At 34.6% G+C, this 72089-nt stretch overlaps 8 protein-coding genes across 8 annotated transcripts; 6 read left to right on the top strand and 2 right to left on the bottom strand.

Moving 5' to 3' along the window:
- The first annotated feature begins 18119 nt into the window (after window positions 1-18119).
- LOC116015838 (protein BASIC PENTACYSTEINE6-like) lies at window positions 18120-19022 on the top strand. Its single transcript, XM_031256005.1, has 3 exons — window positions 18120-18197; window positions 18460-18774; window positions 18882-19022. The coding sequence occupies exons 1-3, from the start codon at window positions 18120-18122 to the stop codon at window positions 19020-19022; spliced, it is 534 nt and encodes a 177-aa protein (XP_031111865.1).
- Window positions 19023-24208: 5186 nt separating this feature from the next.
- LOC116015837 (F-box/kelch-repeat protein At3g23880-like) lies at window positions 24209-25423 on the bottom strand. The gene has a single exon (XM_031256004.1). The coding sequence runs from the start codon at window positions 25421-25423 to the stop codon at window positions 24209-24211; it is 1215 nt and encodes a 404-aa protein (XP_031111864.1).
- A 10262-nt stretch (window positions 25424-35685) lies between these two features.
- On the bottom strand, window positions 35686-39901 carry LOC116014969 (cell division cycle 20.1, cofactor of APC complex-like). Its single transcript, XM_031254943.1, has 6 exons — window positions 39422-39901; window positions 38089-38352; window positions 37700-37969; window positions 37028-37609; window positions 36687-36911; window positions 35686-36260 (listed from the first exon to the last, which is right to left on the bottom strand). Exons 1-5 carry the CDS (start codon window positions 39518-39520, stop codon window positions 36771-36773), a joined length of 1356 nt encoding a protein of 451 aa, XP_031110803.1. The 5' UTR covers window positions 39521-39901; the 3' UTR covers window positions 35686-36260; window positions 36687-36770.
- A 3991-nt stretch (window positions 39902-43892) lies between these two features.
- LOC116015836 (LEAF RUST 10 DISEASE-RESISTANCE LOCUS RECEPTOR-LIKE PROTEIN KINASE-like 1.1) lies at window positions 43893-46288 on the top strand. Its single transcript, XM_031256003.1, has 4 exons — window positions 43893-44582; window positions 44685-44717; window positions 44798-45022; window positions 45284-46288. The coding sequence occupies exons 1-4, from the start codon at window positions 43919-43921 to the stop codon at window positions 46210-46212; spliced, it is 1851 nt and encodes a 616-aa protein (XP_031111863.1). The 5' UTR covers window positions 43893-43918; the 3' UTR covers window positions 46213-46288.
- A 4536-nt stretch (window positions 46289-50824) lies between these two features.
- Window positions 50825-53740, top strand: LOC116017786 (PR5-like receptor kinase). Its single transcript, XM_031258421.1, has 2 exons — window positions 50825-50850; window positions 52624-53740. The coding sequence occupies exons 1-2, from the start codon at window positions 50835-50837 to the stop codon at window positions 53718-53720; spliced, it is 1113 nt and encodes a 370-aa protein (XP_031114281.1). The 5' UTR covers window positions 50825-50834; the 3' UTR covers window positions 53721-53740.
- Window positions 53741-56668: 2928 nt separating this feature from the next.
- On the top strand, window positions 56669-60712 carry LOC116015835 (LEAF RUST 10 DISEASE-RESISTANCE LOCUS RECEPTOR-LIKE PROTEIN KINASE-like 1.1). The gene is made up of 4 exons (XM_031256001.1): window positions 56669-56711; window positions 58441-58494; window positions 59323-59559; window positions 59778-60712. The coding sequence occupies exons 3-4, from the start codon at window positions 59340-59342 to the stop codon at window positions 60710-60712; spliced, it is 1155 nt and encodes a 384-aa protein (XP_031111861.1). The 5' UTR covers window positions 56669-56711; window positions 58441-58494; window positions 59323-59339.
- A 3632-nt stretch (window positions 60713-64344) lies between these two features.
- LOC116015834 lies at window positions 64345-66008 on the top strand. Its single transcript, XM_031256000.1, has 3 exons — window positions 64345-65077; window positions 65733-65908; window positions 65952-66008. The coding sequence occupies exons 1-3, from the start codon at window positions 64345-64347 to the stop codon at window positions 66006-66008; spliced, it is 966 nt and encodes a 321-aa protein (XP_031111860.1).
- A 1279-nt stretch (window positions 66009-67287) lies between these two features.
- Window positions 67288-68355, top strand: LOC116015833 (PR5-like receptor kinase). Its single transcript, XM_031255999.1, has one exon. The coding sequence runs from the start codon at window positions 67288-67290 to the stop codon at window positions 68353-68355; it is 1068 nt and encodes a 355-aa protein (XP_031111859.1).
- The last annotated feature ends 3734 nt before the right edge of the window (window positions 68356-72089 follow it).

Raw genomic sequence — 72089 nt, 5'->3', positions numbered from 1 at the left:
AGATGACATTGAAATCCCCACCAAGGAGGAAAGGTCTAGTGTCGTCAATAATCGCATGAAGCTGCCTCCAAAGATGAGCTCTTTCCATTCTAGAGTGTTTTGCGTAAATTGCAATAAATCCAAAGTTGAATTGCCAAGGAACAAAGCGAACATTACAGAAGACAAATTGTTCACTATCAATCACTATATCAACCTCAAAAGAATCCGACCAAAAAAGCCAAATTTTAGTTTCAAGGGAAGCGAAACCACCAGCAAACTTGAATTCTCGGACAAAGCTGTCCAAGCGATCCGAAGCAATAAAAGGTTCAATAACAGAAAGAAAATTGACATGCTCACGGTGAAGGATACGAGAGAGTCTGCGCCGTGAGGAAAGCAGACCCCTGACATTCCAGCTTAGCAAATTCATTTCAAACGATGGGAGAAAGACACTCTAGCGATCTTTCCCACTGAGAGGCGGGTGGTGACAGAGGGTGTGTTGGCAGAGTAGTTCTTCCTAGGCCGATTCTTTTTCTTAGGACTCCCTTTTTTTTCTTCCTCAAATCCACAGAATTATATCCCAAGGGGGATGAGATTCTAATTTCTTGAAAATGAGGAATTTAGTTGCCTTTGGAATTAGGTGGGGATTAAGTGCGAATGGAATTCAAATTCCCTCTAACCAAAAGTCCTGTAAATATATTAGAGTAATAGCAAAAACTTGTGTAAGACCGTCTCACCGTGAGACGGGTCATGTCGGGTCAGGTCAAGGTGAAAATGTGATACTTATACGCACAAATGTTATACTTATATATGCTCAAATGTAATACTAATCAAGAATAAAATTTTTGTTACTTATAATGGTAAATGTAATACTTTTAAGGAAAAATGTATAGTAATAATTTTGCATTTTGATGTAAAACTATTATACTTTATTGCTGATTAATATATGCTACAATTTGATCACATCATTTTTTTTTTGAGTACTATTGACTCTGTTACAATGTAGTACTCAACCGGATGTCACTAGACCACAAGGTCTTTGATCACGTCATTTAATATACAATAATTTTAATAAGGAAAACTAGTATTTTTTATTTTTAAAATAAACCAACATTTCAATTTCTTGATAAAGTACTAAATTGCTCCGATCCCTACCATATTAATGCATTCCTTCTTCTTTTTTTTTTTTTTAAATATTTTTGAGGGGATGAGTATTTTTATAAATTTTTACATTTTATGATGTACAAATATAATACGGAGTAGTATTTTTTAAAAATTTATGTTTTAAAAATTGCTTCTAATTTTAAGTATCTTTTGTTTTACAAGAAATAATATGTAATGAAAGTACACTTTTTATAAAACTTGCTTCGTGACGCTAGCTAATTACTCGATCAATCAATGTAATAATGTGAAATTTAGGCCTGTTTGGTAAATTATGGTTACTAGCTGATAGCTGATTGGATTAGAGAAATAAAGGTCATAACTAGTTGATAACATTTTCAAAAAAAAAAAAAAAACTATTTGATAACATTAGCTGATTAGAAAAATGTTTGGTAAATTAACTGTTAGCTTATAGTTGTTTGGTATAATTTCTTTTCTCAAAAAGCTAAATGAAAAAGTTGGTTTGAGCAATTTTTTAAATTTTAGCATTTTGGAGTTACAAAAAGTTGATTAACCAAACACTTATATTGATTTTTTAGCCAAGTCAAATAGCTAATAGTGGTCAAATAAGATAAAATTGGCTGATAAACTAACTATTTTACCAAACAGGCCTTAGAATTTTCTCATCTTATGCTATATGTTCATCAACAGTGACCTCATTCTCAATGAAAGTGGTCACTAACCGCACTAGGAACATTTTAAACAATTACCTTGAACAGTATAACATTCACATTATAAGTATTTTTTCTTATAATATTGGCTAGAAAAAAAAACAAATAAATAGTAGTCTAGTTAATGTAATTATTGGCTTAGCAACCTTAATGTTTAAATTTACCTTAATGTTTAAATTTATCTCTTCTGAAAGTGACTTATTAGCCTTATTAGTGATGTGAAGGTGCAGGCAAGACGATTACAGTATTATTGAATCTAGCATGTATTCACAATCCAACGAAGCACAAAACCAATCCGCACAAAAGCTGCAACCAACTCGCACGCAATGAAGAAAAGATTAGTTTTCACCCAAGAAGTTCCACCGGCGGACCCGCGGTGTCTATCTTGCATGCATGATATGATCTTCATGTTGAAAACGTCTTCATGAAAAGAGAAGCAACGAAAGAAGAAAAGGAAATTAATGAAATTGAAGGTAGACACGCCAATTGTTCCCTCTATGATGCCCTAAACAATACTAAAATTTCAAAAAGACACAAAGTGCCTACTTAAAATAGATAAGTTCTCTATAAAGTTAATTAGAAATTAAGTTAAACATACAACTTGAAGGATTTCTTTCCCCGTAAAACTAGCCATCATAAATTCGGTTAAACTTTTCAAAATTGACAATTTCATACTAAATTTGAAACATTGATATAAATTTCAGCCGATCTCTGACTGACCGAGCAGGAGGTGTAGGACCCCGTCGTGATTGAGCTGGCTCCCTTGTCTGATTTCTACTAACAGCGTGGCCGTCTGAGTGATCAGAACCAATCCGCACAAATGCTGCAACCAACTCGCACGCAATGAAGAAAAGATTAGTTGTCGCCCCAGAAGTTCCACCGGCGGTCCAGCCTTTCCACAACTCTTATTGTCCGCTTCATGTCTCTTCAGCTCAAATTATCAGCAAATTAAAGCTAAACTGTAACTTCTCTAGTGGCCTTCGTTACTACGTTGTTGTCTCTCACTAATTACATGAATTGTACTGTCTAATAAAAGTAAAGAGACTTCGACTGAGATTATTAGCTACTTTGGTGAGATTATATTCATATATACCGTGTATAGGACAGGAGAAATACGAGCAATAATACACTAAACATGTGAACGGACGATTTTATCCATTCATTTGATCTCAACTTAACCAAAATTTGACGAAGGACCAACATGAGAAAGAATTTGAAAGTCAAGGGACTTAAATTGTCTAAATTAAAAGTCGGGGACTAATTTTGGAAAATCAACATAATCAAAGGACCGAATTAACTCTATTTTTATTTAACATAAATGGTGAGTTTCATATATTTGATAAGTTTGTCAACTGGATCCAAATTAAAAACATGTTGAAAGAATTGAAACCGAAATAGAAACCACCCAACATCATCAAAAACCTCAGCTCGCCCAAATAATTACATCTAAAATATAAACTTCACTTCTTCGATCCACAAGAAAAGAGAAGCATTGAAAGAAGAAAAGGAAATTAATAAGAAATTGAAGGGAGACATGCCAATTGCTCCCTCTATGATGCCTTAAACAATGCTGGAATTTCAAAAAGAGATAGAGTGCCTACTTAAAATTGTTATGCTCTCTATAAAGTTAATTAGAAATTTGGTTAAACGTACAAATTGAAGGATTTCATTCCCACCCCCCTAAAACTAACCATCATAAATTAGGTTAAGTATTTCAAAATTGACAATTTCATAATAAATTTGAAACATTGATTTAAATTTTATCCAAACTTTTAAATGTCATAATTTCATAATTTAAATTCTAGATGAAACACCAATATAAATTTGGTTAGAACATTTTAACGTAGTCTAATCCATTAGCTTAAAAAAATTGATCATCACATAGCTTCTTTAATGCCAAGCTCCCTAGCTACCAACCTTCAGCCTACATGAACTACATCTGATCTGTTTTGCAAGTGTTGCAGTCATATATTGTCTACTATTTTGGGTGATATAGACTGCAAAAAGCTTATGATGGAAGGTTTCACAATGAGTATATTTGAACATGATTGCTAATTTTTTTTAATAAAAGCATAATATTAAAGAGGAAGACAACAAATAATAGATCCTTTTATTAATCATATTTCAGTGCAATATATATACAAGATATACAAAATTCTAATATGACTATATAAGAATAATAAAGATGGGGTATTATCATAGTAAAATAACTCTATTAATATAATGTTCACATCTAATTATTTACAACACTCCCCCTTCGACATTACTATATCATACTCATGTCTCGTTAAAACCTCACAGAAAAAATCAAGTGGAAAAAAACCCAATGAGAAAAAGAATAAATGATATATGTATGTTCATGTGTTCCAATAGCTGCCTCATTAAAAAATCTTTAATTAAGAAAATAATATCAAAACTCAATCAATGGAAAAAGAGTACATGACAACCCCCCTAAAGATAACAATCTTAAAATACCACACATAAAAATATCTTTCTAAAAGTAAGTATAGAGAGGAATTTTGTGAACAAATCTTCTAGATTGTCACTAGAGTGAATATCTTGTATAAAAATATTGTGACTCTTCTAGATTACATGGGTTGAATTTTAAAGCCAGATATTCTTTGTCAAATATTCATAAAATACTCATTTATCATTTGTCCAACACAAGCTTTATTGTATTATCTTTAATTATATAGGGCAATACGTGAGAGTAAAACAAATCATAACTAGTTCGGGACTTGGTATCATGGGTTAGAAATACTACTTCCGTCCCATTTTGGTTGTCTGATTCGTTTAACGAGGCTGGACTGAAGTTATTTTTAATCTAATTTTTAATCTAATTTTTAATAATATTAAGTTTAGCATTAATATATAAAATTTATATATTCAGAAACTACATTAAAAGTACTATTAAACACAAAAAATAAATTTAAAAATAATAAAAAATTACTAAAGAAAATTAAGTAATAAAGAAAGAGTTGATTTGACCAATGAATAGTAAATATGACAGGTAAAATGGGACATATGGAGTAATTATTTCTTAACATTGATTTATATAATAAAGGTTGTAATTCCATAAGGAACTCATGTTGATGATTAGTGATGTATAAATGCGAAATTACTTGGTGAAATTCTCTCCCTCTCATTCTGTTAAAATTTACGTTTATAAGGGTTAAAAGGTGTATGTTGGAAAATGTTACGGGTTTCCTAAAAAGAGGTTTCACATTCCTAAAGGGATTTCTATTCCTAAAAGGACGTTTCTCATTCCTCTTGAAAGAATGTTCTCATCACATCAATAAATACCCACGAAAATTCTAGGGATCGTAAGGTTTTCTGGTCTCTAAGTTTTTCAGTCTCCATATCATCAAGAGGTGATTAAGGCATATAGATCATAGAGGTGAAACATTCTTGTTTCTGCCAATAAGAGAGGGGAGACCAAAGTAGTTTCCATTAAGGGAACCTTCAGCCATGCCCATGATAGAACAGAAGTCTTGTCTAGACTAAACAGTGGGGTTTTTGCTGAAAGTGAGAGTAGATTTGGTAAAGTTCACCGTTTGGCCTGAGGCAAGAACATGATTGGATTGTGTCTTTTAGGGTATTTGCTTCAGTGATGATGGCTTTGCAAAAGATGTAACAGTCATCGGCAAAGAACATGTTAGTGATTGTTGGAGCACCTCTGGCTATGGTTATGCTATGGAGAGAACCCTGTGTTTGGAGCTTCGAGAGCATAAGATGGAAGAAATCAAGGATTAGAATAAAGAGATAAGGGGACATGGGGTCGCCTTGTCTTAGACCTCTACCGGGTGTGACAATACCAACATTTTTTATTTCCAATTAGAAGAATGGTATAGTTGACAGTAGAAATCATTTCTTGGATGATATTGACAACATGAGAGGAGAAACCCAATTTGGTGACAACCGCTAGAAGGAAATCCCAGTTCACATGGTCAAAAGCGCCTTGGTCATATCTAACTTCACACCCACATAGCCCACTTTGCCTTCAAGTCGTGATTGATTTTATAAGCTAACATGATGTTATCTGAAATAAGCCTCCCGGGGACAAAGGCAAAGGCTGATTGTGACTCAGAGACAATGTGATTGAGCATAGGCTTAATACAATTTGAAAGGATCTTTGAGAGCAACTTATAAAGGGTATTGCAGAGAGCAATTGGTCTGAGATCCCCCATACACACAGGTTTGTTTTTTCTTTCGAATAAGCACAATGTGAGTAGAGTTAAGATTTGGGGGCAGTTTACCAGATATAAAAAAGTCTGACCAGAAAACCAACAAGTCATTGCCTAAGATGTCCCAAAACTGTTGATAGAAACCTGGGTTAAGAGGGGATTTATCTGGTTTCATATTAAATAGAGCATCCTTAACTTCTTGAAGGGAAACCCTTACTTATAGAGATATTATCAGCATCAGAAATAACGGGGACAGCACAATTAATAGCAAAATTCATATAGCTCCCAGAAGTGCTAAAGTGATCATTAAAATAGGACGTAATATAGGAATCCAGATGTTTACCTCGTTCAATACAAGAACCATTACTGTTTCTGAGTTTTGTAATGTGATTGGCTTGCTACCTCCTTCTAACTGTTTTGTGATAGAAATTGGAATTTGTTAAACATTCAATTCGTATATAGATTCTATTATATATTTACGAAATTGCAGATCTGTATTGTTGAATATTATTGAAATAAATAATAATGTATGTCTTAGTATTTTGGCATTATTTACTGTTGGCTGTTAGTGCTTAGTTATTTTGTTAGTACGTGCTTTGTTAGTGTGCAAATCATTAGTACGTGGTTTGTTTGTTTCTATTTCATTGCATTCTCTCTGTCTTTGTAATGCTTATATAAAAGGCTATATTAGTTGCATAATAATGATATGAGTTTTCCCTACTCTTGTAGCTCCTTATTTTATAACATTTGGTATCTGAGTCGGGTTAAGTATTCATACGAGCAGTAGCTCTAAGTGAGAGGAAGTGAGTATTAAGAGAGAGTCTTTTCTCATAGCAGATAGTAATGGCAATTGAAAACTTTGTTCAACCCGCAATTCCTCGTTTTGATGGTTACTACGACCATTGGAGCATGCTGATGGAGAATTTCCTGAGGTCTAAAGAACTTTGGCAGTTGCGGAGCCAACTGCAGGGATGCCAGAAGAGCAACGAACAAGATTGGAGGCGTTGAAACTGAAAGATCGCAAAGCAAAAAATTATCTTTTTCAGGCCATCGGACGTCCAATCTTGGAGACAATCCTTTGCAAAGATTCTTCCAAGAGTATATGGGACTCCATGCAGAAAAAATATGAAGGTTCTACGAAAACAAAGAGGCAGTAGCTTCAAGCACTTCGTACAGAGTTCGAAACACTCCGCATGAAGTCGGGAGAGTCAATTACAGAATATCCAATTGTCAACAAGATGCGAAATCATGGTGGCAAAATAGAAGATGCTGATGTTGTTGAAAAGGTTCTTCGATCCATGACATCGAAGTTCAATTTCGTTGTGTGCTCTATACAGGAAGCCAACGACGTTGAAAATCTTTCCTTGGATGAATTACAGAGTTCTTTAATGATTCATGAGCAGAAATTTATTCATCAAGAAAATGAAGAACAAGCACTGAAAATCTCAACAGAAAATCATCCATCATTAAGGGGAAATAGAGGACGAGGCAGAGGAAGAAGAGAAACGCGAGGTGGCCATAATAACACCTCGACAACCCAAAAACCGAGAGACTTGTCAAAGGTTAAGTGTTATCGTTGTCACAAATTTGGTCAATATCAATCAGATTGCCGCACCAATATGAATAAACCAAATGAAGAAAAAATCAACTTTGTAGAAAAAGAAGAAGAGGTATCTCTCTTAGTAGCGTGTCATGTTGATGAAGAAACTCAAAACATGTGGTATTTAGATCACTACAAAAAAAATGCGAAAATAGCGACGGATAATTTCCATCGCTAAATAGGAGAAATTCGTCGCTAAACTGTTTAGCGACGGAAATCGTACGTCGCTAGAATTTTAGCGACACAATTTATTTCCGTCTCTAAAACTTAGCGATGGATATTTCCGTCGCTATGTTAAAATAATCCGTTGCTATATTCACCCGGACAACGATTTCGACGCCGATTTTTGTGATGGATTTGCGATGGAAATTTCCGTCGCTACACCCACAACATTTCCGTCGCTAGACTACTACGACGATCTGATGATGAACTTTGCAAGGGAATAACTACTGATTTTTCCGTCGGTAGACATAGCGTTGGAATTTTTCGTCGCTATCTGTAGTGACGGAAAGTATCGTCGCTAATTCATTTTTGTTATTTGAAATTGATGTCATTTAGCTACGATTTAGTGATGGAATGATCTGTCGCTAAAGTTTACTACGAATTTTTCCGTCTCTATTTCGTTAGTATTCTTTTTTTTATTACATACTTAGCTACGGATTTACCACAATATTTGTCTGTCGCTATATTTTAAAATTTTTTAAAAACTATACCCGCTAATTAATATCACATACCTGCATTAAACCTATAATATAACAAATTTACCCGCTAATTAATATCGCATACATGCAATAAATCTATAATATAATACATCAATAATATAATTGTAAAATATATTATATTAAAACATTCATACTCATCCATCATACTTGTAATCTGAGCTTGTATTTGAGCCTGCATTTGATTTCTTTCAGCTTGTAGTTTAGCATCTATCTCAGCTCTTTTAGCTTGTAGTTTAGCATCCATCTAAGCTCTTTGAGCTTGTAGTTTAGCATCCATCTAAGCTCTTTGAGCTTGTAGTTTAGTCTCCATCTCAGCTCGCATGGTCTCTAACTGTTGGTTCACCATCTCTTTCATTGCATCTTGATGAACTTGTGAGGTAGCAGATGAACCACAACCATTCCCATTGATAAATGAGGATTCCTTAGCCCCTAAGTCATAAATACGTTGTTTTTCTACCCCGCCAACAACATCCACATACAACTATGACATGCTTATATTTAGTACGTGGTTTGTTTCTTTCTATTTCATTGCATTCTCTCTGCCTTTGTAATGTCTATATAAAAAGCTATATTAGTTGCATAATAATGTTATGAGTGTTCTCTACTTTTGTTTCTCCTTATTTTATAACATGTATTTTGGTTATCTATCAAATTAAACATGCTAATAATAAGTTTGCAATAGGATTAAACATGAAAGAGATGATCTTGAATACCCCCAAAGATTGGCTTTTAAAAAAAAAAAAAAAAAAAAAAAAATCTTCAAGCATCTCACGTGAATTTCAAGTAAAATTAAATAAGCAGAGGAAGGCCTACTATCATAACTCACAACTTGAAGATATCCTTGACAAATTCTAATTAATTAATCTCCAGACACAAGCTCAAGAATTGATGTGAACTATAACTCTAGTGAGAAAATTCAAATAAATTAAAGCTTAATTTATTTATTTTTCCACCCTCAATATCCCTGATTTGACGGTATAAAGATATAAACAACAATGATCAAGATCAAGCAGATCAACCAACATTACTAAAGTATTGAAAGAGATTTTAAGGTAAAGGGGTATTAAATCAACAGGAGTATTCAATCTCTGCAAGTACCATGAATAATACATTTACAGATATACTCCCAAGCTCCAACAACTGATCGTCAATGATACATATTTGATGCACACCTTTGAAAGAAACATATAGATTCAAAAAGTTACATATTCATAAGAACAAAATATGGTACTATTGGTTTAAAAATCAAAGACGATTTACATTGGATAATATAATAACACAGATTTCACATCATATCAATCCAAAACAAATGTAAACAAAACTCGCACGCAAAGAAAGAAAGGATTACAAATTTCTTAATTAAAAACAACAACAACATGTAATTCACATACAATATAATGTTTAAGTAGACGTGGCCACGGAAACGACCACTTGCCGATGGAAACTCCGGTGGCAGCCACAGGCAGCGCAGGTGAGAGCGGCGGGGGTGCCTTCTTCTCCGCTGGCCATGAACTCAAGGCAGCCGTCAAGAACATGGCCGCCGGTGGTGGCCGCGTAGTTTCTTTGACATTCACCATATCTAACGATGGTTGTCACCCTAGGAGTTCTACCCGCGGTGTGCCTCCTTGTGCTGTCCAGCCTATCCTCCACTCTTATTGACCTCTTCATGGCTCAAATTAAAGCTAAACTCTAACTTCTTTGGTGGCCTGGAAGATCAGATCAAGATTAGAAATATATAGCTTGTAAAGACATATTTATACCGGCGAGTTCCCGTGAAGCTTTCCGGAATAGCCGTACTTTTTACCGTATAATAATGGAGTGAAGAAACGAGGTAAGCAAGACACAATGTTATTCTTCCATGCATGATATGATCTTCATGTTGAAAACACCTTCATGAAAAGGGAAATGGTTTTGGTGATGATGTTTGTCTAATTGCATGCCTTCCTTACTACGTTGTTGTCTCTCACTAATTACATGAATATTTTCTAATAAAAGTAAATTGATTGCTTGGCTTTCATTCCTGCTGATTTCCGCCGCATAGAACTACTTTATTTGATGATCTGTTTTGGTAGTAGTGTTGCAGTTGTACACTGCAGAAAGCTTAGGAAGGAAGGTTTCAGAATGAGCTAGCTTAGCTACTATATTTGATCATCTGCTAATTTAATGATTTATTCATTTGCAAATCAAATACCACACTTGAATATGTGTGCTTCTAATGGAAACTTCATATTATACTAATTGATGAATTGAATACTTTCAAAATTTTTTTTTGATGAATTGAATTGACTTGAGTTTTAATGATAAGTGAAATCTGTTGAAAAATATGTTTTTGAATGGGCTGGCATCAAGTGATCTACTCATGGTTAACATTTGATTATATATACTTAATATAATGCACCTTATTACAAGGAAAATATAAGGATCACTTCTTTGATCCACAAGAAAAGAGAAGCAATGAAGAAGAAAAATGAAATTAATAGGAAATTGAAGGGAGACACGCCAATTGTTCCGTCTATGATACCGTAAACAATACTAGAATTTCTAAAAGAGATAAAGTGTGTACTTAAAATAGTTACGTTCTTTATATAGGATTTCCTTTCCCCCATAAAACTAGCCGTCATAAATTAGGTTAAGCTTTTCAAAATTGACAATTTTATACTAAATTTGATCAAAATTTTTAATGTCAAAATTTCGTACTAAATTTGAACTACTCTAGATTAAACATCGGTATAAATTTGGTTAGAACTTTTTAATATGGTCTTCCCTTAGCTTAAAAAAATTGATCATCACAATTGCTTCTTTAGTACCAAGCTCCCTACCAACCTTCATGACTTCCAGCCTCCATGAACTGCATCGATCTGATATGTTTTGCTATTTGCAGTCATATATTGTTTCCTATTTTGGGTAATATAGACTGTAAAAAGTTTATGATGGAAGGTTTCACAATGAGTATATTTGACCATGATTGCTAATTTTTATTTTTTTTTTGAATAAGAGCATGCATTATATTAAATCAACTCCGAAAACAGAACATTACAAATGATAACAGAGGATTATTGGAAAACCACATAGAACAAATTAAGCTTAGAAACGGACTGCTATCTTATGGGCCACCCGATTCAACTGGTTGTTTTGCAAAAGAAACAAACACATGAAGAAATTCACTCATTAATTGTTAATGTTCCAGAGAATCAAATGAAAGGATGAGTCTCCCCTAATTGGATTAAGAGATTGCACCATCTAGAGAGAGTCTATTTCAATGTGTATATTATCAAAAAATTTCTCCTTACGCCAATCATACAATCCGACCCTGTTCGAACCACGTATTCACCAATACCATCGTATGTGCTGCATCATTATATGTTCGTCAACAATGACTCATCCTCGTTGAAAGTTGTCACTAATCACACTAGTAAGATTTTGTGCAACCAGCTTGAACAATATAACATTCTCATTTTAAGTATTTCTTATTATAATATTGGCTAGAAATTTTTTTTTTTAAAAAGTAGATAAGTTGAAGTCGAGTTAGTCTTAGTAACCTTAATGTTTTAAATTCATCTTTTATGAAAATGACTTATTCGCCTCTTGGTGATGTGAAGTTGCAGGCAAGTAGATTACAATATTGTCAGAATCAAGGTAGCATGTATTCATAATCCAACCTATAGCACAAAACCAATCCGCACAAATGCTACAACCAACTCGTACGCAGTGAAGAAATGATTAAGGGTGTGTTTGGTTGCACATTGAAATCGGAATCAGAATGATAATCAAATACTTGGTAATGGTAATGGTTTTAGTTAAAGTATTTTTTAATATTATTGAGTTAATTTCATTTGTGGCCCTAAATTTATATGTGACAGTACAGTTTTAATTTTTTTTTTTTTATCATAACTAATATCCACATTTGATCCTAGTATTATTGTGACATGACCATTTTTGGTCCTCTATCAACAAAACAGTTGTAATGTCCTTAAATACAAAGGCCTCAATTAGTTATACCCTCTAACCTAATCAGCTAACAGTCATTTACCAAACAAGGCCACTGGCGAGTTTTCATGACACTTTCCGGATAACTCTCACTTTTTAACGTATGATAATGGAGTTAAACGAGGTAAGCACGACACTGAGCCTAGCATGAAAGCTTAACATGTGATGTGTAACGTATACTAACGCATCACACCAACCTCAATGTCTATATTGCATGATATGATCAGCATTTTGAATATGCCATGAACTGGCCGGCCAGGTTAACGGTTTTGCAGATGCTGTTTGTCTAAATGTCTCCTACCATCTTGTCTCTAGCTGCGAGCTGATGAATCACAATTTCTAATGAAACTAAATTGGTTTGATAAAGACAAATAATCTTTTCTCCAATCCACAAGAAAAGAGAAGCAACTAAAGAAGGAAAACATGGTTCTTGTTCCCTTTTTGATGTCGTAGAAGGCATTATAATACCAAAAATAGAGATCGAGAGAGTTTCTTTCTCTCAAAAGCCTGTAATTAAAAATTAGGTTAAACATTTTAAACTTAACAATCTCATACTAAATTTGAAACGTTACTATAAATTTGATCAAACTATTTTAATCTAATTATTTCATACTAAATTTTCTCCCGATTTACAAATTATTTCACATGACATGTCAATTATTGTATTTTCATTTTTCAGAGATTCGGATCATTTTAAAGCGTGAAACGCAGGGTAACATTCACAATCTAAGAACAAAGCAAAGAACCCAGGAAATGCACGGTAAGTTGGTAATTAGGCAGCTTATTGAACAACTTTTGATATGGAGAGTCGTAGTTTAGAATTGCGGTAGGCATGCTATTTGAAACGCATAAGGTAGTATGGGGTGGGGTTAGACAATGACCACTATTAGTTGTTTGACTTGGTTAAAAAATGAATATAAATATTTAATTAATCAACTTTTTGTAACTCTAAAATATTAAAATTCAAAAAGTTGCTCAAAGTAACTTTTTCAATTAGCTTTATGAGAAAAGAAATTATACTAAAAAACTATCAGCTAACATTTAATTTACTAAACGCTTTTTTACAAAAAGTTAATGTTATCAAGTAGTCATACTCTCTAACCCAATCAGTTAACAGCTATCAGTTAACAACCATTTACCAAACATGGCATTCTTTTTCATGCATCATAGTTATTTGCATCTTTGTTGTAATATTGTAATTACATTTTTAGTCAAGAAAGCATCCCTCATCTAAACTTATTAGGGGATTAAGTGTGACAATTTCAGTAAAGGTTGTCACTTGTCACAGCCTCTACTGCTTAGCCTACTTGGTAACTATAAGGTTACAAGTTTGATTTTCAATGGGAGTTAGTCAACTATTAGCAAATTGGGTTGGTTTTACCTCTAATTCTTGGGTAGTGGCTAGCAGGGATATGATAAAAAAGAAAATTTGTGAATTAATATAGACACATTGATCTCATGATTATTCAGCTAAGTTTTCAAGGTAGACTTCAATACATTTTTTTCAAAAGACATAATGTTGGAGCTCGAAATATTAATTATAAAAATAAACTTAAAAGAAAAATTATATTAGATATTAAACCTTTCCAAAATAAACCTCAACACAACAACATCATTCGTGATCACCATCATCTCTCCAAATAAATTCATGTGGCGAAACAATATACTCTGAACATAGGAACATATACCATGCATCCAGCAAGACGCCATGATGTAATTTTTCTTTCAAGAAATTGTTGTTGAGTGTATCATTCTTCAAATCATAATAAACTAATATTTTCCAGCCGGAACCAAAGAACGAGCTGCATTGATATGATCCCACATCGGCTCCACAAGAGATTGTGGAGTGGTACTTAAGTTGGGGCCAAACCTCCACTCATGAGCTAGCTTTTGTGGTGGAGTTAGGGTCTTGGCTTGAGGGCCGTATCATTGGTGCTCTCATTGAGAGGCCGGAGTGTGGTGGGAAAGGGCTACCTGGAAGAGGGCTACCCGATGCTTGATAAGGTTCAAAGAGAACCGGGAAGAGTCCAGAGTGAAGCCATCCACTCATCCGGTGCTGGCCTAGCGGAGGGGGCGACCTAGAAAAGGGCTACCTGGTGCCGAGAAGAGTCCGGAGTGTGAGTCGTCTAGAGTAAGCCGCCGCGGACGACGTCGGCTTCTCAAGGGGTGGGCAATGATATGATCCCACATCGGCTCCACAAGAGATTGTGGAGTGGTACTTAAGTTGGGGCCAAACCTCCACTCATGAGCTAGCTTTTGTGGTGGAGTTAGGGTCTTGGCTTGAGTGCCGTATCATTGGTGCTCTCATTGAGAGGCCGGAGTGTTGTGGAAGAGGGCTACCCGGTGCTTGATAAGGTTCAAAGAGAACCGGGAAGAGTCCAGAGTGAAGCCATCCACTCATCCGGTGCTGGCCTAGCGGAGGGGGCGACCTAGAAAAGGGCTACCTGGTGCCGAGAAGAGTCCGGAGTGTGAGTCGTCTAGAGTAAGCCGCCGCGGACGACGTCGGCTTCTCAAGGGGTGGGCAATGATATGATCCCACATCGGCTCCACAAGAGATTGTAGAGTGGTACTTAAGTTGGGGCCAAACCTCCATGAGCTAGCTTTTGTGGTGGAGTTAGGGTCTTGGCTTGAGTGCCGTATCATTGGTGCTTTCATTGAGAGGCCGGAGTGTGGTGGGAAAGGGCTACCTGGAAGAGGGCTACCCGATGCTTGATAAGGTTCAAAGGGGACCGGGCTACCCGATGCTTGATAAGGTTCAAAGGGGACCGGGCTACCCGATGCTTGATAAGGTTCAAAGGGGACCGGGAAGAGTCCGGAGTGAAAGCTATCCAGAGTGAAGTCATGAGTCCGGAGTGAAAGCTATCCAGAGTGAAGCCATCCACCCATCCGGTGCCGGCCAAGCGGAGGGGGCGACCTAGAAAACGGCTACCTGGTGCTTGATAAGGTCCGGAGTGAAGCCATCCAAAGGGGAAAAGGGCTACCTGGTGTCGGGAAGAGTCCAGAGTGTGAGCCATCTAGAGTAAGCCGGCTCGGACGTCGGCTTCTCGGCTCCACAAGAGCTTTTGTGGTGGAGTTAGGGTTTTGGCTTGAGTCCGACTTGAGTGCCGTATCATGCATATGAGCAACAATTTGGTATTGCATTTGGAAGAGCATAATGTTATGTACTGAAATTTAGTAAGCAACGGGAGAAACCTTTCGAGCAGGCTTCTAGCTCCTAATTGTATTCGAGTCACCGCAAACTCTAATTTCACATTTTGAGCGTGTTAGAGCTCCAAGAAATAACTAAGAAGAACATGAATAAAAACAATAATATATTTCTCTGAGTGGTTCCTAATCTTCATATACAATGGACCTATTTATACTAAACTACTAATACATATAATAATTAACCTATTAAAATTATACTAACTATACAAGGTAATGATATATATAACATCCTTATACTAATATTTACTCAACTATCCTCTAATTACATATGATTCATTCATTTTAGATTCTACACTAATTACACCACCAATTATTCTTTTCTTTTTATGCGTATCACTCTTTACCGCTTCAAAAAGCACCTTGTCCTCAAGGTGTAGAGAAGGGTAGAATAGACACATATTTTTTGAAGCACTCCATGCAGCTTTGGACAACATATAGTTGGCAAAAAAAATTATTGAAATGATTCTCAGGATTGATCGTAACCTATAAATGGTCCCCCTTTTGGCTTGCACCACCTATAAATATCTTTTGCTCCCCAATTTTTAGTTATAAGTATAAGGTAGTACTCACAAGCCTTGTCTCATGATAATCTTAGGGAGAATTTAAGTTGTTGACATCTTGAATGTTGATTTCATCGTGAGCACTCATGTGAAGAATTGTTGCTTTACTCATTAGGCAATAATGTAACAATATCAGCAAATTAAAGATTATCACTCACCACCACCCTTACTCATTAGGCAATAATGTAATATATTTATCACTTGGTAATTACATGTTACAAATTTAACTCTCGTTGGCTTTCTTTGACAGGCTATATATAATATATTTATCACTTTGTAATTACATGTTACAAGTTTAACTCTCATTGGCCTTTTTGGACAACTTAGATTGATTTTGCTCGACTCAAGACAGGTTTACCTACTCAGGAAAAATATGTCAATGGGTTTGATCATTGAAGTTGACACACATTGATCTCATGATTATTTGTACTAAATTTTCATGGCAGGCTTCAATAAAATAATTTTTTCAAAAGAGATAATAATGTTGAAGTTCAATGTATTATTAACAAAAATAAACTTAAAATAACAAAATAAAATTTTATCAGATATTAAATCTTTCCAAAATAAAATCAACACAATACCAATATATATTTGACCGTAATAATGTGTTACCGGATATACTTGATAAACGAGTATAATAGTTGAGTACCATTGTAAGTGAGTACATATATAGTGTTGTGTGTTAGAAATAGAGTGTCCCCTTTTCTCCTACAACATGGTTCTTTTTATAAAAGTGTTCTGAGCTTGTAACGGCTGATTAATATCTACACTAAGTGCAGGTAATGACTCCAAGGAGCCGTTGGAGTAACTCCTCCTCAATGTGTCCTTCTTGTGTAACGGATGACTATTACTAAGCTTGTTTGTCTTCTTGTGGTTTGGGTTGGGTACTGCATGCCCAATTATCCTGTCACCAGCCCCCCTTACTCCCCAGTTCGCGAGTGTAGTTGAGTCAACTAGGGAGTAATAATAGTGTAGAAGCGAGATGAATAATTTTATTTTTTTTTGAAAGGTAGGCCGAGGCAGGGCCTCGGTCAATTTTGGCCGGGGCAAGGTCATGGCCCCTTTGGCCGAGGCATGACTTTGGCCGATCTTGGGCGAGGCACGGGGCCTCGGCTAATTTTGTATCTTCAGGTGGGGAGGTTCGAAATTCAAAAAAGATAAATCTTGAGAGACAATTAAAACGTTGGAGTCCCCAAGAAATTAATTGTGCCGTCAATTTTTTGAGAAAACTCAAGTCCAGCATAAAAATTATCTGGTCAAATTAAATGCATTCACTCCCGAGCAGGGTTTACGATGTCATCAACTCCAATGCTGCCGGCCTCCATCCACGCTCCGCCGACGGGGAACCACGATCATCATGAGAACGCCGACAAGATCACACAAACACGAACTTCATGTATAATGTTGTTTTTTCTGCTCTTGGAAGACTAAAGCAGATTCCACATATTCATGAACTTTACGAGAAGATGAAGAAGGCTGGTATATCACCAGACTTATTCACTTATAACATTTTGATATCTAACTTTGGCAGAGTTGGAAGAGTTGAAGAAGACTTGACAAGCCTTGATGAACTATTGTTTTCTCATCACTCAATGAACAGGCATTACTAACGTCTCTGACCAAGAAAAGACTATTTGGAGACTCTTTGCTTACCGAGGCGGAGGCATTTTCCGCCTCGGCACAGAGCCTAAGCTTCATCTCGGTACAGGGCCGAGGGGATTTTCACCTCGGCACAGGGCCGAGGTGATGCGCATGTTTTTCCTCGGCACAGGGCCGAAGTGATGCGCGTGTTTCTCCTCAGCTCTGAGCCGAGGTGGTGACACCCAAAAAAAATTTTTTTTCAAAGAGATTACCGGAAACCTACTCATAGTTCACGAATGGGACTGTTGTTGTTGGAGCAGAGTCGCGAATGAGAGGAGCTAGAGCCGGCTGAGTTTGGAGTTGCGAATGGATGCCAGTCGCCATTCTATGCTGTGAAGCCTGGGTCGAGAAGCTGCTCAATAATCTCCATGTCCAACAATGTAAGCCTATAACAGAGGGCATACAGCATGATGGACAACCGGACCCAACACCGACGTGTTCGGGACGCCGTCGTGGCCGAGGAGCTCCTCGGCCCTGGCAAGGCTGAGGTGCGACCTCGGCAGTTACGGCTGAGGCGCGGCCTCGGCTGTTATGGATTATTTATTTATTTATTTATTTATTTTTTGCCGCATCTTCTAAGACTTTTGAGAGGGAAAGGAAGCCTGAACTGTGAATACCTGTAAAGCTTGTATCTCATAATTTTTATAGGATCGACGACGCACTCAAAAAGTCTATGGATTGTGATAAGTCATTCCCCCTGCTTCAGCCTCCTTGTGTTAGAGAGCATGTCTGCTCCATGCCACTCTTTAGAAATTTCAGGCCCTAGATCAGAGAAAAAGAGCTTTATTAGAGCGAGGCATGGCGATGTTGCAGAGGGATGCTGCAATTGCAGAGCGTAATGCTGCCCAAGATGAACGTGATAGTGCCATATCTGCCCTTAAATTGCGGGAAAGCTCAATGAATGATGAAAATATTGTTTCCAAGTCACCAGGAGCTGAACACATTCATTACCAACAGGAGATGCATGAAATGATAAGTGCAGTTGCTTATGACCCACTAGAAAACCTCACAAACGACCCCACCAATGTGACAGATCCTACTACTCAAACAGCCAATCCCAGGAAGGTGAGGCAACCAAAAGAAAGCAAACCTATATCTGATGCTTGCTTATTAACTGTGACAGTCAGTGTAGTTATTCTGATACAGAGTTCAGTCTCTTGTGCACTGCACAGGTAGTAGTATCATATTCATTCCCAGAGAGAGAGAAATTTGCAGAAATGCAGAGAAGCCTGAGTCTTGCTGTTGAAGAAGGTGGAGGTGATGATTCCAAGTACCACGAAGATGGTCACATCAAACGAACTGGTCTCTTGTGAACTGGTATTTTTTTTTTTAATCAAAAGATGACAGAGAAATTGATTGGAAACTGGAGCTTAACAAGACTCAAAAGAATGAGTTAATGGTCATGTCCGGACTGATCCATCCAAGATGACTAACACCAAAGAAATAGCCCCTTATAACACCAAGGAGATGCCATCCCTTGAACTCAGTTTAAAGCAACACAGAGAAGTTGGAGAGACTGGAACCACAGTGCAGGACCGCCCGAGCTCCCAGTCTCACATCCGATTCGGGGAAAATATCAAAATATCAACTATCATTACTCGCCCGTTAAACCATGAAAGCAACTTTGCGCCTCGGAGTTCATACGTTTTCTTTTTCTTTTTTTTTTTTACGTTGCACCGAACCGAGGCGTGACCTCGGTGGCCGAGGTCACGACCTCGGCCTGACCGAGGTCACATTTTTTTTTTGTGTGCTTTTCTTGTTTTTTTTTTATTGTTTTTGTTTTGTTTTGTTTTGTTTTTGTTGTTTTGTTTTGTTTTTGTTTTGTTTTTTTTTTTGTTTTTTTGTTTTTTTTTTTTTGCTTGCTTGCACATAGCTTACTTTGGCCGGCCGTAGGTTCGGTTAAAGGTTGGCTTTTCCGTAGGATGGTGAGCGAGGTCAGGTCTCGTACCATCCCATAGGAGATAGCGTTTTTGTAACTAAGCCATGAGCTCGATTCAGAAAACACCCTTCCGTCGGGTAACTAGCGGGATCGGATCCCGTGCTGGCCCTTAGGGTATAGAGTGTGCGATATATTTTTCGTTTTTTGTTTCTATTATTTTAGCAACTTTTCGCCTCGGAGGCGTGCTTTGCCACTTGGTGACGAGGTGAGTGTCTCGACACCTGTTGCCGAGGAGGGTGCCTCGACACGGTGCCGAGGTGTGGACCTCGGCACCAAGTGCCGAGGCCGGGTAAGGTGCCTCGTTTATTTATTTATTTATTTATTTTATTTGATAAAGAGCATACCGAGGTCGAGGTGCGGTCTCGGCCTTGAATTGTGGCTGGGGCGGTCTCGGCCTTGCATTCTAACTCTCCGCGAGGGCTCTACCTCTACTCTTGAGGAGGCGGTGGTGGGGCCTGAGCGCGACGTCATCCACACAAGAAGGACACTCCTTGAAGAAGGTGACGCCACTTGATGAGCAGGACGCTGCTTGAAGAAGGCGACGCCGTGGATGAGGAGACAACGCCATTGAGGATGCGATGCCATTTGATGAGCAGGACGCTGGAGAAGGAGGAGACAACGCCGTGGATGAGGCGACCCCATTTTATTTGTTATCATTGTGGCCGAGGTGCGGGACCTCGGCCACAGTGCGAGAGGCACGGGGCCTCAGTCGTGGCCGAGGTGACGACCTCGGCCCAAATTGGCCGAGGTGATGACCTCGGCATATTTATTTTATTTTTTATTTGTACGTAATTTGATAGGTGACGCCACTTGAGGAGGATACGACGCACTTGAGGAGGCGACGCTGCAGTGACGTTGCTCGAGGTGGTGACGTTGCTCGAGGAGGTGACGCTGCTCGAGGTGGTGACGCTGCTCGAGGTGTTGACGCTACTCGAGGAGGTGACGCTGCTCGAATAGGTGACTCTGCTGCTTGGAAGTCCACGGCTTACGAAGATCACCCGAGGGGTGACCATTGAGCTGCCCATGAAGATCACCCGAGGATCACCCGAGGGGTGACCATTGTTCATGAGAACCATGAGAGCTGCTGGATCCGGGATGACCATTGTTCACTCGATAAGAACAATGAGAGCTGCTGGATCCAGGATGACCATCGACAGTGATGAGATGAGCTGGGTGTTTTGTGATTTGTGAAGTTTGCCTGAGATCTGATCTCGGCTCTCAATGAAAGCACCAATGACGGCAATAATGTGTTACCGGATATACTTGATAAACGAGTATAATAGTTGAGTACCATTGTAAGTGAGTATATAGTGTTGTGTTAGAAATAGAGTGTCCCCTTTTCTCCTACAACATGGTTCTTTTTATAAAAGTGTTCTGAGCTTGTAACGGCTGATTAATATCTACACTAAGTGCAGGTAATGACTCCAAGGAGCCGTTGGAGTAACTCCTCTTCAATGTGTCCTTCTTGTGTAACGGATGACTGTTACTAAGCCTGTTTGTCTTCTTGTGGTTTGGGTTGGGTACTGCATGCCCAATTATCCTGTCAATATTCTTTGGGTGTTTGTGCTGATCATTTCTCAAAATAAATTCATGTTGCGAAACAATACTTTGAACATAGGAACATATACATCCCAGCAAGGCCGCCAAGAAGTACTGATTATTTAAAAAAAAAATGGTTCAATGTGTTATTCTTCAAACCATAAACTAATATTTCCTAGCTAGGAACCAAACTCACAGCTCCATATCAGCACTTTGGCATTGTATTTGGAAGAGTTGTAGAATGTAAAGCCAAAAAAAGCGCATCTGCATTCATACACTGAGATGATGAATTCATATATATGAAGTTAACCATTAATTAAACTGAATTATATATTGATTTAAAATGACTTAAAATAAATTTTATCAGATATTAAACCTTTTCAAAATAAAGCTCAACAAAGCATCATCATACTGGTCTGGGGGATTGTGCTGATCATCATTATCTCTCCAAATAAATTCATGTGACGAAACAAGACTTTGGAAGTAGGAACATATTTCAACACCGTAGTTATATTGTCCCAAGAAATTGTTTAGCCTCTTATTCTTCACATCATAAATTAATATTTCCCAGCTGCAACCAAAGCTACATATGAGCACCTTGGTATTGAAAGAGTAGAATGTGATGTTACGATTATCATATTTGAAATTAATGGCAGAGATGACAAACTGGCTGACCCACTTATTGTATTCCTTCATAACCAACACTTCCATCTCATTTATTTCTTCTAGTTGACGAGCCATGCAGAGAGAGTCCTCAATGATTCCCAATCCAAGAATTAAACTACTTTCTCTTTTGGGGTGGGGCAACTCTTTGAATTCATCGCATTCACGGTCAAAATAAACGATCTTGTTCCATCCCCTTGATAATCTGCGCCATATTAATTAGATATGCTTTTATCGGATGAATGAATTATATACGCCGCGCATAAGGTAAAGGTAGGGATTAGGGATTCAAACTTTCTGGAAACTGATGGGTTGCTCCAATAATAAGTTAACAAAATATTAAGATTATGGGGAGTCAATATTGACTCGTTGAGTTTCAGTATTTTGAGAAAGTATATATGAATACATATTACATGTAACCAATCATTACAGTTGTGTAGATTATACTATCAAGTAATGTACATTCAGTATAAAAATAATGTACATTGTATTCAGAGGATGTACATTTTTTGTATACTGAATGTACATTATACAATATAATGTACATTCAGTACACAAATATTGTACATTTAGTATATTAAAAATGTACTTTTTTTATGGTTCACACAGCACTATGTGGACCATGGTCTACATAATAATTTGCCACATACAAGTACTAAAAAAAATTTAGTTTCATAAAAAATTAAAGCAATAAGTCTAAAATCAATAAACCCAATAATTTGAATGGACTAACCCAAAAAGGAAAAAATAAAACACAGTGAATTCAATAGACCTGTTGAGTGGTGCAATATTAAGCGTATCATAGATCGCTCATCATAAGTGTACCTACTTGAGGACTCCGGGCACTCTAGCAACGTCTCTTATGTGATAAGAATGTCTCTTATGTGTAAACTTTAACTCAACATCATTCTTCTGGAGTTTGTGCATGTCATCTCTCCAAATAAATTTATTTGGCGAATCAATACTCTGAACATACGACCATAAACCGACATGACTTCCGCCATGAAGTAGTTTTTCTTCCAAAACATTGTTCATATTTCCTAGGAACCAAAGGACGAGCTGCATGTCAGCACTTTGGTATTGGGAATAGTAGAAATCCAACAAGAAGGACTAGTTTGCGAGTGAACAACTCTAGCTAACGCATGAGCACACTTATTCTTTGATCTAGGTATAAACTAAAAGGACATTGCTTCAAAGTGTCTTCGAAATTCCTTGCATGCACTAATCACACAACCAGCATAAGAATGGTCAGATCCAAAATTATTGCTTCCTTTACCGCCATTGTCTTCGCCATATATAAACATATAAAAATCAGCTGATGAGAGCCCTTATTATGTTTATCAGTATTTGAATCATTACTGAGCTGCCCTTATTATGTTTATCAGTATTTGAATCCCTTATTATGTTTATCAGTATTTGAATTCTTCACAGATTGGAGAGTGCTGGGCTGCGGCTTGAATAGTCAAGTCCAGGTCAATATCCTATCAACGGATCGTGCTCAGTATAAAAAAATAATGTTGCGTATTCGCTATTGCTACTAGCTATAGCGAGCTTATTGTGACATAAGTAAATGCTTGACCCTATACAGATATATGGGAGCAACAACTTTTCTTGCCTCAAATCCAACTTTCTTTGAAGTAAATATTAAATTCAATTCAAACTATACAGTTTTCCTGAGGGGGAGAGAGCTCAGTATGGCATGCATAAAAAGGACTCCAAATCTACTGAATGCACAAATATATATACACTACATACAGTACGTATAGTAATTGCTAGACAAGGCCCTATTCAATGCAATTTTTAAGCAAACAAACAATAAACACTAATCTATCCACAAATAGAGAGTGAACATAAGGATTAAACAGAAGAAAGATATGAACTTCATTTCAGTGAAAACCTAACATTCCAAATTCTGTTCACCTAAGGATTTGACTCAGTGCATCAAATTCTTCATCCAAAGAGCAGTCTCCTCTTCATAAATGTTCAAAGCCTCAAACCCAAATATACGTTGAATAGTAGAAATGTTTTTAAATTTATTTATGTATAAACTTCTCCTATATAATCCTGTACGTATTAATATACTTTAAAATACTTATTTAAATATAAACATTTAGACATTAGTCCATTCGCCTAATATGCGTGTAAAACTAAGATTGCTAATAAATATCAACTTAAAATATAATCAATAAAGTAACTATATATAAGATAGATAGATAAAAAAAAAAAAAAAAAGACATTTCGAGCAATATAATGATGAACTGATGTGACTGTTGACAACAAATCAACACACTAATTAGCTAGATTCTAGCAATTAATTCCAAATAGTTTCAACTAAATATTCACTAGGGAACCTATTAATTAATTAATCATATGTGGCTGTAGGGGCAAGGAAGCAAGACTCTCAACATAGAAACACATACTAACACAGCATATATCGTTATTTGGGAAATCCAACCGCACTTCCCTCATTTCATCTTTTTTTCGATCATAAACATAGACTTTCCCCAAGAACCAATTCATAGGATGCAGGAATAATACTTCTTGTGCATTGTTTTTCTGAGAATAGAATGTTAAGCCATAACTCGCAATAGTATATGGATATTGAGAATTAATTTGGATAGCAAATGCAGTCATCCATGATTCTTGTATGCCATATTCCTTCATAATTAATACTTGCATCATTATGGGGTTTGAATTTTTCTGTTTGTGAATCATGCATGCCATGGATAAACAGTCATTTATAACCCCCAACCCGACTATGGGGAAATTTTGTCTCAGTTCGGGAGTGGGCAAGATTATGAATTCATCGCACACAGGATCAAAATATACGATCCTATTCCTATTGCCTCCCGAGAAGTAATCCATTTTCCATTCCCAATCTTTGATGTCACTTGCCCACCAGTGAAATGTGCAGTGAAATGTGTTATTGCGAAACTCCACGCCGCCTTTAGCGGAATCCAAGTTATAAGGGAACTGCACTCGTCGCCACTCTTTGTGGCTGAGGCTTGCAGAGATGACAAATGGATAGCCAAATTGAAGACCCGGCTCTATTAGGGGGCGAATTGATAAGACGGCCTTGTAATCCCTAGTGGAGGAGTCGTAGCATAGCCCTCCAAGGATAACCGAATTTAACTCCTTTGGATATGGCACTTTGAGCACTTTCGTCAAATACCTGGTGAACGGGTTCCACAGCAAAATATCTCTCTCAGCTAACAGGAGCACAAACCCATTGCATGAACACAAAGATCTAACACGGTATTCGTCGCTTGCACAAATCAATGGATAAGCCACCTCTCCGAACGGCAATTTATGCCTTTGAAGACGAGAATCATGGCTTGTGGATCTAACTAAGAATCTGGAATTCCAACTATAATCCTGGCTTTTGGAATCGAGCGAGAGGATTATCACTCGTCGTTTTCCAGAATACGAGAGCTTGAAATCTAAGTCGTCTATTAACGAACGCCATTGTTTACATACACACTGGCACCGGATTACCGCCTTCATTGGCAACTGCAAAAGTATATGCCGAATGATTTCATTAGGTATGCTTGAGAATGGAGTTGAAGCTTCCATGTCGATCGTGTGATAGATCAGATATCGGATAAGAAGCTGAAGGCTTATTGGAAATAGCTAGGGTTTAATTATATTTGTGAATTGTGAGACTCCTTTTATAGGCCGGGCCATGGACTAAAATTTTCACCACCAGTCCAACCTAAAATATAAATAAAATATGTGGCTTAATTTTTTAAAATTCATCATGGCCTTCAATCTTATAACCTTCCATTTGAGAGAACCACTACATACCACTTAATCACAAGATCATTGCCATCAATTTACAGCTTTAGTTCTTGAATTATATATAATGCAAGTATAATATTTATTTTTAATAATATAAATTTGTAATTGTATCATATAATTAGTCACTTATTTTGTGTATTTAGTTCTTATTCGTATGGACGGAATTATTTTGGATATTTATAAATGATATGAATTTCACACATTATACATAGATAGGGTGTGATGCAATTCTTGGCACCAAAATTTGGGGTTTGAGTTTGGATGGAACTTCTTGTGCGCATAAATGTATAGTTTGGTGTTAAGTCTTGAAAATAGCCTACTCATAGACTTGGGAATATGATCTTCATGTTGAAAACGTCTTCATGAAAAGGGTAATGGTTTGTCTAATTGCATGAATTTTCTAATAAAAGTAAATTGTGTGGCTTCCATTCCTGCTGATTTCTGCCGCTATGAACTGCTTTATTTGATGATAGATCTATTTGGTAGTAGTGTTGCAGTTGTATACTGTCTCCTATTTTAATTTGGGTATTATACACTACAGAAAGCTTAGGAAGGAAGGTTTCAGAATGAGCTAGCTTAGCTAGTATATTTGATCATCATATATTGCTAATTTAATGATTTATTCATTTGCAAATCAAATACCACATCTTGTAAATCAAGCATGCTTAATCACAATGTTCTTTAATTATCTGATATTGTCATCATATCCTTTTACTGGAGTAGGCAATCACAGTGGTCACCTTCTCACCTTAATTGACACTTGAATATGTGTGCTTCTAATGGAAACTTCATACTATACTAATTGATGTATTGAATTGACTTCATTTTTAATGATATAAGCGAAATGTATTGAAAAATACTCCGTGGCCCTGTTTGGTAAATGGCTATTAGCTGATAAATGGCTGTTAGCTGATTGAGTTGGATGTTTGGGTTAGAAGCTAAGGTATGATTTGTTGATAACATTGGCTGATTGTAGAAAGTTATTTGATAAATTAGCTGTTAGCGGATAGCTGTTTGGTATAATTTTCTCAAAAAGCTAATTGAAAAGGCTGTTTTGAATAGCCTTTTGAATTTTAGCATTTTGAAGTTACAAAAAGCTTATTATTTATCAACTAATAGTAGTCAAATAAGCGAAAATTGACTGATAGGCTGATTATTTACCAAACAGGACCCTTATGTTTTTTGAATTGGCTGGCATCAAGTGATCTACTGATGGTTAACATTTGATTATACTTGATGTAATGCACCTTATTAATAATTATTTGTATATTTTTATTTAACATAAATGGTGAGTTTCATATATTTGATAAGTTTGACAACTGGATCCAAAAAACTTGTTGAAAGAATTGAAACCACATATGAAATAGAAACCACCCAACATCATCAAAAACATCAGCTTGTCCAAATTAATACATCAAAAATATAATGATCACTTCTTCGATCCACAAGAAAAGAGAAGCAACGAAAGAAGAAAAGGAAATTAATATGAAATTGAAGGTAGACACGCCAATTGTTCCCTCTATGATGCCGTAAACATTAATACTAAAATTTCAAAAAGACATAAAGTGCCTACTTAAAATAGTTAAGTTCTCTATAAAGTTAATTAGAAATTAAGTTGAAGGATTTCTTTCCCCCAAAAACTAGCCATCATAAATTAGGTTAAACCTTTCAAAATTGACAATTGCATACTAAATTTGAAACATCTATATATATATATAAAAACAAAATCCTCCAAAACGAAATCATATTTCCCGCCCAAAATATTGTACATTAAAACAATTAAAACAATAAAATAATATTAAAAGTACAATCTATATATATATAAACAAAATCCTCCAAAATGAAATCCTATTTCCCGCCCAAAATATTGTAAATTAAAACAATTAAAACAATAAAATAATATTGAAAGTACAATAATATTAAAACACGAAATCCTATAACATCAAAACATTGTTATACATCAGGATTAGTACATTGTTATAATCTATATCTATATATATATATATATATATAAACAAAATCCTCCAAAACGAAATCCTATTTCCCGCCCAAAATATTATACATTAAAACAATTAAAACAATAAAATAATATTAAAAGTACAATAATATTAAAACAAGAAATCCTAAAAAAAAGAAGAAAATGAAGCAATTGTAAGGTGACATAAATTTGATAGCTGCTTACTATTTACAACCACCATATGTAACCAAACTTACTCGGTAGTACAATGTCTCATTTCTATCATGAAGTCGGTTTAAGATCCTCAAAACAAAATCCTCCAAAACGAAATCTTATTTCCCGCCCAAAATATTGTACATTAAAACAATTAAAACAGTAAAATCTATATATATATATAAACAAAATCCTCCAAAACGAAATCCTATTTCCCGCCCAAAATATTGTACATTAAAACAATTAAAACAATAAAATAATATTAAAAGTACAATAATATTAAAACAAGAAATCCTAAAAAAAGAAGAAAATGAAGCAATTGTAAGGTGACATAAATTTGATAGCTGCTTACTATTTACAACCACCATATGTAACCAACCTTACGCGGTAGTACAATGTCTCATTTCTATCATGAAGTCGGTTTAAGATCCTCAAAACAAAATCCTCCAAAACGAAATCTTATTTCCCGCCCAAAAGATGGTACATTAAAACAATTAAAATAATAAAATAATATTAAAAGTACAATCTATATATATATAAACAAAATCCTCCAAAACGAAATCTTATTTCCCGCCCAAAAGATGGTACATTAAAACAATTAAAATAATAAAATAATATTAAAAGTACAATAATATTAAAACAAGAAATCCTAAAAAAAGAAGAAAATGAAGCAATTGTAAGGTGACATAAATTTGATAGCTGCTTACTATTTACAACCACCATATGTAACCAAACTTACTCGGTAGTACAATGTCTCATTTCTATCATGAAGTCGGTTTAAGATCCTCAAAACAAAATCCTCCAAAACGAAATCTTATTTCCCGCCCAAAATATTGTACATTAAAACAATTAAAATAATAAAATAATATTAAAAGTACAATAATATTAAAACACGAAATCATATAACATCAAAACATTGTTATACATTACGATTAGTACATTGTTATAATCTATATATATATATATATATATATATATATATATATATATATATATATATATATATATAAACAAAATCCTCCAAAACGAAATCCTATTTCCCGCCCAAAATATTGTACATTAAAACAATTAAATAATATTAAAAGTACAATAATATTAAAACACGAAATTCTATAACATCAAAACATTGTTATGCATTAGGATTAGTACATTGTTATAATCTATATCTATATATATATATATAAACAAAATCCTCCAAAACGAAATCCTATTTCCCGCCCAAAATATTGTACATTAAAACAATTAAAACAATAAAATAATATTAAAAGTACAATCTATATCTATATATATATATATATAAACAAAATCCTCCAAAACGAAATCCTATTTCCCGCCCAAAATATTGTACATTAAAACAATTAAAACAATAAAATAATATTAAAAGTACAATCTATATCTATATATATATATATATAAATAAAATCCTCCAAAACGAAATCTTATTTCCCACCCAAAATATTGTACATTAAAACAATTAAAACAATAAAATAATATTGAAAGTACAATAATATTAAAACACGAAATCCTATAACATCAAAACATTGTTATACATTCGGATTAGTACATTGTTATAATCTATATATATATATATATATATATATATATATATATATATATATATATATATGTATATATATATATATATATATATATATAAANTATATATATATATATATATATATATATATATATATATATATATATATATGTATGTATATATATGTATGTATATATATAAACAAAATCCTCCAAAACGAAATCTTATTTCCCGCCCAAAGTATTGTACATTAAAACAATTAAAACAATAAAATAATATTAAAAGTACAATAATATTAAAACACGAAATCCTATAACATCAAAACATTGTCATACATTAGGATTAGTACATTGTTATAATACTTATAAAAACAAAATCCTCCAATACGAAATCCTATTTCCCGCCCAAAATATTGTACATTAAAACAATTAAAACAATAAAATAATATTAAAAGTACAATAATATTAAAACAAGAAATCCTAAAAAAAGAAGAAAATGAAGCAATTGTAAGGTGACATTAATTTGATAACTGCTTACTATTTACAACCACCATATGTAACCAAACTTACTCGGTAGTACTATTTACAACCACCATATGTAACCAAACTTACTCGGTAGTACTATTTACAACCACCATATGTAACCAAACTTACTCGGTAGTACAATGTCTCATTTCCATATGTAACCAAACTTACTCGGTAGTACAATGTCTCATTTCAGTCATGAAGTCGGTTTAAGATCCTCCATACGACGATTGTTCTATGTTCCGCCAGGGTGTAGAGAGTTATACTATCTTAGATGTCTTTTAAATTTGGTACGCGGACCTTTTAGCCATGAAGATATTCGCACTGTTGCAGGAGTCATTCATAATTTGTTTAGGGATGCGTGTTATGAATATGGATTATTAGATGATGACAAGGAGTACATTGATGGCATTTGATTCGAGTTACTGGGCATCCGCGTATGCTTTGCGAAGGTTATTTGTTACATTTCTCACTTCAAGTTCACTCAGTAAGCCAGAAGTAGTTTGGAATGCCTTTTGGGACTTTCTTGCCGAGGATGCACAGGTTCAATGTCGACGTGTCTTGCAAAATCCAGGTATATCGAGCTCCAATCTATTTATTCGACTTTGTTATTTGCTTTTCATTATTTATAAATAAAATAATTTGTTATTTGTTTTTGTTTCTTTTATTTTTTTGCCTTTTAAGAGTTTATGTTATCGGATTCAGATAAAAAACAGTTTGCTCTAATGGAGTTGGAGAATTTGCTATCTTCGTGGGGAAAAAGCTTGAAAGACTTTCCGGAAATGCCAATTCCAGACGAAAGTAGCATGGGTTTGAGTGAAAACATGTTGATAGCCGAAGAGTTGCCGTATGACAAGGAATCTTTGAAGATAGAGCATGAGACATTGGTAACACAATTGATTGATGAACAAAGGAATGTTTACGACTCTATGATGAATGATATTGATTCAAATGGAGGTGAATTATTCTTTGTGTATGGTTATGGGGGAACAGGCAAGACGTTCGTGTGGAGAACGTTATCATCAAAGATAAGGAGCCGCGGTGATATTGTTCTAAATGTTGCTTCCAGTGGAATAGCATCTTTGTTGTTGCCGAGAGGTAGAATGACGCATTCCAAATTTGCTATACCACTTTCTTTGAACGAAGATTCCACGTGCAATATATCGCAAGGTAGTGACCTTGCTGAGCTTATAATAAGGAGCAAATTGATAATATGGGATGAAGCACCGATGACGCACAGATACTGTTTTGAGGCTTTGGACAAAACCATGAGGGACATATTGAGGTTCGCCATATCGGGTAGTGCTGAAAAGACTTTTGGTGGAAAGATAGTAGTTTTGGGCGGCGATTTTAGACATATCCTACCTGTTATTCCGAAAGCAACAAGACCAGAAGTTGTCGGAGCAACTATTAATTCTTCATACCTGTGGACAAATTGCAAGGTATTAAGGTTGACCAAGAACTTGAGACTACGGACCTTAGCTTCAGAGGAAGATAGACATACAGTTGATTGGTTTTAAAAATGGATTGCAGACATCGGAGATGGGATTGCAGGGGTTGTAAACAATGGTTCATCTGATATCGATATTCCACCATAAATCTCTAACAATGATATATAAAATCTCTAAACATGCCTACATCTACACATTAGCTATTAATTTGGGCAATTATTTACTCGAATTCAAGCAATGGTAACATCAACAAACATAAATGACCCAACTCATATCTTCACTTGCACTATATAATATTTGATGTTATAATTTAAATAATTGTATATCCATTCAAATATTCTTAATATATTATAACAAACCCATTCCGTACATCGCACGGGTGTAAATACTAGTTGATATAAATTTGATAATAACTTTTTAATGTCATAATTTCATACTAAATTTGATTTCCAGATGAAACACCAATATAAATTTAATTATAACTTTTTAATGTGATCTAATCCCTTAGCTTAAACAAATTGATCATCACGTTGCTTCTTTAATACCAAGCTCCCTACCAACCTTCTTGATTTCCAGCCTCCATGAGCTGCATCTGATGTTGCAATTATATTTTACAATGGCCACTTCAACATTTAGTTTAAAGAACCCCGGATGTTGTTTTGTCCATTTGACTTAGAGCATGACTAAACGTACGCAAACTGAAATTGGTGGGTTTATTATGTGCCACACCTTCTCGTTGCTCCCAAATTTCAGGCCCTTATTCACATGAGGACACCTATTAATAGAGGACTATGAGGACAAATCATATCCATCCAATCAAATATATTGCACAGCTGAGATCATGCATATTAAGCAATTAAATTCATGCCAAAATAAGACAAATAATAGCTGGAAATTATTATTGAGGGCAAAGAAAAGATTTGATACCAATTATAATTAAGGAAGGATGGTAATTAATAAACATAGAGTTGGGGTTGAACTATAATTATGGTAGACACTCATTTCATTTCCAATCAGCGAGAGGCACGACCGAGCCTAGAGGATGGATGAGCCGAATGCTACACCGGAGGAAACGAAACCGCTACAAGCGAATTCCGCCATGGATGATGACGAGCAACGGATGGGTTCTGAGTACACATTTGGGACGGCAAACATCAGCGGTAAGTTACGCAAACAAGCCTTAATATATGTTTATTCATGCAATAGGTCTGAGTTGTGTGTTTGATGAAAACATGAGAGTATTAAACGAATTGGATACAAACTAAACACTGAAGTGTTTGCGCCATAAATTAGTATGTGTTAGTTGTTAGGAAAAACGTATGTTTACAGTTGTGTGCCTACATTTAACGTAGTGTGTGCCCATGACTTGACAATCGTGTGCGTCGAATGTAAATTAATATTATTTGTTGGCCAACCATGCTTAGACGGAAGTGTTAAAGACATACGCAAAAACCGTTGCTGGATTCAGACCCACTGCAAATAGACAATGGCACCAAGTTAATGTTCAAGTTTTAAAAAAAAATTAGTATAGACATCTACTATTGTTTAATCATGTCTAACAAAGCAAATTCACATTCTAAACCTGGCACATGCGGGCAAAGCGAATTCATTGAAAATTATTTTGATTATTATCCAAAGAAAAGTTAGGCTAAAGATGCATCACCAAAGATTAAATCAGTATAGTCTGTGGACAAATGATATAACAATCACATTTCAACTGTAGGCTAAAGAACTGAACTTAGGCATGAATCCCATCTTAATGAGCAATGTGAGCACTGACCAGGCAGTCAAGTCGAGCATTAATAGTTTCAATGTCTTTCAATGGCTGCAAAATATTTGCCCGAAGAAGTCTAGTCCTACAGGGAATTATAATTAAGAAAATTGAGAAACTTCAAGGAAGCATCACATACTCTATTATACATAGCTAGAGACATTTTCCTTTGTCAATGTCACAGCATGTTGACTGTGATTGGAACCAATTAACCAAAGAGACATTTCCAGCATGCAAAAGATGTAAGCAGCATAATTTAGCAAGTAGTAAATATAGCAAGAGGGGATGTAAGCAACATGGAGAAACAGACTATACCAAGACTGGTATTACCTATACTCTCAAAAATAAAAATAAAAATAAAAAATAAAAAATAAAAACAAACAAAACAAAACAAAACAAAACAAAACAAAACAAAATACAAACAAACAAAAAACAAAAATAAAAAATCAATATGAAGCTTCCCCTTTCGCCATTAAAGAGTGATATGCCGCACTTAAGAAATGTGTAAAACTTCCAGGTGCTAAACATGATAGATCACTACTCAAGGGCTATTAATGAGTTCCTTCATATTGCTTATAAACAAGCACAAACACTCTCATGTAGCTTTATGTTTTCTATGTTACAATATCCCATATATAATTAAGAAATATGTCTTGATATAAAGTTTAGCTTTATTAAAGAACAAATGCCAAATGCCAAATGCCATAAAAGACTAAGATAAAATGCAGTATAAAATGCTATAGAAGACAGTTAATGTAATGAACAACAAACTGGGATATCAGTTAAAATGCCGTGGATCAATAATCTGTCAGTTAACATACCCTCCAAAAGTTTTGGTTGTCTTAAGCATTTGGAATAGGCTTCTCTTCTTGTTGCTTGTCCCCAAAAGGCCAGAGTGCATTGGCTCTATTATCTCCAAGTTCTGGACACTGACATCAAATAACAAGTACAACATTCATACAAGATATTTTCCCAACACTTGCCACTAGAATCTATAATCAATTCCAATGATGTATAATAGCTGAAAAGGCACTTCAATTGCAGGCATAATGGTAGGAATTTGTAGATTAATAATCTACAGTAATGTATAAACCAATATTAACAAGGCTACCTGGAAGAATCAATATTCATGTGGTCAAATGATCCATTAAAGGTGACCTGGAAGAAAAGCAGAGTAAACTGCATAATTTCACCTCAACGGAAGCAGGACTATTGGTTTCAGTTGGAAGTGCAGACTTAATTTGATGTTATATGCCATAATTATGCATACAACAAAAGCTTGATGTATTCCAAGTACATTTTTTTTTTTTTTTTTTGAAAAAAATATTCCAAGTAGATTAAACATTATTTAATTACACATTTGTGAGGAATGAAATAAACCAACAGCTCCAGCCTCATGCCATTAATAATAGAAAGATTTCAACTTTGGTTATGTACTGTTCTTGTATATCACAATCAGGCAAGAATTATCAGATTTTGATGACTATGGATTCATTCATACTGCTGCTTGCAGTTCATATTGTGAACAACAAAGTATAAAAGCAAATTAATCAATTTCCCTAGTAATATCCAAACTCTTGGCCATTTCCAGCAGTAGATTCTTCCTTTGTTTTCTGTTTATTTATTTTGAGTTAAGGTTGAGTAATGTAAAAGAAAGAAGCACATACCAGCAATGAGTGATTTGTAACAATGACCCCTTTCTCTGCTTCTGTCCTATGAATGACACAAATAATATTTGTGTTAAGAGCTACAGATCTCAATCAGGAAAAAGCAAGAAAAGTGTATATTGGCCTTTGGTATTATTTTTCGGAAATGAGAGCTTTACTTTTGCATCTTAGTTCATATATTTCACAGGCCCAAGAATAAATCACTACAATCCTGGTAGCTTAAGATAATTATATTCTAAGACTTGCAATATCAGTGACTCCTCACACTGTATAGGCCAATCCTTGAGCATACACAGAGATTAAGCAAAATTTTAAGCCACAATCATCAGAAAGTATGCACACATCTGTTGTAATATATGAAAATCAACTGTCTGAAAGAAATTGAAGATAAAAAGCATCACTAAGTGCCCTTCCAAATTTTTTTTTCGTTATGAGAAATAATACTAAATCACTGCAGGTTAATGGCACTAAAATGGAAGTCTGTCAGCAAATATCAAGACATGGTGAGGATCATGTTTTTGTCAATTATAGCTAGAGAAATGATACAAAATATGAACATTTCTTGTTTACAGTACCACTTAATGGTTGCTGCTGCAGCAGCCAAGCATAGATAGTATTGTTTGTAATATGAGTCTAAACCAAGCGCAGATGGTTCTTTGGCAGCTAAGTTTTTTATCAGCACAGCTCCCTTAAAAATTTCATTAGTTTGGAACAAAGTTAGCATCTAACATAAATAATAAATGGCATGAATGCATTGTGTTAAGCTATAAAAGCTTTGGAAAATAATTAGATTCAGTAGAGGCATGCTTTAAAAATTACCCTGGTAAGAATGGTAGGAGGCTTGTGGAATTTGGAAGGGAAAAATCCCTCTCCCCACCATGAAGCAAAATCAATCAGAGAGAAAGCAAAGGGCCTTCTTCAGCAGAATGAATGATATTGACCTTTATCTGAAATGGGATTTGCAAAATGGATTTATCTGAAATAGAATTTACATACCAATCTTAAACATTGGGGCAGGATGTTTTTGAGCTAATTAGGCATCAAAACAACAAGAAATGTACAAACAAATGAGATATTGTTCACAATTGATATGCACAGAAACTAGATTGGAGCTACCCTTCTGTTTCTATTGTGAGGAAATGTTGGAGGAGCCGGCAGGATATGGTTCTTCCTCATCGCACCTATCTGCAAACGTTCCCATCTCGCTCACTCTGCACTGTCTGAAGCTAGAGTATATATTGCTTGGAACTTTCAGCCATTGGTACCCTGATTTCATAAATGAAGTAGCTTGGCCACCACACCACAACTGCCTTTATCTGATGAGTGCTGGCTGTTCTGAAATGATTCGCCTCAAAAATGCATTCGAAGACGACTCTCAACAAGATTCCAAATAGTACTTTTCCATTTTCAGTTGTGTTCGCTAAGAAATGGATGTGAATCAGCTCCTGACCAGTGCTTTTCACATTACTTGGATGCTTCTTCCATCTTCAAGCTGGTGATTAAGGTTGTAAATTCAATAAATGCTTCTTTTCAGTATTGACAAGAAAAGGAAAAATAAGCATGCTAGCATATACACCATAGCAATATGTCCTACTGAAAAAGTGAGTAGAAAAGATTTTTTTTTTAAATAAAAAATGAAAATTTAAAATGTCAGGTTCTTTATGAACTCATCAGCATATTTTATCATCATATCTCCCATTTTTGCAATAACTTGTGCACTATGAGAATAAAGCATGGCCACAGTACCGTTTTCTTTCGGTGCAGTATATGTCTACTGAAGTGAAAAAAAGAAATTGTTTGTTTTTTTGAAAAATGAAATATTAAAATGCCAGATCCTTTATAGCTTCCAATATACAAGCACAATTCGTCTGAAACTGTAAAAACTTGTGAATAGAAAATGTAAAAAAGCAGACTATACCAGCTGACTGTAAAGCCATATCATCATCTGTATCTGGATCTTGAGAAGATATCAAATGCCAAACCAGGCCGAGGGTTGTAATATTCAGCGAATTCGGTTGATGTGAGCGAATGGCTCAGGATTTGACTTTGGAGCCTGTTTTGCCACTTCAGGGGTTCCAAAAACATTCCAGAATCTCAGTGTTTCATCTCCTGCTGCAGAAGCCACTGTGCAACCATCTGGACTCTGTATAAAAGATTAAAAGAGAATTATTAGCAAACATGTTTGTTTTTTCCCCCCACATTTTCTCTGAGAGTAATATTTCACTGTGTTTAATATTTTATAGAGAAAAGATGCTTAACCTGAGCCATGAAAAGAACTCGGGATGTATGTCCAGTAAGCTCTGCCATCTTAACCATTGATGGGTATTTCCAGAGAGTAAGCTGATTCTGAGTAAACCCATGAGAGCTTAGCAATTCACGCTCATTCTTGCTCCAAAGCAGTGAACAGACCTGTGACCCTGTATCAACTGAGTTCACACAAGCACCAGTATGGGTATTCCAGAACTTTATGCACCTATCGCCTCCACCACCACCAGAGGCCAACAAGTTACCCTGAAATGGACACCAAGCAAGTGCCTTAACAGCAGCTGTGTGATCCTCAAACCTGTGAAGCCACTTTGTCGAGGAGTTGGAAGAAGCAGTTGATCTGTCCCATATGTGGAGGAGATTATCATTTCCTCCACTAGCCAACTGCTGGCCTGAGGCAGACCATTTCAGGCCACAGACTTCTTGATGATGTCCTCTATATGTTTCTACGATAGGTGCTCTCACTCGGACATCATTGTTATTAATAAGACCATCCATTCCACCTGTAGTCAGTATATGGTTGTTCCAGTCAAGGGCCCCGACTCGTGATTGGTGACCGCCTCTCAAAGTTCTCAACTGCAGCAGACAGCATAAGAAAAAATATCAGAAAAAACTTTTTGTGACTCCAGAAAAGAAAACAAGGCCAAGAGAGCTCAAGGAGCAGACCAATCGGTTAGCTGTGGTATCCCAAAGCTGCACGTCAGAATTGTTCAAGCCAATAGCAATATGCCTCCCATCTGGAGCCCATTTAACACTTGTAACCGGACCATTTTCATCATCAATTGTGAACAGTTCGGAAGTGCTGCCATCAGATGCATCCCACAGGTAAACAGTACTACCCAAAGCTATAGAAAGAACATTGCTGCTGCCCCAATCTAATAGATTTAAGTAATAATCATCCACAATATCTGGAGCATCCAAAGTCCTCTCAGACGTCTGCATAAGCAAACCACAACTATAATAAGAACAATTTTCAAATTCAAGTAAAGTTTTCATAAAAAAAGTGATAATCATAAACTAAAACTCCAGTATTATCAGCCATTATGAACCCCCACCTGAGAAATGTGGCGCTTGGGTTTCGTTGGTTTGGCCTGGTAAGCAGCAGAAGAAAACTCATTCGGGATGCCCTTAACAGGGGTGGGTGGTTTGTTCTTAAATGCAAGGATCCTTGTCCTGTTCATGTTCAAGGCCTCCGCTAGCTGCTTTCTATATGCCTCTCTGGATGGTGAGCTGGTGGCTGGATTTTCCTTACCTTTCGTCACCATATAATGTGCATAGTCGAAATCCATTGCTGATCTATTTGGAATAAACCTATCCAACTATAAACCAAAACAAAAAAGTTAGAGTTAGTGTGCCAATATTTCTGATGCTTCTGTGGAAACTCAAGATCAAATATAAAAGTGGCACAAGCAAAATTTGATCATGAAAATAGACCATTTTGAAAAGCTTACTCACAGCCCTAAAATATAATCTGGGTATAATAATAAATCAGATTAAATTATAAAACCCATTTAGCAAAGCATATCATCATAAGCAAAATCCATTCTCAATGCCTAAAAGATACAGTGAAAGTTACATCAATTAGCAACATTCAGATCAAGGGTATATATACTCTTAATTTATTAAATCAGATTAAATTATAAAACCCATTTAGCAAAGCATATCATCATAAGCAAAATCCATTCTCAATGCCCAAAAGATACAGTGAAAGTTACATCAATTAGCAACATTAAGATCAAGGGTATATATACTCTTAATTTATTAAATTAGATTAAATTATAAAACCCAATTAGCAAAGCATATCATCATAAGCAAAGTCCATTGTCAATACCAACATTAAGATCAAGGCTGTATATATGTACAGTAAAAATCTTTCTCACCGCCCAGAAAATAATCTGGGTAAAATATTAAATCAGCAGATTAAATTATAAACCCCATTTAGCAAATCATATCATCATAAGCAAAGTCCATTGTCAATACCAACATTAAGATCAAGGCTGTATATACGTACAGTAAAAATCTTTCTCACATCCCTAAAAATAATCTGGGTAAAATATTAAATCAGATTAAATTATAAACCCCATTTAGCAAAGCATATCATCATAAGAAAAATCCATTTTCAATAGCCAAAAGATACAGTGAAAGTTATATATCAATTAGCAACATTAAGATCAAGGCTATATATACTCTTAATTTATTAAATCAGATTACATTATAAAACCCATTTAGCAAAGCATATCATTACAACCAAAATCCATTTTCAATACCCAAAAGATAAGCGAAATTTACATCTATTAGCAACATTAAGATCAAGGCTGTATATATATACTCTTCAACATTTTCCATTCAGTTTAATTACGAAAAGAACGTCCTAAGTATATAACATACATTTTCACTGGAATTTTTTCTCTGAAGATACTCTTCCTGAAGAGGGAAACGGGATTGAGTCTTGTTTGAAGAAACAGAGTTCCTTAATCCTGCATCCATCACGTTAATAACACCAAAAAGACACTACTACTAAAGAATCGCGCAAGAATTAATCTAGCAAGGGCCCAAGGGGTCTGAAATAGAACAGATTAGAGCGTTAAGAAAGAGAGAGAAAAAAAACACAATGAAATAAAAGAAAATATATATCAAACAAGAAATCGAGATTGAAAGTGTTGGAGATCGAGAGCCGCCAAGAGCCGCCAGCGGTGGATTGCCTTGAATCTTGATCAGGGAGAAAGCTAGGGCAGAGAACAGATAAACGAGAGATGATTGAGATTGAAAGTGTTGGAGATCGAGAGCCGCCGATGGTGGATTGCCTTGATCAGGTGGGATTCGGAGAAAGCGCAGAGAACAGAGAAACGAGAGATGATTGAGAGATTCACTAGAAAACGATGGTTTTATTTTTATAGATGTCAAAGCACCGACGGCTGCTTTTTCGAAATACCAAAAGATCCGTTGTAATATGTTAAGACTAAAATGCCCATCCTTGATCCTCCGTTTCCGGATGGATAACTGATACTGGGCTGGACCTCAGGATTTGATGGCAAATTATTGTATGAACCATGGTCCACACAGCTCTGTGGACCGTGGACCATGATAAAATGTACATTTTTAATATACTAAATGTACATTATTTTTGTACTGAATGTACATTATTTTTATATTATAAAAATAATGTACATTCAGTACACAAATAATGTACATCCCCTGAATATAATGTACATTATTTTTATATTGAATGTACATTATTTTTATATTGAATGTGCATTATTTGATAGTATGGTCCACACAATAATTATTGGGATTTGATAGGCTCTTTGGACATCCTTCACTGGGCTTCAAATACTTTTGTAAAATTATTTACAGCTTGGTGACACACTAAAAAATGTGTCATATTCATAAAAGTGTGAAATGAACGTTAGCCTAAAAAAGTCAATTGATTTCAATGCAAAAATTGTTCCCCATTATGGATAATGCGAAGGTTGAAAGTAATTTGAATGTTTTAATTGGAGATTTTGTTAGAATGGTAAGCTTGTATATATATATATTCTTTTTATTTTTTAGGATGAGTGGCGGAATTAAATGAGCAAACATAAATTTAATTGCACTTTTTATTTCTTCATCCCAAAAAGAGCTTTTTTCACTTCGTCAATCGTAGCCCTACGGACTAAGCTGGAGGCTTGGGATGTGGAAATTCTAAAAGGATCCATAGTTGGAAGCTAGACTCACCGCCTCCCTATCCAATTCATGCCTGCAGAACAAAGAGGAGTAAAAAGTAGTAATATGGTTAGAAAGCAAGGTCGAGTCATCCGTCCAGTTCCCTTGGATTTTGAGGAATCTGATGCGATTCTTATTTCTCCTTATCACCACCATATTAGGGTAGAAATGGATGTTTCTGTCGCCATCTTTAAACCCAGTCCTGCCTAGACTTTTGAAACCAGTGTGCTTCTTCTTGGTCCAAGACATCATTGAGCTCCTTTACAAGAACCTTTTCACGGTTTTGGAGCTCCCTCGAAGAAAGGTAGTTGCGATTCATTTGAATATCATTTAATAATAATAATAATAATAATAATAATAATAATATACTTGTGTTACATAATATTTTTGGCGTATTTGTTAAGAATTTGTGTTTTGTTAGGTAAATAACATCTGTCCATATTTGGAAGAAAGTAATATGGACAGATGTTATTTACCTAACAAAACACAAATTATGAATGTAACAGTTTGAAAATGACGATTTAGAGTATAAAAAGTATTCAAACGATAGACTATTCGCAATCTTTTCCCACTTTTAAAATATTATATCATTAAATTTAAAATTAATCATTATTTACTTTTCATTAATACAATTTTCACTATTCACTTTCTATTTTAAATTTAATGTACAAGCATATTAACATAAAAAATACTAACAAAAACCCAAGGATATAACATATATAAATTGACACATAATATTTTTAGCGCAAATTATATCGTGGACCGCGGTCCCAAAACGACGTCGTTTTGATTAATGAAAACAGACGGATGAACTCGCGCCACTCACTTTCTTTTCATATATACTGCACTTTCTTTTCATATATACTGCAGTTACATTTCAACACAACTGCAGTTACCTTTCAACACAACTGCAGTTACTTTTTGATATAACTACAGTTTCATTCGGTAATATAAAAACACAAAAGTAAAACTGTTATTCAGTATCTGTTCATATACACTGCAGTTACATTTCAACACAACTACAGTTACATTTTGATATAATTACAGTTTCATTCGATAATATCAAACACAAATGTGAAACTGTTATTCAGTATCTTTTCATATACACTGCACTTTCTTTTCAACACAACTACAGTTACTTTTTGATATAACTACAGTTTCATTCGATAATATCAAAACAAATGTAAGGCAGTATCTTTTGGAATGAACTGTAGTGTCAATTACGGGGCTCCGTCTCCCACTTACTAAAACGACGTCGTTTTGGGACCTCGGTCCACAATGCATTGTGGACCGCGGTCCACGATATAAGAACTGTATTTTTAGATGATGATGATATACATGTGTTACATAATATTTTTGACTTATTTGTTAATAATTTTTGTTTTGTTAGGTAAATAACTTCTGTCCATATTTGGAAGAATGTAAGTCTTGAAAAGGACAATATAAAAAAATATTTAAACGATAGACTTTTTTTTTTGAAAACCAAACAGCAAGTATATTAATTAACCAAAAGCAAATGCTGAATACAGTCAGGGAAAGAAGAAAACCAAACACCAGGACCAGACTGAGAAGCCGTAGCTCTTGCTAACACATGAGCTAGCGTATTCGCTGATCTAGCAATATAATGAAACGATACATCAACAAAGTAGCGTTTCAAAGAAACACAATCACGAACAATGCAACCAACATAAGAATTATTCGGCAAGGAACTCTTCAAAAGGTTGCAAACCAGCTGGCAATCGGAATACAACACAACTTTATGCCAACCACGATCCTTCGCCCAAGAGAGTGCCTCTTTAACAGCCATCGCCTCCGCAAGAATAGGATTCCGAAGACTCCTCACTGAACAATTGCGAGCCGCCAAATACCCTCCATCACTCCCATGCACCACAGCAGACACATACCCCTCCTCTCTATCAGAAAAAACAGCAGCATCAACATGAATAATTACTCCATCATTAATACCAGGAACGATAGACTTCTTCAGCTGAAGCTTTAGATTATTCCTTCTCATGAAATCTTTTCTCATTTTTAAAATATCATATCATTAAATGTGGGATTAATCAGTATTCACTTTCTATTCATGCAATTTTCTCTCCCCACTTTCAAAATTTGTATCTCTTTTGCATCACCTTATAAAAATTATTTCTTTGATCGATAACAAAATTTATTTTCTATAATTATATATTTTATAAATATATAAATTAATTTAAAATATTAAAAATCTTCAAATTTCATCAAATTATTTTACAAAATTTGAAATAAAATACTCCGTATTTCATGTTAGGCAAATATTCAGAAAGAATTATACTACGTTATAATTTACAATAGACTAATAGTAGATAAAATATTATTTTAATTATATAATGAATTATTTTAAATTTATATTATTAACAAAGTAATAAATATTAATAATTAAACAAAAGGAAAATTTCAATTACAAAATTGAAAAAACAAAGAAAAAAAAAAAGAAAAGGCAAGAGCACATTAGATTGCAATTGTAACAATTGCGTGGCTGAGAAGTTACTGAGATCTTTCACATTGATATTCCTCTATCAATGCACAATAGTTATTACGTCGACATCGTTTTATGAAAAAATAAAAAAAGAAAGGAAAATTTACGCGACCCATTATAATATATATTTTTATAACTCATAATGTATATTATTTTAAAGTATAATGTACATTATCTTACACTAGAATTTTATTATTCTAAACACATAATGTAAATTATTCTAACACATAAAGTACATTATTCTAAGACATAATGTGCATTATTTTAATATATAAAATACATTATTCTAACTCATAAAATTCAACGACGTCATTTTGTACCGTGGTCCAGTTATATAGACCGTGATTTGCCGTCAATGCCAAGCTACTTTGTTAAACGTCTTCAAAACGCTAGCCTGTCTTTCATTCCTCCTGTGGGCTCTCCAACTTAATTGTATAATTAATCAGTCTTCTTAACAAAATTCCAAGTCAATTGTATTGCTTGCTCAAGGGGTCATAGCTCATAGGCCAACATCCAATTCAAAACAGACATATATATAGTGATAGAAGAAGTGAGAGCATAAAACTAATTAACAACGTAACTGAAATACAATCTATTTTGCTTGGTTTTATTAAATGGGGGAGTTTGGTTTTCGGGCGCACTTTTTCTCAGCATTCCATATTATTATGTTTACAGTAATCATACTTCATAATTGTTGTCAAGTAGAGAGCAAATCACAAGATAGCTGCCCACTAGAATTTAAGTGTGGAAACATCTCACAAGTAAGTTTTCCTTTCTCGAAAAAGTCACATCCTGATTGCGGATTTTTGATTTTAGATTGTGATGCTAAACCATCTCCCACGCTTGTGGTTGGAAATGATAGATATGAGGTTTTACAAATGGGAAATGATTTTACCAAATTTTTTGATCCACTTCTGAATAAGTACATACAAAATCGAAGTTGTGACACATTCAGTAGGAATTTGTCATTTCCAAATACTCCTTTGATTTCATCTCATGTTCTTTACCAAAACCATATCCTGTTTAGATGCGAAGAAAGTTTGGAAAATAATCGGTATTTCAGTGGGTATGAACGTTACAATAAGTGTAAAAACTTTACTATATTCTATAAGAAAAATGGTAGCAATATAGTAGGTAGCAAATATCCCATCGATTGCTCACCCATTCAATTGCCATTTAAACATTTCAATACAAGCAATGAGGACTTGTTTCAGAAGTTAAGTCCTTGGTTCAGTCTAACCTGGAATGTGACTGAAAGTTGTTTGGGTTGTCACTACAAAGGTGGTCGATGTTTAGTTGACAACAGTAACAATTTTCAATGCTCTAAAGGTACGTCTAATTAATCATTTAGAGACTTTCGATCCGTTCATAATTGGATAGCATTCTAGCTATATTTTGTTGAGATGTTGTGTGAATTGTGATTGGTTGCAGGAAAAAATAAGCACAAGATTATTGAAATAGCAGGTACACGTCCTGTCTTTTATCAACAACTTCTAGTAACTAATTAAGAAATCCAAACATTGATATATAGTGTGTTAATTCAGTTCTGGGCAGCATTGCTTTCATTTCTGTAAGTTTGGTGACCGTCATGTGTGTTATCCGGCGTCGCAAGAAGGGACTTAGAGGTTATTCACATTTCTCAACCAAAAATCGGGAGGGTATAGAGATGGGGGTTCCGGTATTTTCCTACTCAGAACTTGTGAAAGCCACAAATGGTTTCGATTCTTCCAAGGAGCTTGGAGATGGAGGCTTCGGGACCGTTTATCATGGTAAGTCCAATTAGGAAGCTAAGGTCTTCACACCACAAGTCCACAATCTTTGAATTTGTTTTTTCAAATATGGTGGCTAAGTGCATATAATAAGTGGACCCCTGCACGATGCAAAAGCATTTTGGAAAAAATGGTCAAATACCAATTGAAACTTTTCTTTTTATTATCTGGTTCACTTAGGGGTCAATTTGATCCTGTTTTTTAATTGATTATAAGGTTTAGGTGATGGTGATTATGACTATGTATGTTTTTAACCTTTAGGTAAGCTCCGGGATGGAAGAGAAGTTGCGGTGAAGCGCCTATACGAGCACAATTGCAAGAGAATGGAACAGTTTATCAATGAAATTGAAATACTAACCGGCCTAAGGCACACCAATCTAGTAACCCTCTATGGTTGCTCATCAAAATCCAGCCGTGAACTCCTCCTTGTTTACGAATACATCTCCAATGGAACACTCGCCGATCACCTTCACGGTAAAAGAGCGAACGAAGGATCACTCCCCTGGCCTATCCGCCTCAACATCGCAGTAGAAACAGCCAGCGCCTTAGCCTACCTCCATGCTTCTGACATAATCCACCGCGATGTGAAAACCGCTAACATTCTCCTTGACCACAACTTCTCTGTGAAAGTGGCGGACTTTGGGCTTTCGAGACTTTTCCCGAGTAATGTCACACACGTCTCAACTGCACCTCAAGGGACCCCGGGCTACGTTGACCCAGAGTACCACGAGTGCTATCAGCTCACTGACAAGAGTGATGTTTATAGTTTTGGTGTGGTTCTTCTCGAGCTCATATCTTCCATGCCTGCCGTGGATATGAGCAGGCACAAACAAGAGATCAACTTGGCAAACTTTGCGATGAACAAGATCATGAGGGGCTCTTACAACGAGCTGATCGATCCGTCTCTCGGGTTTGAGACAGACGAGGAGATCATGAGGATGACTACTTCGGTAGCAGAGCTAGCTTTTGGTTGCATTCAACAAGAGAAAGATATGAGGCCTACAATGGATGGTGTAGTAGATGCATTGAAGGAGATTCGAGGTGGAGAGCAAAAAGGAGAGGAAATTATTCCACCACTAACAGAATCAGACCATGTTGTACTGTCCAAGAGTTTTAGATTTCCGACTTCCCCAATTTCTGTGACTGATAAGTGGATTAGTAGTTCTAGTACTACCAATAGTAGCTGTTAAAATTCTAAGAAAACCATCTTTTCAGTCCATCCAAACAAATAGGAGAGTGGGTAAACTTTAGAGGAGTTCGTGAAGATTTTTCTTTTTTAAATTAAAGCTTCCTATTACAGTTTAATTTTTTTGTTAAATCATGTAGAAATGCGTTGGTTTTCTTAATATTATGAAGTTTTGTACTCTGCAGTAGGTTTCTGTCTGTGGTGATGATAAGGCACTGATTCTATACATAGGCCCTAAATGAGTAAATAATGAACTTTGAAAGTTTTGATTAATGAATTATGAAAAAGGAAAATAATGTAATTATGGCATCCGGTGTCCCGTTTAACACTCACACATGGATGATGGGAGTGGGTTCGAGACTCAGTGGAGGCAACCGTTGACTCGTTGTGCTTCAGTAGGTTGAGAAAGTAGCTATGAACAGATACTACATTGTAACAGAATCAGTAGTACTCAAAAAACTGGTTAGTTGTTATACCGTGGACCATGATCCACAAAACGACGTCGCTTCAATAAGTGGGAGAAACAGCTCCCGTAAATTTCCGTAACTGATAATACAGCTTATCTCGTCTGGTCAACCTCTTGTAGTAGTGAGGAGCCTTCTGGGTGAAAGCTGAAGTTGTCGAGATAAATACATCTCTGCAGTAGAAAATACCTCCTCCTCAATTTGTTCCTTCAAAGAAAAGAAAGGAGATTGAAATCAGATCCAAAATATGGGATATTTTGAAAAAATAAGAGACAGTGACGATATGGTTTTTTTTTTGAAAGGAAAAAAAAAAACAATCTAATTTGTCTGTGAGGGGAAAAAACATGAGTAATTTGTCTGTGAGGGAAAAAAGCATGACACCATATTCTTAACTACCTACAGAATCCCGATTCCAAAGATGTTAGACTATCACTCGTTATATTTCAACTTGTGGCTAATCTTAATTACTACGACTTATATACAGTAGGTGTTAATACAAACCTAGCTACCAAATAAACACTAAATTGAAAAAAATTAAAATATATTTTTTAAAAATAAAATTAAAAGAAGATAGAATCAACTTATTTTTAACATGTACTCAAAAAAAAAACTTATTTTTAATATAGCAATATCGGTCATTGCTCTCTAAGTGGCGGAAGACGGTGTAGATAAGTTTTTGACATCTTTAATTTAAAAATATGTTCATAGAATCAATAGATCCGCCACCGATCAACACAAATTTGATCCAGATTAGAATGTTTAGGAAAACAATTTTAGAAATCGCAAAATATGAAATATTGATAAAACCATAATCTTAAAGCCATGGATTACTTGGATAACCAGGCATTAAGATCTACATACGCGATCTAAGGTTTCAATTCATGCATCCGGATCGCAACACGGAGAGATGAGGGTTTAGAGAGAAGGAGAAGCACAGCTTAGAGTTAGGGAGATGAATCGGGATGGTTTCGCCGGTTATGCCTGTTTTTTGGGTGGGATATAAAAAGAGGACGGAAACACTACACTGTAGGATGCATATTTACTTTTTTTAACATGCATCTTAAGAATGCATTTTTATCTTTTTTAATATTTGTTTCAAATTTGAATACAGTACATTCTATGAATACAAAAAGAAACGGTAAATAAATACATAATAATAAATACTTAGTTTGTTTTTTTTTTTTAATATAGGGATAAAAAATACCTAAATAGAGAGTCCAACACCACCCGCCCTAATTCTACTCCATACTAGCGACTTTTGTAAAACCTATCGCAATTCCCAACACCACCCGCCCTAATTCTATGAATGCATTGTGCTCATAATGAATTCAGACTTTTTCTTAATACGAGAAGTGCCTCATAGATTAGGAATTTTTCAAACTGCGTTAAAATTTTGTTGTCATAATTAGTATTCTAAACCATCACTACATAATCTCACAAATTTTCGATTCATCAATGATTTATTATTTTAGTAAAAAGAGAACACAGGTTCAATTTTAAAGTGCTCCATTATATTCCACAAAGTGCAGAATTCATTTGCGAATGAAGACCAAAAAAGTATTATATTAAGTAGACCAAAAGACTAAGACCCGGTCGGTCAATACTTAAGTTTACCCCAAAAAGGCAATCAACCAAAAGAAACGTATACCATTACTGGGAAAACAAATAAATGAAGGTATTTGAAAATTTGAATAATGAAGTCAAGTAGATAGGTATGAAAACATGACTTCAATTCGGCTTCAAATGGAGAAAGAGGAAGTGCATTCCCACTGTCTATGGAATCTTGGTAACAAAATTCCAAGTGCATTATTGCGATCTTATAGATATGTATATGTCTTTATTTGTGTGTATGCGAGTGAAGCATTGGCAGATTAAACAATTAAAACGCTCCTACCTACGAGCTTACCCAAATGGGAAACCAGTCTTGTACCCCCACACCCTCCATTTCAATTTTCTTCATTATGTTCTATTCTCTCGTAACATTTCTTCTGGTCTCTGGAGCTGAAACAAAATCCCAATTCAATTGCCCAAACGAATTCCTCTGTATGCAACGTACCCTTCCTACTTTTCCTTTCACAAATGCATCACTACCTGATTGTGGTTTGTTAACAATAGATTGTAATGCTTCACCAACTCCAACACTTGATTTCGGTGGTAAGCTGTATGCTGTTCTGGTACTTGTAGATAATGATATGTTAGTGCTTGGTGACCCAATTCTCTATGATCACTTGCAAAATCGAAGTTGCGATTTTTTCAATTGGAACTCATCATCAGTGCCGTCATTTCTTAACTCTTCTTCGGTTTCATTTAAAGTAGACCCATCCCAATTCCATCCGTTTTTCAAATGCAACCGAAGCTCATCACGCCAAAGTCGACGGGAGATGGATAGTTTTTTTTCTGGGTACAAGAGCTACGATGATTGCAAAAACTTCACTCTTTACTATAGAGAAAAAAATTATAATATTCTTGGCAGTAATAGAGTTCCTAAGGATTGTTCACTTATTCAATTGCCATTTCATAAGTCAACCAAAAGCAATGACTTATTTGATAAGTTAAATGCTCAAATTGAGTGCCTTTTTGAAGTGTCCAAAGAATGTTCAGATTGTCACAATGGAGGAGGTCAGTGTCAATCGGATAACAACCATTTCAAGTGTTTAAAAGGTATGTATAAAGTTTCTAGAGTTAATTCCATTTTTGGTCCTAGATTTATAGGTGAATTCCACTTTTAGTCTTTTTTTAGAAAACATCCACTTTTGGTCCTAGTATTATTGTGGCATGACCATTTTTGGTCATTCGTCAAGAAAATCATTGAAATGACATTAAATACAATGACATTTTGATCCTTTTTATACAAAGTAGGTTGACCCGCTATATTTTTTATGTTTATATTTTGAAACAAAATCAAAATTGAAGACTGAAATGCTCTTGTTTTAGACGAAATTTAAACTGTTTTGTTGATGGAGGACCAAAAACGGTCATGCCACAATAATACTAGGATCAAAAGTGGATGTTTTGAAAAAAAAAATGACTAAAAATGGAATGCCACCTATAAATCTAGGACCAAAAATGGAATTAACTCTAAACCAGAAATAATAGTGCAATATTATTTTCAAATACTTGGGATATATATGAAGCGTATTATATTTTAGCCAAAACTTCTAAATTAGTTTATTTATTTATTTATTGAAGTCATCAATAATTAAATTGTGTTTCTTGGAGAAAGCAATTTAGTTAACCTTGATTTACTTTAATTGTAGAAAAAAGAAATGATATTGTAAAAAAGAGGAAGCCGGATGTGAAGGAAATAACAAGTATATATTACTTTTAATTTTTCTCAAACAAGTTTTTATAAAATCATGTTTTATAGCGTGGCGTGTAACTATTGTATTAAATGTATTAATTATTGTTTAGACTCATTAATTATCCTGTTGTGATTGACTTGACGAATTTTACGAATATTCACATAATTAAAGAACTAGTTACCAGACGTCTATTGCACGAATAGTCCAATACCTAAATTGTATTTTTAAATTAGTATTTCAAAATGTATTAAAGTATCATTGAGTATCCTAGTGTATATCAATGCAAAATTATCAAATTTTTATAAAAGTAAATATTTCAAGAACAAGGCCGAATTTTGGACTGTGTAAGCTGGCCAACAAGCACATGACCTCAAATTTTAGAGGGCCTAATAGTTAATTTTTACCTAACTAGTTAAAAAATTAAAATAGAAAAAGTTTATAATTAATCTTAAAAGATTCTAGTGGAGAGAAATGGTAGAAATGTGTGCTTATAGTATTTCATATTAGAGATCAAGGGTTCAAATCATACCCTCTATTTTAGATTTTTAATCTTCCTTTTTCCTAAGGGTTCAAATCTTACCCTCTATTTTTTTAATCCTCCTTTTTCCTTTCTGGGTTCGAATCCTGCACTTTGAGCACATCTTCCACCATCATTATTATTATTATTATTATTAATCTTCCTTTTTCCTTTGGGTTTAAATCTTACCCTCTATTTTTTTAATCCTCCTTTTTCCTTTCTGGGTTCGAATCCTGCCCTTTGAGCACACCTTCCATTATTATTATTATTATTGTTGTTGTTGTTGTTATGTGTTACATAATATTGTGAATTGTGTTGGGTTGCAGGAAAAAATAAGCGGAAGATGATTGAAATAGCAGGTACACGTCTTTTATCATCAACTTCTAGTAACAAATCCAAATTAGTTGAAATTGACAATTAGGAATTACATTGACAATTAAAAAATAATTGAGGAACTAAACTGGTGATTAACTCTTAAAACATTTGTATCATTTCGGCGTGAAAATATTGATTTTTAAACCATATATTTATATATTTAATCATGGAAACATTTTGAATTACTAAAATGGTGATTAACTCTTAAAACATTTGTATCATTTTGGCGTGAAAATATTGATTTTTAAACCATATATTTATATATTTAATCATGGAAACATTTTGATAATCGTTGATATGATGGATTCTAATTTCTAACTCGAACTTGTTATTATGTTAATGTATGTTACATCATAACATAAGTGTTACATTATCAATGAGAATATAAATTTACCATATTATATATACTACTCCGTATTTATTTTCAAGTTTTAACACAATTATGTTAATCACAACATTTATGCACTATAACTTGAATGTGAAAGCACAAATAACAATGAATCACATGTAAATCAAATCAATCAACTAAACGATGTTCATGATCATAAATTTTTAATTAAAATAAGAATAAAGATAAAGACTTACATGATTCTATTTGAGATGTAATCTCTAACTTGAATAATCAAGAATGTTTCACCTCTCTGATCTATATATCTTAATCACCTCTTGACGATATTGGAGACTAAAAAACTTAGAGATTAAAAACCTTATAATCCCTATAATTTTTCTAGGTATTTATAAGATGTGATCGAACTCTCTTTCAAGAGGAATGGGAACCTCCTTTTAGGAATAGAAATCCTTTTAAGAATGGAAAACATCCTTTAAGAACCCATAACCTTTTCTAACATACATCTTTTAACCCTTATATATTAACAGAACGAGAGCAAGAAAATTTCACACAGTAATTTCGCCTTTATACATTACTAATCATCACCATGAGTACCTTATGAAATTACAACCTTTACTATATGAATCAATGTTAGAAATAAATTATTTCCAACAATCTACAACTTGATTCACATGAGCGTGATACTTTTATTATATAAATCAACTTTAAGAATAAATCATTTTTAGCAATTTCCCACTTAGATTCATATAAGCGAGACTTTATTATATTAATAACGTTAGGAATAAACTATTTCTAACAAACTATATGTATGTGCTTGCTAATTGTATAAAATTGTGTGTTAAAATGAGCTGATGAGGTCTACAAATAGAGGTTGAAAAGCTTTGACCTGCCAAGAAGCAAGCCTCGCAAGCTTAACTCACTCCAACTTGGAGGCTTCACGAGTTGTCACACTTGGGTCAACCAACGGGTCAACTAAAATTTAAAAAAAAATTAAACTTTTTAATAATGAAAAGATGGGTAACTTATTTTTACACTCATATACTTTAAAAAAATTAATACTTATTAAATCATATTTTCATTTATTAATAGAAACATGCGTGCTACCGAAATTATTAATTTCAGTAGTACGAATGTTTATATTAATAATTCAACGAATGTTTATATTAATAATTCACCAAAACTGACCTATTGACTGTATAAAAATTTACTTAATTTAGTCATCAATGTGTAAGTTACTTAAGAGTAAAGTAAATAAAATTTTACATAATTAAGCGATCATTTTAGATGAATTGATAGTTAATGATTAATTTGAAAATTAAATGTGAAATAGTCCAGGGTCCATTTTTGATATTAACTCTAAAAAGGAGTAATATAATAAAATAATTCAAAGTTTTGCCATTAATTGCAGTTGCTTCCGTTGTTGGGGTTGCCATGTTAATGACTTTGCTTCTATGTATGTGGAGGAATTTCTTATACCAAATATCCATGAGTTTTCTGAAAACTGAAGATGAACAAAATATAGAAGTCTTTCTCAGAAACAATGGATCATTCTCTCCAAAAAGGTATACCTATTTAGAAGTCAAAAGAATTACTAATTCATTTCGAAATAAACTGGGCCAAGGAGGCTATGGTTTTGTCTACAAAGGAAAGCTGGCAAATGGAACTTTTGTTGCAGTCAAGTTACTAAAGGAATTAAACGGTAGTGGGGAAGAGTTTATAAATGAAGTAGCAAGCATTAGCAGAACTTCTCATGTTAATATTGTAACATTGTTAGGATTCTGTGTTGAGGGTGACAAAAGAGCTTTGCTTTATGAATTCATGCCTAATGGATCGCTTGAAAGCTTCATTTATGATGGAAAATTGAGGAGTGATCGTCAATTAGAGTGGTTAACATTGTATAAAATCACAATTGGCATTGCTAGGGGACTAGAATACCTACACCGTGGATGTAGGACAAAAATTTTACACTTTGATATAAAGCCACATAATATTCTTCTAGATGAAGACTTTTGCCCAAAAATCTCAGACTTCGGTCTTGCAAAACTACACACAACAAAGGAGAGTTTTGTGTCAATAACTGGTGCACGGGGAACAATTGGATATGTTCCTCCAGAAGTTGCGTGCAGAAACTTTGGAGCGGTTTCTCATAAGGCTGATGTGTATAGTTATGGGATGATGGTACTGGAGATTGTCAGTGGTAGAAAGAATGTTGAGCATGATGTGGATCGCAATAGTGAAATCTATTTTCCGCATTGGATTTATCGCCAGATTGAACTTGATAAAGAGTTAGGATTGAAAGGAATTATGAATGAATTAGATAAGGAATATGCAAGAAAGATGATTATGGTTGGTTTGTGGTGCATTCATGTTGATCCTTCAATTAGGCCATCAATAAGCATGGTGTTGGAAATGTTGGAAAGTAGTGTGGACCTTTTGCCATTTCCTCCAAAACCTTACTTGTATTCTTCCACGTCAACGGAAGCCAATTCATCTACTTTACATTAACCTTAGCATTTTCTTTAATTTCAAAAAGCTTTTTACTGTCTAATGAAAAAGTACAAAATATATTTATGTATAAATTTTTCTTTATGTTTTAAGATTTTATTTAGTTTGTACTCTTCACTATACTTGTGTGCAAAATTTTTGATCCATATTTTGTATACTAGTTTTTCACGCGCATTGCGCGAATGAGATAATGCCCAATGTTTATTTTTAAATAAGTATTTCAAAGTATATTAATGTAAAATTATATAGGAGATATTCATGCATATGTAATTGAATGTTGAATTTGTTTATTTAAATCGGTAATTTAAAGTTTATGAATGCTAGATAATATATGAGAGATTGATTATGAGATCAAGATTCTATTGTACATGTGTAAAGTGTTCTCAAACTCTGTAGTTTGACATTGTACGTGCTCAGTGGATTCAGGCTTTTTCTCAATACAAAAAGTGCCTCGCGGATTAGGGATTTTCCGAACTGCGTTAAAAATCTTTTTATCACAATTAGTTTTCTAAACCATCATGTGATCCTCACAAATTTTCAATTGGTATAAGAGTCAGGCTATTAAGTTACTAGCAGAAACGTCATGAATTTTCTCTAAGAAAGATTATCAAACAATAGACTCCATGCCTTACCCGAAAGGTACTCCAATCCTTACCCGAAAGATTCATTATAAAAGTCACAGGCTAGCCATCCAAGAGAGTATTGATCTGAACACATTCAAACTGAGTGATCTGATAGGAAATCTGATCTCCAAACATATGAACTGGAGATGCTTCAGCACAGTGAGCCTAGTAGCAAATGAGTAGCCCCCAAAATAAGACAAGACAAAAAAACTTAATAGAATTGTTGAAAAATTCAACAAATTTACAAACAAAAATGGATAAACTTAAAACAACTAAGATATCAACACGATTAGATAGAAAACTGATACTGTCAAAAGGAAATCTATCAACAAACAAGATGGAATGCAATGCTACGAATGCAAGGGACATTGACACATTCAATCCAAATACCCAACATATCTAAGAATGAAGGAAGAACAAAACCTACAACAATAATTCAGAAATCGAGAAAGACAATTCAAACTTTGTAGCCTTTCTTGGCAATCATGAAGAAGATAGTGAAACCAAAAATGACATGGAAAACCTTCTAGATGCATGAATACACACAACTCCAATCAAGATTTTATTTTGTAAAAGTGTTCCCAAACTTGTACTTTGAAATTATGCTTATAATGGATTCAGACTTTTTCTTAATACGAGAAGTGCCTCATAGATTAGGAATTTTTTCAAACTGCGTTACATTTTTTTTGTCACGATTAATATTCTAAACCATCACGCAATCCTCACAAATTTTCGATTCATCAATGATTTATTATTTTAGTAAAAAAAAACGTAGGGTCAATTTTAAAGTGGTCCATTCCACAAAGTGCATGCAGAATTCATTTGCGAATGAAGACCAAAAAAGTATTATATTAATTAACCAAAAGACTAAGACCCGGTCAATACTTACGTTTACCCCAAAAAGGCAATCAACCAAAAGAAAAGTATACCATTACTGGGAAAACAAATAATAAATGAAGGGATTTGAAAATTTGAATAATGAAGTCAAGTAGATAGGTATGAAAACATGACTTCAATTCGGCTTCAAATGGAGAAAGAGAAAATGCATTCCCACTGTCTATGGAATCTTGGTAACAAAAATTCCAAGTGCATTGCGATCTTATACATATCTATATCACTATATGTATTTTTTATTTTTTTTTAAATATCACTATATGTATTTAATTTGTGTGTATGCGAGTGAAGCATTGGCAGATTAAACAATTAAAACGCTCCTACCTACGAGCTTACCCAAATGGGAAACCAGTCTTGTACCCACACACCCTCCATTTCAATTTTCTTCATTATGTTCTATTCTCTCGTAACATTTCTTCTGGTCTCTGGAGCTGAAACAAAATCCCAATTCAATTGCCCAAACGAATTCCTCTGTATGCAACGTACCCTTCCTACTTTTCCTTTCACAAATGCATCACTACCTGATTGTGGTTTGTTAACAATAGATTGTAATGCTTCACCAACTCCAACACTTGATTTCGGTGGTAAGCTGTATGCTGTTCTGGTACTTGTAGATAATGATATGTTAGTGCTTGGTGACCCAATTCTCTATGATCACTTGCAAAATCGAAGTTGCGATTTTTTCAATTGGAACTCATCATCAGTGCCGTCATTTCTTAACTCTTCTTCGGTTTCATTTAAAGTAGACCCATCCCAATTCCATCCGTTTTTCAAATGCAACCGAAGCTCATCACGCCAAAGTCGACGGGAGATGGATAGGTTTTTTTCTGGGTACAAGAGCTACCATGATTGCAAAAACTTCACTCTTTACTATAGAGAAAAAAACTATACTATTCTTGGCAGTAATAGAGTTCCTAAGGATTGTTCACTTATTCAATTGCCTTTTCATAAGTCAACCAAAAGCCATGACTTGTTTGATAAGTTAAATGCTCAAATTGACTACGTTTTTAAAGTGTCCGAAGAATGTTCAGATTGTCACTTTGGAGGAGGTCAGTGTCAATCGGATAACAACCATTTCAAGTGTTTAAAAGGTATGTATAAAGTAATAGTTACTTTCAATTACTTTATTCTCAAAAGTTGAATCCCAAACCCCAAACTCCCCATGCCCTAACCCACGTTACTCTCACACTACTGTTTGTAAGACTTGATCAATGATATTTTTTTCTCAAAATTTACATATGTGACTAACTGAGTTGTCCATGTAGACATTATTATCAAATACTTGGATATATATGAAGCGTATTATATTTTATTAGTCTAAACTTCTAAATTAGTTTAATTAATTATTTATTTATTGAAGTCATCAGTAATGAAATTGTATTTATTGGAGTTAGTTAACCTTGATTTACTTTAATTGTAGAAAAAAGAAATGATATTGTAAAAAAGAGGAAGCCGGATGTGAAGGAAATAACAAGTATATATTACTTTTAATTTTTCTCAAACAAGTTTTTATAAAATCATGTTTTGTGGCGTGTAACTATTGCATGTACTAAATGTATTAGTTATTGTTTAGACTCATTAATTATCCGTACTCAAAAAGACTCATTAATTATCCGATCCTGCTGTGATTGACTTGACAAATTTAATGAACTTATTCAATGTTTATTAATATAATGATGAATTTACATTAGTATTGTAAAAATAAACCTACCGTATTTTAAAAAATAAATCAATAGTGTATTGAAATTGAACTTAATATAATGACTTAGTATAATTGTGTATTAATTCAAAACATTAATATAAAAAATCAATATATGTGTCATTTAAATAAATTTAACTGCCAATTAAAACTTTGTGGTCTAATGACACGAAGTGACTCTCCCATATGGGAGGTCATGGATTTGAAACCCAGTAAGGTGATATTGACTCTAGACTTCTTTTGGGCTTCCGGGAAAAAAATGAAGTTAACTAGAACATTTCAATGATATTATTAAAAAATAATTTTGTTCACATTGTGAGTGGACCAGGTTCCAGCTATATAGCAATCTATCAATTAAGCACCAATCATTATTGTATAGACCGTGATTCATACAATTGTGTAAATCACGATTCAAAAATACAAAGTATATTATTCTAACTCATAAAATACATTATTCTAACACATAATTAATCAAATACACTATTTTATCCTAAAAATTTCATTATTCTAACACATATAGCATTATTCTAACTTATAAAATATATTATCTTATCTCAAAATATTCATTATTCTAACACGCACACCAAATAATTTTTTCTTTAAACATCAAAACCACGTAGTTTTAAATGGTGCACACAGTAATTTGCCATCAAGCACATAGCCACCCAAGTACACAAAATCTCATTTTGGCCCACATTATGATACACGGGTTTGCGTACCTTTGGTGTAACTCATGTAAGACGTTAAAGTTTTATTCACACTGGTCTTTAACGGAAACACTAACAAAAATACTGCCACTTTTTCATCTAAGAAAGTGATAGATGTACACTCACGAAGAAAAAGTGAATGAATGAAATTATTAATTTATTTTTAAAAAAAATTAATTAGAATATGCATGACACTTGCAACTTGCAAGAGTGGACATAGATATCAAAAAGACGATTAATTGGTGGCCTCAATTCATTTTTTTTAATACGTGATTCATTTTACCTATTTAATTTATTATTCATGGTTAAAATCAATTCTATCTCCATGCAATTTTTTAATGTTTTCTTACATTTTAAAGTTAACTTGTTGTATTTTATAGTACTTTAAATATAATTTTTAAATATATAATTTATATATAATAATATTAAATTAAATATTATAAAAAAATTAAATTGTATAACTTCAGCAAAGTCTTATTAAGCAAAAAAAGATATATAAAATAGAATGGATAAAGTATTAAATTACGGAGTATATATAATCCTTCATTATTTCGTCATGGCTTATACTTATATATTCCACTCAAAGTTAAGTTAAAATTTGTTTATATTAATAAATTTATTTCATTTTCTAAAAGGATAGATGATGTTGAATATATACATGTGAGTGTAATTCCTGTTAGTCTTTTCACTCATTAAATTTTAATCTCATATTCATCCAAATAACACTATGTAGATAGAAGGTGTGAACAATAAATGATTTCTTTTATATACTCATTTTACCATTTGTTCATTTGCAGTAGTTACAGAAAAAACTAAGTCATCATCAAAAGTGAAGTTGATACTAATAACAGGTACATTCTCTTTCAATAATATTTTGGAAAAAAAATATTAGTTGCAGTTAAGTATCATGTAGTATTTATAGGTTTTGTATCTTATTTGTTGCAATTCCTTTAGAAGTTTTTTTTTTTTTTTTTTTTTTTTTGAGTACCACTGACTCTGTTATATTACAATTCCTTTAGAAGTTATGTTGAAGACTTAACTATATAGTCATTGAGAAGTTTTAGTCAAGACTAAGTTTGCACAGTGGAATCTTGTTTTTCAAAGATTGTAAAGGTTAAGAGGTAAAGACAAAGATCGATAATGTAAAGTACGTAAAGTAAATGACGCAATAATTTATAGTGGTTCAAGGGTAAAATAATCCATCTACTCCACTCTTCTCCTATCATCTGAGATGAATTTTCTAACGGATCAGAAACATTAATTTTTTAAAAATGCGGTGACATTTTCGTAAATAATTGGACATCGAAGTACAAGTAAATTGTGTTAAAAGTACAAGTAACAATTTCATATAGTGTACCTATGGCTATGTGCAAGTAAAATGTATTACAAGTATATGAAAAATGTATTACAAATGCAAGTAAAATGTAAGCATCAATATTATGTCCACGAGTTCTCACCTGGGGTAATTCTCATATGATTGGGATTTATATATATTCCAAACGATTTATATATTACTGAAACCAAGTCAAAAGTACTCTTCTTTTTTTTTTTTTCATTTTATTGTCATCATACTTCATCATATCATTCTTGAAACATCATATATCATCACATATCTTAACAATTCTTATTGACTCTACCAAATTGAAACCTTGACCAATTCTTATTTGAATATAATGCAGTTTTAGGCAGTGTTGGAATGATGATTTTTATGAGTTTCGGCGTCATCCTAGTGCTTCGTCATTGCAATTCTACTAAAATTGGTGGTTTCCCAATCTTCTTCTTAAATCAGAGCATTGAGAGAGAAAATAATTATTTTGGAGTTGATGTCTTTTCCTATTCTGAACTTCAAAAAGTTACAAATAATTTTGATTCTTCAAAAGAATTGGGAAATGGTGGATTTGGAACTGTTTATCATGGTAAGATATTGATCTACATGATAAAAAGTTATTTTATTTATAGTTTATCAAGTTAAAAAAAATGACATTTACCTACAATTTGTTTTGGCAATGGCACTTCTGTTGTCACACATGATGTTAATTTCCTTAGCTTCAATTCCATACTCCAATAAATATTGTTTCATCCATAGTAAGATCATACATGGTTTTGAAGTCTAATTCTCCACATCATTATCCAGGCAAACTTCGAGATGGTAGAGAAGTTGCAGTGAAGCGATTATATGAGCAAAACTGCAAGAGAGCAGAACAGTTTATAAATGAAATCGAAATCCTAACCCGTCTAAGGCACCGCAATCTTGTAACTCTCTATGGTTGCTCCTCAAGAAACAGCCGCCCCCTCCTCCTTGTGTACGAATACATCCCCAACGGAACACTTGCAGATCATCTGCACGGCAAAAGAGCGAAAGACAGATCACTCCCATGGCCAATTCGCATGAACATTGCCATAGAAACAGCCAACGCTTTGGCTTACCTCCACGCTTCTGACATAATACACCGTGATGTCAAGACTGCCAACATTCTTCTCGACCACAACTTCGCTGTCAAAGTTGCTGATTTCGGGCTTTCGAGACTGTTCCCCATTGATGTCACTCATGTCTCCACTATGCCTCAAGGGACGCCCGGTTACTTTGATCCCGAGTACTACGAGTCTTATAAGCTCACTGACAAGAGTGATGTTTATAGTTTCGGAGTGGTCCTGGTAGAGCTTGTATCTTCATTGCCTGCGGTGGATATGGACAGAGATTCACATGAGATCAACCTGGCAAATTATGCTATGAACAGGATACTAGCTAGCGCATTTGATGCTTTGGTTGATCCATGTTTGGGGTTCGGAACAGATACCGAGGTTACGAGGATGACAACTTTGGTGGCAGAGTTAGCATTTCGATGCTTGCAACCCAGAAAGGATATGAGGCCTACTATGTTTGATGTCCTTGAGACGCTGTTGGAGATTCAAGGAGGTCATGGGATCAAAGACGAAATTGGATTTACAAAATACCCTCTTTCACCAGACACGGAAGAGATTTTGTTGAAGAACAAATTTCCAACATCACCAAATTCTTTAACTGAAAAGTGGATTTGTAGCACCAGTACAGCTAGCAATAGTGTTTGAAATTAGTTCATGTATCGATTCATCTCACCTGTTTATTGGGTTTATTATTATAGTACTTTTATTGACAATGAGTTGGATTTGTAGTGAGGTAGAAAAAACAATGAGTGATCTGAATTGCAAATATAATACTAAAATGTTATTTCGTTACGCCAGTAGCTTACTTTCTTCAGTTTCTTGCTTTGGTCAGCGTTGCTCAGCCCGTCTTTGTTTTGTGTTTTTTGTTTTTTTTTTTCTTTGTTTGCATTAGTTTGTCCTATTTTGTAAGTTGTGCTTATTCGTACAGAATTTTACCAATCCTTATACCATGACCAAGATTTACACGGCACTGTGGATCCTGGTTCATGTATATGCATTTTGTGTTATGATTTTGTGTCTTGCGTTTTGAAATTTTATATTTTAAGAAATTGAATTTTGTACCTATTACAAGTTAGTAATTGTGTTTTATGTTATGAATTTACATGTCTTGTATTGTAAAATTTTGTGTCTATAAACACAAATTATACACCTAAATAAGATTTGAAAAATAAGTAAATATATAACATGTGTATGTGTCTTGTGTTATATTTTTTGTGTCTTGTGTTGTGAAATTCTATACCTTACGAGTATGAATTTTGTACGTCGTCGTTTCAATCCAAGGTCCATAATGATATGTTCTTGTGTTGTGATTTGTTGTGTTTTGTGGTGTAAACATTGAAATTTTAGGTGGGCTGATTGGTGTGGGCAAATTATTGTGTAGGCCATGGTCCACATAGTTGTGTGGACCATGAATATAAGATACATTTTTAATATACTAAAAATACATTATTTTTATATTGAATGTATATTATTTGATAGTATATATAAAATAATGTACTTTCAGTACTTAAATAATGTACTTTCAAATAATGTATTTTACGTACAAAAATAATATACTTTTAATATATTAAAAATGTACTTTTTATTTAATAATGATTGATTTGTATGTAAAATGATTAGAATTGTACTATTTAATAAATATTGTCCATGTAATAATGATTGATTTGTGTGTCAAGCCTTGATGGATAATTGGTTACCAAATTAATTACTTTAATTGGGCTAAGTGGACAATAGTTATTAATTGAGTTGATTAAATGACCCAATAAATATTTAATTGGTCTAATTACTTAATTAAGAGTATTTGGATGTTGGATTGTTCGGTCCAAGATGGTGGAATATTTAATTGAGTTGGATCAGGCCGTTTGCATTAATTGGGCTGCTTAATTAGCAGGTTTGATTTGATTTTGGCCCATCAAGAATATATGTGTACGGTATAATTTGGAAGAATTTTGAATAATTAGATGAAATCATGAACCTAGACGTGATGGTGTCACGATACATTTCTCATATTTAATTCAAATATTTAAATTAAATTGAGAATTATTCTAAGGGATCAAGTTGGTTAGATTTTTCATACACACTTACCACTATAAATAGTGGTTTTGTTTTAAAATAAAATGAGCTCTGAAAGTTTGCATATCGAAACTCTGTCGAAATCTCGCAAGCCCTTCTTTGAAGATCATGTTGCATATAAGGTCTTCAGTGAGTGAAGAACGCAACATACTACTTAACTTTGGAGGCCCTTCAATAAGGAACTAGGACAATTCGGCATACTTCCAATTTGACATACTCCCAATAGGCATACATCAGAGGACTTCTCATATCCAGAGATTGTACCCCTTCTTGTTTTATACATACTACTTGTAACCGACATATTATGAAAAATGGGTGAAACAGGAAGTCTTGTGTTGAGTGGAGAACAATATATACATACCCATCTTTCTTCCACAATACTCCCTTCCAATGCCCGTATCTACCCCTGCAAACCCCTTGTTTCTAGTTCTACTCCCTCACAATCTCACCGAATAGTCGCCTCTCTTTGATTTGCCGCCGCGGCCGCCAACTCAATTACCACCTTCCACGGCGTTTGTTACGTCATTGGCGACAACATCGACACTGACCAAATCATTCCCGCCGAGTACCTTACCCAACAACCATTTTCTTTTTCTCTTCTCTACACCAAACAATGGATATCAGCCGCTATTGAATCAAGAGTATTAGATGATTTATCTAACACATTAGATCGATTTTTTTCCTCATGAACAACTATTTCCTTCATATTTAGCTCTATTTCTTTTTCTCTTATAATACTTTGTTGAACTACTTGCTTCTACATTTATCTCTTGAGGGGCTGATGAAGTATATTGTAGTAATCGTGGATCTTGAGAATCTACTTGTATATCATTTTGTGTAAATCCATCGTTAACAAAATCAAAATGTAGTTGATCAATTCTATGCTGATTATCTTCTTCAACATTATAGATTCTTGCATCAGTTTCATCACCCAATCCAATAGAGTTTTTTTCCTACAACAGTAGTACTTCCAAATACAAATGCTAAATCCTCATAGTCAGCAACCCCCCTATCTGTCCGTAGGTTTTTATGAGTAGGATGCATGGGACTAGAAAAGAAAAAGAAAATAGTTAATGAATTATTTAAAATAAAAAATTTAAGCAACACCTATGTTAATTAAACGATATAAGAATCTCACCTTGAAATAATCTTCCCACACCTCATCGCTACCTGTAAACCTCTTTGTGATTGGATCCCAACCAAATCCAGAATTATGACACCCACATAGGCTCAGAAAAATTCTTAAACCGATTCTTGAACCATTTCAATCTGCTTTGATATTGTGCATACGATCTTTAACACACAAGCTTTTCATTGAGAGCAAGAAGCTAAGTATCATTTTCTCCACAGTTAACTTGCTTAAACCTCCACTACTATCACGCCATCCATTTTTTATCGCATCATCAACCATACGTTGTAACAATTCGTTACTCTTCTCCGGTGCCCATAATGCATAATTTTCATTAACTTTATTTTTACCTTTACTTCTTTCTTGATGAACATCTCCCATTTATAATTACTATAAAATAAATAAGAATCTTTCAAAAAATTCAACTTAACACAAATACATATATTAATAATTAATGAACATACAATTATATAAAATTATATTTGCCCTAAACATTAGCAAATAATAATTTTTCATAGCAAAATATATGAGTATATATGAAAGGTTTGAAATGTACCGTAAAATTAATGAAATTATAAAAAGACCCAAGTCCACATGGAAGATCCCAACCAATTTCACTAATGGCAAAACACCACAAATGCCAAAGAATAGGCCGTGGTTAACGCAGTTATTTCCAGTGACTTCTGTTCTGTAAGATACTTTCTACACTGCAAAGTCATAGCAACAGCGCAGCCACTCTCAATCCCAAATCAACCAGTCAAGTCTTTCTGCTTCTTGTCTCTGACTATTAACCAAATTGGACTCCTAAAAATTCCCACATTTCCTACTGTAAATGGTCCCCACCTCCATCCCAGGCCAATATTGACTGTTTCGCCTTCTCTTCTCCCTTGTAATCTACTCAACCAATTCTAATAAGACATCCAAGTTCTTGACTCTTGTTCAAGTCTGTGGAATGAATTCCAAGTCAATTGCCGTATTAAATACTAATTTGCGTAGAACAAACAAGAAGAAGATATAGAAAATCAGAAAGAAACCAAGATTTTGCATTTCTTAAGCTTATGCCTGCAGGGTGGCCATGGCTTCTTTCACCACCTTCTTTAGCTTGCTTCTCTATACCATGATGGTCTTTCTTCTAGATCAAGGAGCTGGCAAAAACCGGTCTACTTGCCCGACAGAGTTCTCCTGTGGAAGCCTCGGGACGATGAAGTATCCGTTCTCCTCCAATATCTCCGGGAACGAATGTGGGCTGTTAAAGCTTGAATGTGATGCAGTTCCATTACCAAGAATCCGAATAGGAAGAAAATATTATTATGCTTATGGGAAGCTGGGAGACTACATCAGGCTATATGATCCCGAGCTTGAACAAATCGTGTTGAATCGTCCTAGATGCAATTCTTTCGACACGAATGTTTCCTTCCCGAATTCCCCTTGTGCATCATTTGTCATCCCCCACAACTTCACTGTGTTCAAATGCCCAAACACTCCCAAATTAACTCAACAGATGAATCATTTTGGGTATAGTAATCACACCAAGTGTGGAGACTTCAGCGTTTTCTATAGGCCTCCGGGTGAAGGTGATCCACTTCCCAATTTACCAAACCACCATGGCTTTCCAGCCTTTCCACCCAAGTGCTCACCTATTCTATTGCCATTTGAGAAAGAATACAGCAATATTGACTTGTTTGACATCATAAGTGTTACTTTCGTCCTAGAATGGCTGCTGTCCGAAGATTGTTCCAACTGTCAAAAAAGAGGTGGCCAATGTGTTACAACTGCAGATAACCAATTTCATTGTTCCAAAGAAAGAGGTACAAAGGAACATATATATATATATATATATATATATATATATATATATATTATTTTTAGGATTAAGTTCTTAGTTATATAGCTAGTAGCGAATGTGCAATTTTATTTCTTTATATATAGATCGTCATCACATTTCCAAAGGTAGGGTGCTGGGTCCTTTACCTTTCTTTGCCCAACAATCCCCTGACCACCAATTAATGGACATGATCCTTTACCGGCCTCTGCCTAACAATTATGTATACCATACAAGTTTGTTACAGTATTCTCAAGAATTAATTAAGGTTTTTTTTTGTGTCTAAATGGCCTGGTTTAGTATTCTCAACAATCACTTATCTTTGTTCACCTAGTTCATGGAGAAGGCCTATCCCAATCCCAATCTTTCTGCCCTAAACAATTCAACTGTGGCAACCTCATAAATGTCACTTTTCCTTTCACCAACATGTCACAACCCAACTGCGGATTGCACACCTTAGATTGTGCTGCCATGCCATTTCCCCAGAATTAAGTTTGGAGAACAACAATATTAGAGGTGAAATTATGTGGCTCTCCAACCCTCTTCCACAGAGTTACTTTCTGCAACACTTTTTACAGAAGGTTCTCATTTCCCAGCTCTGCTTGGGTTTCCTTAGTGCCTCGTATGCATAACTTCTACAGATGTGATCGTAAGTCGAAGATTGGTGGTTACTTCACTGGATTTGCGAGCTACAATAACTGCAAAATTAAACTTCGTCGTGTACTATAGAGAGGACGGCAATGATACTGCCCCAGGCGGCGGCAACCTTCCTATAGAGTGTTCAGTTGTTCAATTGCCATTTCGAAAGAATTCCAGAGCAAGTGACCTATTTCGGAAATTAAATTCTTTGATTTCTGTAGAATGGGAGGTCTCTGAAACTTGTGAGGATTGTCATTATAAAGGGGGGAGATGCCTAATTGACCACAATAACAATTCTCTTTGCTAGGTTAAGGCTTGAATGGCCAAATCTAGTACCATGCCTCTTGTAAAGGTGGCTAGGAGATTGTTTGGTTAAAACTTGAATGATCAAGTCTAGTACCTTGCCGCTTGTAAAGGTGGCTAGGGGTTTGTTTGGTCAAGGCTTGAATAACCAAGTCTAGTACCCACCCCTTTTAACTGTGGCCGTATAAAAGAAATTAAGGGTGTGTTTGGTACCCTGAAAAATGATTTTCGAAAATCATATTTCGGGTTTTTGGTGTTTGGAGTTGTCTCAAAAATGCAGTCAACAGAAAACAACTCCCATTGACCAAGGAAAATGAGGACATTTTTTCGGAAAATGACTTCTGAATTTTTTTTTTCTAGAAGTCATTTTTCAGACTTGGCTTCAACAATTGTTTGGCCAAAATGGCCACATTTGTTACTTTTTAAAAGAAATATTATTATTTTATATATTATTATTATTATTATTTTATATTTTAAAAAATAATTAAAATGTAAAATTATACAATTTAATAAAATTTTCAGAAAATGAACCAAATACACAAAGACAACTTTCCAAAAAGCAACCAAACACGGGAAATGAAACTGTTTTTTGGAAAATGACTCATTTTCCAGAAAACATTTTCCATAAGTTATTTTCTTTCTTTCCAAACACACCCTAAATAAAGTTATACTATTAGATATAGCTTTAGGCGTAATACTAAACCCTCGATCTAACAAGTGGTACGGGCCAGTTAAAGCTGGTGACTAGAAAATTATTAGGCAAATGTCTGAAGGGTCAAGTCCAACACCCTAGCTTGAAGTGCCAAGTTAAACCACCCTACCTTTTGGCGTAATGGTAAACCAGTTGGGTTTACAGAATAACTAGTGTCCTTTCTTATCTTGAATGCATTCTACATTTTCATTGTGTGTTCCGTTCCTACTGAGTTTGTGAAAGTTGTGTGTTTTTCATTTCTGGACATTAGTTAACTCTTACCTTATTACTTCAATTGTAGGAAAAAGTATCATGTCAAGGGTCATTCTGGTAACAGGTAAACATCTTTTATAAGCAACATAAATCTCAGTATCTATTTGATATTCTATATATAGATAAGAATGATCTCAGCATCAAACGTTGATTGATAGTTAATGATTAATTTTAAAATTATGAAATAATTAAGGGATCATTTTAAATATTAACTCTAAAAAAGAGTAATTAAATAATTTAAAGTTTTGCCAATAATTGCAGTTGCTTTAGTTGTTGGGGTTACAATGTTAATGACTATGCTTCTGTGTCTTTGGAGGAATTTCTTATACCAAATATTCACGAATTTTCTGAAAACTGAAGATGAACGAAATATAGAAGTCTTTCTCAGAAACAATGGATCATTCTCTCCAAAAAGGTATACCTATTTAGAAGTCAAAAGAATTACTAATTCATTTCGAAATAAACTGGGTCAAGGAGGCTATGGTTTTGTCTACAAAGGAAAGCTGGCAAATGGAACTTTTGTTGCAGTCAAGTTACTAAAGGAATTAAACGGTAGTGGGGAAGAGTTTATAAATGAAGTAGCAAGCATTAGCAGAACTTCTCATGTTAATATTGTAACATTGTTAGGATTCTGTGTTGAGGGTGACAAAAGAGCTTTGCTTTATGAATTCATGCCTAATGGATCGCTTGAAAGCTTCATTTATGATGGAAAATTGAGGAGTGATCGTCAATTAGAGTGGTTAACATTGTATAAAATCACAATTGGCATTGCTAGGGGACTAGAATACCTACACCGTGGATGTAGGACAAAAATTTTACACTTTGATATAAAGCCACATAATATTCTTCTAGATGAAGACTTTTGCCCAAAAATCTCAGACTTCGGTCTTGCAAAACTACACACAACAAAGGAGAGTTTTGTGTCAATAACTGGTGCACGGGGAACAATTGGATATGTTGCTCCAGAAGTTGCGTGCAGAAACTTTGGAGCGGTTTCTCATAAGGCTGATGTGTATAGTTATGGGATGATGGTACTGGAGATTGTCAGTGGTAGAAAGAATGTTGAGCATGATGTGGATCGCAATAGTGAAATCTATTTTCCGCATTGGATTTATCGCCGGATTGAACTTGATAAAGAGTTAGGATTGAAAGGAATTATGAATGAATTAGATAAGGAATATGCAAGAAAGATGATTATGGTTGGTTTGTGGTGCATTCATGTTGATCCTTCAATCAGGCCATCAATAAGTATGGTGTTGGAAATGTTGGAAAGTAGTGCTGACCTTTTGCCATTTCCTCCAAAACCTTACTTGTATTCTTCCACATCAACCGAAGCAAATTCATCTATTTTACATTAACCTTAGCATTTTCTTTAATTTCAAAAAGTTTTTTACTGTGTAATGAAAAAATACAAAATGTATTTATGTATAATTTTCTTTATGTTTTAAGATTTTATTTAGTTTATACTCTTCACTATACTTGTGTGCAAATATTGTGATTCATATTTTGTATATTATGCAGACTTGATTACAAGCAAAAATTAGATTATGCGGACTCACTTTCCTATAAGTTTTTAATCTCTTTTTACAAGCAACGTGAATATATGATTAAGACCTATGAGATACAAAAGGATATACAAAAAACTTGGGATGCTTTAAGAATTTTCATGTTAAATTGTGTAATAAGAACTTTATCTGAAGATATTTTCACACACACACATGCATAAACATATCCTTGTATTTATTAGGTTATGCAAAAGCTCAAAAAGTCTCATACATATCTTCTAAACATGATACGAGACTTAGACAGTAAGTAAAATAAAACTTACATTCATTTCGAGAGCACGAACAAGATGAAAGAACTGTACTAATCACATCCTCTAACATGTATCTGCTTAAATAATCCATCTCTTTTGGCGTTTGATGTGCTAAAACCGCACACCCACCATAGAGAAGTACATATATTATAATGCCAAATAAACCATTGCCAATGAAATGATTTATTTATATATAAAATAATTTTACGTACACATCTCACCAATCATCTTGGTATAACTTGATACGCATGATTTTGTGCGAAGATGAAAATAGACTGCATAAGATGCATTTAAATCAACATGCATAACATGCACAATACATGCCACTACACCATGCAAAAATCCACATGAAAATCTTCTTCTACATTAAAAATGATAGACCCAAAAGTGATTTCAGTCATCCTCCCACCACCAAATTCGAAATCTCATTTCAAAAATATTACCACAATGGGAAGTTATTCTTCATGCATGATATCTTGCCTTCAAATATTTTGAGCTACAACAAAAAATACATAAAGAAATAAGGGAACAAAAACTAGATCAGTTGACATCTTCAGGTATATACTCACATTCTTATAAGAAGTCTTTAATCTCCTTTTAAAAGCAACATGGATATACGATTAAGACCTATGAGATACAAGAGGATATACAAAAATCTTGGGTTGTTAATTTATGAAAGGCATATCGTTACTATGCATATTGATGGCATATGGTTATTATATAAAGAGCCCCTGTCCTCTCATTGTTTAACATTCATTCCTCATACACTATCTAGAAGGAGTTGAGCAAAAGTGAGAGAAACTCATACCGTTACTTTAACGCAACAGTCTCGTGACTACTCAACCTTCATCAACTTGAAACTATGGCTGGAGGTTACTACTTTAATACGATCTGTATATCACGTACTTGTGCTCTTACGTGAATAATTATATGCAATTGTATGGACTGCTGGAATTCTTTTTTCCGCATTAAGTATATATACGTACTTTTAAATCAATTGGAATTTATTCCCCCGGCTGCTTCTCTCGCCGAATTTTTTTAGGTTCCTTCATGTTGGTCACCTGGCTGCTAGCGGTTGCTATGGAACGACATGGAGAAGGTCGTCCGATGGCTGGCAGTGACGGATGGTTGGCGATGCGGCTGGGCTGTTGTTCATCCTCCATGGCTGCTAGGCACTGTTGTCCTCTATTGCTGCGCAATTGTTAGGGCAAGAATGAAGAAGATGATGAAATACAGTTTTGGGACGGGTCTAACCCAGTTGTTATACCCTACACCACGGTGCACATAGCAATGTGCACCGTGGGACTAAACGGCGCCGTTCCACTAAGTGATGGGACGGACGCCGTTTAGTCCATCCAATCACCGTTATTTTTTTTTTTAATTAAAGTATATAAGCGATGGAGAGTCTTCCTTAACAAGCTTCCGACTCTCTCGCTCCACGCACTGCACTCCCACTGCACTTCGACCAAGCAAGCAACACTCTCAAGCAAAAGCAAAACACAAACGATTCACACCAGAACTCAAGAACATCAGGACAAATACGCATTGATCAACAACAAATACACATCTTCATCGACTATCAAGAACACACGGAACTAACAGGTAAATATTTAACAAACATTGTTGATCAACAACATTGTGAAAAAAAAAACATAATGTTTGTATTCTGTGTATTATTGTTGAATTTGCGTTATTGAAACTAGGGTTTATATTCTGTGTATTATTGTTAACAACTTTGTGTATATTAGCATATCATTCTGTGTATACAAGGATGTTACCATCCCACATTGTTGATTCCAATTTTCCAACATTCTTGGTGATTGATAATAATGAGAAGTATATTCTGTGTATTTTTGTTAATGAGTTTGTGTATTCGCGTTAATGTGTTTGTGTATTCTTCTTACTGACTCTGTGTGTTCTAGCATTTTATCCACATTGTTGAATTTGGGTTATTGAAACTAGGGCTTATATTCTGTGTATTAGTGTTAAAGACTTTGTGTATTATAGCATGTCATTCTGTGTATACAATAATGTTACTATCCCACATTGTTGATTCCAAAGTTTCCAACATTCTTGGTGATAGATAATAATGAGAAGTATATTCTGTGTATTTTTGTTAATGAGTTTGTGTATTCGCGTTAATGTGTTTGTGTATTCTTCTTACTGACTCTGTGTGTTCTAGCATTTTATCCACATTGTTGAATTTGGGTTATTGAAATTAGGGCTTATATTCTGTGTATTAGTATTAAAGACTTTGTGTATTGTAGCATGTCATTCTGTGTATACAATAATGTTACCATCCCACATTGTTGATTCCAAAGTTTCCAACATTCTTGGTGATTGATAATAATGAGAAGTATATTCTGTGTATTGTTGTTAATGAGTCTGTGTATTCGTGTTAATGTGTTTGTGTATTCTTCTTACTGACTCTGTTTATTCTAGCATTTTATCCACATTGTTGTGTTGAGGTTATTGATACTAGGGCTTAGATTCTGTGTATTAGTGTTAAAGACTTTGTGTATTGTAGCATGTCATTCTGTGTATTCTAGCATGTTAATTCTGTCTTTTCTATTATGTGACAGCAATGTCAAGTTCTGATAAAAGCGATCAAGTCCTGGCAACTGCCTTAGAAAGAAGAAAGAGAAAGAGAGATAGTGCAACTACGTCAAAGCCACCGACAGAAGACAGGAAAAAAAAACAGAGAAAGAAGCCTGCAACAAAACAAACACAGAAGGAGAAGGAAGTAGTAGAAGACAAACCAAAACCAAAGAAATACTTTACTGTTCGAACAACTCCCAAGCAGTTGTTCACCCTTGTCAGTAGTTTAACCGAGACTCCCAAGCAGTTGTTCACCCTTGTCAGTAGTTTAACCGAGGCTCCCAAGCAGTTGTTCACCCTTGTCAGTAGTTTAACCGAGGATCAGCATCAAGTGTTCACCCTTGTCAGTAGTTTAACCGAGGATCAGCATCAAGTTGTAAAGGATATAGGATTTGGACCACTACTGGACATCAAGCTGACTCACTGTGATGGTGTGCTAATCAAGCACATATTAAAGAAGATGGACATAGAACGATGCTCCATTGAAATTGGAGGTGGTGATGATGAGCTGTGTTTGTCGGAGGATGATGTACAGTCTACACTTGGACTCCCGCGTGGCAAAATCCCTGTCGTCGAGGGCACTTCTAGTAATGAGACTGAAGGATTCAATGCTTTGGTCAGGGATTGGAGACTGAGATGGGGGGTAGAGAAGGGAACCCCAACAACCACTGAAATGCT

The sequence above is a fragment of the Ipomoea triloba genome, chromosome 4, assembly GCF_003576645.1.
Source record: "Ipomoea triloba cultivar NCNSP0323 chromosome 4, ASM357664v1".
Taxonomy (NCBI): Eukaryota; Viridiplantae; Streptophyta; class Magnoliopsida; order Solanales; family Convolvulaceae; genus Ipomoea; species Ipomoea triloba.
This window is presented reverse-complemented; position numbering and strand designations above follow the sequence as displayed.

Coding starts and splice junctions, on each gene's coding strand:
- LOC116015838 (XM_031256005.1), top strand. CDS start 18,120: ATGGACAACCGGACCCAACACCGACGTGTTCGGGACGCCGTCGTGGCC. Junction 18,198..18,459: donor TCGGCCCTGGCAAGGCTGAG/GTGCGACCTCGG, acceptor GCCACTCTTTAG/AAATTTCAGGCCCTAGATCA. Junction 18,775..18,881: donor AAACAGCCAATCCCAGGAAG/GTGAGGCAACCA, acceptor TGCACTGCACAG/GTAGTAGTATCATATTCATT.
- LOC116015837 (XM_031256004.1), bottom strand. CDS start 25,423: ATGGAAGCTTCAACTCCATTCTCAAGCATACCTAATGAAATCATTCGG.
- LOC116014969 (XM_031254943.1), bottom strand. CDS start 39,520: ATGGATGCAGGATTAAGGAACTCTGTTTCTTCAAACAAGACTCAATCC. Junction 38,353..39,421: donor GAAAAAATTCCAGTGAAAAT/GTATGTTATATA, acceptor TTTGGTTTATAG/TTGGATAGGTTTATTCCAAA. Junction 36,912..37,027: donor GAGTTCTTTTCATGGCTCAG/GTTAAGCATCTT, acceptor TCTTTTATACAG/AGTCCAGATGGTTGCACAGT.
- LOC116015836 (XM_031256003.1), top strand. CDS start 43,919: ATGTTTACAGTAATCATACTTCATAATTGTTGTCAAGTAGAGAGCAAA. Junction 44,583..44,684: donor CAATTTTCAATGCTCTAAAG/GTACGTCTAATT, acceptor GATTGGTTGCAG/GAAAAAATAAGCACAAGATT. Junction 45,023..45,283: donor CTTCGGGACCGTTTATCATG/GTAAGTCCAATT, acceptor TTTAACCTTTAG/GTAAGCTCCGGGATGGAAGA.
- LOC116015835 (XM_031256001.1), top strand. CDS start 59,340: ATGATGATTTTTATGAGTTTCGGCGTCATCCTAGTGCTTCGTCATTGC. Junction 59,560..59,777: donor ATTTGGAACTGTTTATCATG/GTAAGATATTGA, acceptor ATCATTATCCAG/GCAAACTTCGAGATGGTAGA.
- LOC116015834 (XM_031256000.1), top strand. CDS start 64,345: ATGGCTTCTTTCACCACCTTCTTTAGCTTGCTTCTCTATACCATGATG. Junction 65,078..65,732: donor TCATTGTTCCAAAGAAAGAG/GTACAAAGGAAC, acceptor TAACTTCTACAG/ATGTGATCGTAAGTCGAAGA. Junction 65,909..65,951: donor CATTTCGAAAGAATTCCAGA/GCAAGTGACCTA, acceptor TGATTTCTGTAG/AATGGGAGGTCTCTGAAACT.
- LOC116015833 (XM_031255999.1), top strand. CDS start 67,288: ATGACTATGCTTCTGTGTCTTTGGAGGAATTTCTTATACCAAATATTC.